The 69,815-nt window shown below is 40.3% G+C and overlaps 1 protein-coding gene across 1 annotated transcript; it reads left to right on the top strand.

Moving 5' to 3' along the window:
- The first annotated feature begins 38,647 nt into the window (after positions 1 to 38,647).
- Positions 38,648 to 67,595, top strand: tbp (TATA box binding protein). The gene is made up of 8 exons (XM_043680935.2): positions 38,648 to 38,748; positions 39,746 to 39,967; positions 44,918 to 45,246; positions 54,029 to 54,116; positions 55,963 to 56,054; positions 57,352 to 57,519; positions 63,907 to 64,001; positions 67,055 to 67,595. The coding sequence occupies exons 2-8, from the start codon at positions 39,911 to 39,913 to the stop codon at positions 67,132 to 67,134; spliced, it is 909 nt and encodes a 302-aa protein (XP_043536870.1). The 5' UTR covers positions 38,648 to 38,748; positions 39,746 to 39,910; the 3' UTR covers positions 67,135 to 67,595.
- Positions 67,596 to 69,815: the final 2,220 nt, after the last annotated feature.

Raw genomic sequence — 69,815 nt, 5'->3', positions numbered from 1 at the left:
ATAAATTGGTTTTCTTTAGGTTTAGAGTGGTTTGTTGTTAGAACAGAGAGACAGCTTCTGGCTGGTGAAGACCTAATGGCTTTTCTGTACCTTGTTCACAGCTCTAAGCTATTCAATTACCTGAGACCAATCACATGACTATTGGCAGACAGGAGGCCTTTGTCATCGAAAACTGGTCACTAGTCCATATACCAATCTACTTCTCAATGTGAATCAAAGCTCCATTAGTACACAATCTCTTAGCTCCAGCTCATCTGCAAACACTGCTGTCACTCACAGTACTATAGTGTCCACAATGAGTATCAAATGACCTACTTTCAAACCATGCAACAATTCCTGGTTTTTAATATAATTCTTTTCTAAATCAGCCCATAATTTAAAAAAAATAAAAATTCTTAAATGTCAGAGAGGAAGACATACTCCAAAGCTATTGAATGCAAGAGTTTAAAGATCACACTTTAAGAAGTATGAGAGCTGTGTTCGCAACAAAAACAGAAATTGCTGGAAAAACTCAGCATGTTGGCAGCATCTGTGGAGCAAAAGCACAATTAACGTTTTGGATCCAGAACCCTTGAGTTCTGAAGAATGGTCAATGGACCTGAAATATCAACTCTGCTTTCTCTCCACAGAGAGATGGTTGTGTTTTTCCATCAATTTCTGTTTTTGTTTCTGATTACCAGCATCCATAGTTCTTTTGATTATTTTGAGTTATGTTAGCAGTTTGTTTCAGGATCTGATGAAGAAACATTAACTAAAGAAGATAGTGTTATCATAAACTTGACAAAGTATTCAGGAAATAGGTCTACAATAATCTATCTTCAAGCATATGCAAAAGGAGCTAGTCTTATTTCTGGGAAATATAAAACCAATTCTATTGGCTTACAGATACCTTTACGTTATGTACAAATACAATTACATATTACAGTTTTCACATTTCTTTGACCATGTGTCTTACATTATTTTCTGATTCCTTATAATTTTCACATGTATTGTCTATATTTAAACAAGGCTGGCACTGTCTTGCTCACAGTGAAGCCCTTACCCTTCTGTTATAACGTTGTATCTATGTGGTCCCATTTTGCTTTTACAATACGACTGAACTAAATGAAACTGATTCAACAGAATGCAGGGGTTTCCTGGAAAGAAACCAAGCTGTGTCAACTAATCAAGGAACTTTATATTGGAAATAGTGTGATTTTTCACTGAAGTTTGAATATCAATAAGGTTGTTGGGGAGTAAAGCGGTTGAATTTTTAATTCTCATATCTGTAATAAGACTGTTTCAAATAGCTTTTAAAAAATGTAAATTAGTTCATTTTCCCTTTTATGTCTAATAAACATTTATGTTCTTTTGCTAAAAATACATTGTCAGCCTCTTGTGAATTTTTTCAATGTCTGACCACTATGGTAAACAAATTACAAAAGTAAAACATAAGGTCTATCAAACCAGGTTTCACCCTGAGTTCTGACCTGTCCAGTATTATAATCATTTCAAATTGTAAAAACAGGAGAGGATGCAAAATAGATTTATAAAGGTGATAGCAGAGCTGAGATGTTATACCTACCAGGAAAGATTTAAATAATTAGGACTCTTTCTCTAGAAAAGACATATCTGAGAAGTAATATTTTGGACAAATTCAAAATTATGAAGGAATTTGATAGGGTAGATGAAGGAATATTTTTCCACTTATGATGCAGTCCACAAAAATATAACTTCATATAATCCAATAAGGAATTTAGAAAAATCTTCACACAGACAGTGATGAAAGTGTGGAATTTTTCATCACAAAGATTGATGAGGTGAATAACATAGATACATTTAAGAGAACTAAATGAGTATATATGAGAAGAAGAATATTCTGATGGGTGACTTGAAGTTGAGAAGCCTCTGTAGAACACTGATGTAGACCAGTGGGATCAAATGGCCAGTTTCTCTGTTCCAATTCAATGGAAAAATCCAACCTCATTATACATGTACACTTGTATGTCTTTTTACTGTATCTAATCACAACATAATTAACAGTCTGACATACTTCAGATCAGCACATTAAACAAGTGATGTCTTTAAACACCATCCCTTCTGCTACCTTGTTCCCATAAAAAGCTACTACTGGATACATTTATTTCATTTCACCTGCCCTATACTGCCAAGTGATTTAAATCGATTTGAAAGGCATTTGGCTGAATTTTCCCAGACATGTAAATGGGCTTTGGAGGCAATGAAATTATGAATGATGTACATTGGGTCAGCTCCTCGATACTTTCCCATCTTTGAGTGGTTTTTCTAGAAGGGAACTAGCAAATCCAAGGGAATCTCACCCAGCAGCGATGGGAATTCTATATAAGAGTAGTAAAAAGCTACCTGACTTTAATTTTCAAGGCTGTAAAATATTTTCCCAATTGCCCTTGCCTTGTCAGGATCGCAAAGATGGATCCTTGCCCATGCTGCCCAGAGCATCTCATGCACATGGCCAGGCATTACCCACACTGCAAAAGGGGCCAGCAGCTGTTCCATGTGCTGGCGTTTAGCAGCTTCTGCTTTCATGTATTTTTTAAAAAAGCAACAATATTAGAAGTCATATGACAATGGCACGTCATTGTGTACAAATACATTTATCCAAACATCCCCCTTTCCATAAGAAAAGCCATGCCTCTAGCTAAGCTCTTCCAGTACAGCTACAACACTGGCGTCTACCTGACAGTGTGAAAATTGCAGTTATGTCTGCGCATAAAAAGCAGACAAATCCAAACTGGCCAATTGGTGCATATTCTCATCCAACCCCATCATTATCTCCTATTTTCCCTCTCAGCCCCTAGCCTACCCCATAGCCATACCCAGAATTGCAATCCACTGTCCACTCATTTGAAGTCAGGGTGGTAGTTACTCGAGAAAAACACCACCCACTACCCCCACCCACAGAACCCCATCCCTCCCATGCTATACCAGATCTCACCCTTATATTCCTTCATCTTAGTCATTATCCCCTCTGGATGTCAGCCCAATGGATCACCTCTCCAGGCTTTAGTTCCTACCTACCAGGCCTTGCTGCATTTGGACATGGACTAGTTCAAAATGTAAGAGTAGCAAATTATGCTGAACATTGTACAATCATCAGCTAACATCTCCACTTCTGACCATATGATAAAGGGAAGGTCATTGATAAAGCAGCTGGAGGTGCTTGGACGAAGGATGGTTTCCCTGAAGAACTCCTGCTGAAATGATTGCTCTCCAACAACCATAACCATCTTCCTTTGTGACAGGTATGTCTCCAGCTAGCAGAGAGTTTTCCCTCTAATTCCCATTGACTCCAGACTTGCAAAGACTCTTGATGCTACAGTCAAATGTGGCCGTGATGTCCAGAGAAGTCATTTTTATCTCAGCTGGAAATCAGCTGTTTTGTCAATGCTTGAACCAAGGCTGTATTGAGGTCAGGAGCTGAGCAGCCCTGGCCATCATCCAACTGATTCTTCACAACAATGATCCTGCATACTCATGTCCTCCCACCTTCCTCACCCCTTCATCCACAGACATTGATATAGGCAAATCACCAGCCTCACCACATCATTGTATCTGCTCTTGGTAACTCAGACACTGCTTCAGCCCTTCAACTTGGGGGCCCAGGGACACCAATGACCAACATGCTTCTGCTAGGTCATTTTTCATGCAAGAATAGACATGCACCATATGCACACATGCTGAATGCATCTTAGGCTGTTCTTAGCACTTACTCACTGACTTTAGCACTGACTATAGGCTGCTAGCCTTGTATGTGTCACATTGCTTTTTTAATATAGAAGGCTTTAGGTCATAGCTACAGGATGCCAGTCTCCATGACTTACATTGTTTTAGTGCAAAGGTGGAGCGGGCAGCTGGTCAGTGCACTTGGGAGCACTGTACAGTGAAGAGGATGGACATGTCACTGTACAGCACTGTGCTATGTCAACATCAGATCTGCATCATGTACTAATAGTTTACATAGCAAACATATTGCATGCACTTCAAGAAAATGGCCATGCAAAAGTCAAAGGGAAGCGGTCCTCAGTGACGTGATATGGGATTATTGTCAGTTGGGTGTACCATCACAGTGAGTCAAGGGACAGATCGCATTCTAGTCCAGGGGATTGTTCACAGTGACTCTTGCAGATCAAGCGTAACCAGTTTGGGGATTCCTATTGGGTTAGTTGGGTGCTGTGGCAACATCTGTCTATGGAGTGGGCCATTGTTGCAGGATACCATCTCGTATCCTGCAACAATGGGCTAAATCTTACGTTTTTTTGGTTCTGTGCGAGCTGCATCAGGTTTTTTGGATGGATTCATGTTGTAAGGCCTCACAAGAATCCCTCCAAAACATCTGATGTAGCACACACAGAACCGATAAAACATAAGATTTAGGTTAATGTTGCAGGAAACGAGGTGGTGATGACCTTTCATCAGAACCACTCTTTCATTCAGTTCTGATGAAAAGTCATCTGTCTGGATACTGTTTCGCTTTCTACCAATTCTCCCTGACCTGCTGCATTTCTGGCATTTTGCTGGAAATCTGAAATAAAAACATAAATTGTATTTTGTTCTTATGTGCATATGTTCTGTTATTATTTCATTAAATTGGAGAGGTTGTAAAAATTTTGCTAGAATTGGTGTTGTATAGCATCACACAAGATCCTTAGTAATGATTCTCTTATCCAAATTGTGTGATTTGTACAGCTTTTAATTTTTGAAGCTGAATAATATTGATGCCGAAGGAAGGAAAAGAACAACAGATGGGAATTCTGGGTAATCCAAGGTGGAGGACAGGAAAAATTTCTGGCTGTAACAGCTGCTCCTTTTTTGAGGTTTTTAGGTGTTGGAGGTGATTCTTTAGAGGAGCAGCAATGACTGTTTCAAATGCTGTTGCATTGTATTGGAACTTCAGAGAAAAAAAAGTCAAAACAACAGTTTTAAAAAAAAGAGAGGTACAGACAAAGGCAGCACATGGTGAGGTCAGTGCAGGCCAGAGAGTGAGAAAGAAACTGATACCACAGTGAACCTGCACAGTTACTGTCTTTGCTGTTTGAATTCATGTATCGCTGGACATTGGAATGCATCTGGGAAAATTAACAAACTGTGAAATTCATAACTGATCTTGGAGGAACTGTTTGGGTGAAGTCACAGCAGAGAAACAGATAAGTGAATAGTTTTAAGTGCGGCCTACAGAAAGTCTGCAATAGTGAGTAGAGTGGTTCTTTGTTGATTACATGTTTTTTGAGATATGTCTCTTGTTTAAACTTAAAATGTAAGCCATAACTATTAATTTAACCTGGAGCAGTGTTCTGTAGAGGAATAAGACGGTGTTATTTTCTGGGTCTGTAGATTGTGAAGGAGCAAAAATGGCGTTTAGCAGAGTGTAATGCACTTCTTGTCAGATGTGGGAGTTTAAGGAGAGTTTACAGGTTACTGTGGATTATATCTGCAATAAAAGCTGTTGGTTGCGAATCCTATCAAATTGAGTGGATTTGTTGGAGAGACAGTTAGAGGCAATGAGGAATTTGCAACAGCAGTGGTATGTGATGGATGGCAGTTATAGGAAGGAGGAAAGGTTGCAGATACAGTACATAGATGGGTTAACTCCAGGAAAGCTAAGAAACGTAGGCAGTTAGTGCAGGTGTCTTCTGTGACTATCCCCATTTCAAGCAAGTATGCTGTTTTGGAAAATGTAGGGGGTGATCAATTCATACGGGAACGTAGCACAAACAGCCAAGTTTCTGGTATTGAGACTGGCTCTAATGTAATGAGAGGTACATCGGGTTCCAAGCAATCGATTGTGTTAGGGGACTTTTTAGTCCGAGATATAGACAGATGTTTCTGTGGTCAGCAGCGAAAAATCAGAATGGTGTGTTGCTTCATTGGTACCTGGATCAAGGATGTCTTGGAGAGGGTGCAGAATGTTCTCAAGGAGGAGGGGGCCAGCATTGTCCACATTGGAACCAATGACATAGGAAAGGAAAAGATTGAGATTCTGAAGGGAGATTACAGAGAGTTAGGCAGGAATTTAAAAAGGAGGTCCTCGAGAGTAGTAATATCTGGATTATTCCCAGTGCTACGAGCTAGTAAGGACAGGAATAGGAGGATAGAGCAAATTAATGCATGGCTGAGGAGTTGGTGTATGGAAGAAGAATTCACATTTTTGAATCATTGGAATCTCTTTTGGGTTAGAAGTGACCTGTACAAGAAGGGGACTTTGCACCTAAATTGGAAGGAGACTAATATACTGGCAGGGAGATTTGTTAGAGCGGCTTGGGAAAATTTGAACTAGTAAGGTGGGGGGGTGGGGTGGGACCCAGGGAGATAGTGAGGAAATAGATTGATCTGAGACTAGTACAGTTGAGAACAGAAGCGAGTCAAACAGACAAGGCAGGCAGGGACAAGGTAGGACTAATAAATTAAACTGCATTTATTTCAATGCAAGAGGCCTAACAGGGAAGGCAGATGAACTCAGGGCATAGTTAGGAACCTGGGACTGGGATATCATAGCAATTACAGAAACAGGGCTCAGGGATGGACAGGACTGGCAGCTTAATGTTTCAGGATACACATGCTACAGGAAGGATAGAAAGGGAGGCAAGAGAGGAAGGGGAGTGGCATTTTTGATAAGGGATAGCATTACAACTGTACTGAGGGAGGATATTCCCAGAAATACATCCAGGGAAGTTATTTGAGTGGAACTCAGAAATAAGACCAGATCTAAAAGGTAAAGTTCTAAATTGGAGAAAGGCCAATTTTGACGGTATGAGGCAAGAACTTTCAAAAGCTGATTGGGGGTAGACGTTCACAGGTAAAGGGACATCTGGAAAATTGGAAGCCTTCAGAAATGAGAAAACAAGACTCCAGAGAAAGTACGTTCCTATTAGGGTGAAAGGAAAGGCTGGTAGGTATGCTGGATGACAAAAGAAATTGAGGGTTTGGTTAAGAAAAAGAAGGAAGCATATGTCAGGTTTAGACAGGATAGATCAAGTGAATCCTTAGAAGAGTTTAAAGGCAGTAGGAGTACACTTAAGAGGGAAATCAGGAGGGCAAAGAGGGGACATGAGATAGCTTTGACAAACAGAATTAAGGAGAATCCAAAGAGTTTTTACAAATACATTAAGGACAAAAGGGTAACTAGGGAGAGAATAGGGCCCCTCAAAGATCATCAAGGCAGCCTATGTGTGGAGCCACAGAAAAATGGGGGAGATACTAAACAAGTATTTTGCATCAGTACTTACTGTGGAAAAGAACATAGAAGATATAAAATGTACGGAAATAGATGGTGATATCTTGAAAAATGTCCACATTACAGAGGAGGAAGTGCTTGAATGCACAAAAGTGGATAACTCCCCAGAACCTGATCAGGTATACCCAAGAACTCTGTGGGAAGCTAGGGAAGTGATTGCTGGGCCTCTTGCTGAAATATTTGTCTCATCGATAGTCTCAGATGAGGTGTCGGAAGACTGGAGGTTGGCTAACGTGGTGCCACTGCTTAAGAAAGGTGGTAAGGAAAAGCCAGAAACTACAGACCAGTGAGCCTGACATCGGTGGTGGGCAAGTTGTTGGAGGGAATCCTGAGGGACAGGATGTACATGTATTTGGAAAGGCAAGGACTGATTAGGGATAGTCAACATGGCTTTGTGCGTGGGAAATCATGTCTCACAAACTTGATTGAGTTTTTTGAGGAAGTAACAAAGAGGATTGATGAGGGCAGAGTTGTAGACGCGACCTATATGGACTTCAGTAAGGCGTTCGACAAGGTTCCCCATGGGAGACTCGTTAGCAAGATTAGATCTCATGGAATACAGGGAGAACTAGCCATTTGGATACAGAACTGGCTCAAAGATAGAAGACAGAGGGTGGTGGTGGAGTGTTGTTTTCAGACTGGAGGCCTGTGACCGGTGGAGTGCCACAAGGATCACTGCTGGGTCCATTACTTTTCATCATTTATATAAATGATTTGGATGTGAGCATAAGAGGTATAGTTAGTAAGTTTGCAGATGACACCAAAATTGGAGGTGTAGTGGACAACGAAGAAGATTACCTCAGATTATAACATGATCTTGATCAGATGGGCCAATGGGCTGAGAAGTGACAGATGGAGTTTAATTCAGATAAATGCGAGGTGCTGCATTTTGGGAAAGCAAATCTTAGCAAGACTTATACACTTAATGGTAAGGTCCTAGGGAGTGTTGCTGAACAAAGAGACCTTAGAATGCAGGTTCATAGTTCCTTGAAAGTGGAGTCGCAGGTAGATAGGATAGTGAAGAAGGCGTTTGGTATGCTTTCCTTTATTGGTCAGAGTATTGAGTACAAGGGTTGGGAGGTCATCTTGCAGCTGTACAGGACATTGGTTAGGCCACTGTTGGAATATTGTGTGCAATTCTGGTCTCCTTCCTATCAGAAAGATGGTGAGAAACTTGAAAGGGTTCAGAAAAGATTTGCAAGGATGTTGCCAGGGCTGGAGGACTTGAGCTATAGGGAGAGGCTGAATAGGTTGGGGCTGTTTTCCCTGGAGTGTCGAAGGCTGAGGGGTGACCTTATAGAGGTTTACAAAATCATGAGGGACATGGATAGGATAAATAGACAAAGTCTTTTACCTGGAGTGGGGGAATCCAGAACTAGAGGCCATAGGTTTAGGGTGAGAGGTGAAAGATACAAAGAGACCCAAGGGTCAACTTTTTCACGCAGAGGGTGGTATGTGTATGGAATGAGCTGTCAGAGGAAGTGGTGGAGGCTAGTACAACTGCAACATTTAAAAGGCATTTGGATGGGTATATGAATAGGAAGGGTTTGGAGGGATATGGGCCAGGTGCTGGCAGGTGGGACTAAATTGGGTTGAATATCTGGTCGGCACGGACGGGTTGAACTGAAGTGTCTTTTTCCATGCTGTACATTTCTATGACTCTATGTCAATTGGTGGACATTGAGTATATATGACCAGTGTCCTGAGATGTTAGTTCCTGGTATCCAATATGTAAGTCCTTTTGAGCAAGCCATGAGCTTGAGTCACCAGGTATCAGCTCTGACGTCCATGCCAAAAATTCTGAACATCTAGCTTGTTGAACATATTTGATAAGATAGGAAGCTGAATATTAATGAGGCAAGTTCAGCTGTTAATAAGGCATTTTACAAACAATAATCTCTCTTAATTGGCAATTCACACTGCCTTGTAAGAAACATGTTGTGCTGCAGAGTAATAAAGATGCTGCATGATGCTCCTGACATCATGATTGGCCTCTTTGGACTTTTTGCCAGATTCTGCCACACATTGCTCATGTCCCTATAAGATTCTGTTCCTTAACTGTTTCTTTCCATACTCTGCCTGGCCTGCTGAATATTACCAGAAATATTGCATCAGCTGTCTTCAGCAACAGGGAGATGCTAACCCTCACCTAATTTCTTCGATCTTGTACACAAGTTTATCCTGTAATAATTCCTGCTATAGACAAGGACTAGTTAATTCATGTTGAGGGCTGATGTCCTATGAGGAACAGGCCGTAGGTCGGAAGAGGAGGAACGCTTCTCCATCCTGGATATGAATTGGTGAGACAGTTCATTAGGTAGATTATAATCACCATCCCTTTAAGCATCACAGCCAAAAATTTCCTCTTTGGTTATATGTTATCTGATATTTATTAACCTCCTTTTATTAAACCAGATGTCATACTTTTTGGATTTGGTAAAGGGAAATGTCCAATTTTTAAAAAGAATTTAAGAAAATAAAGGGTTTTCAAGTAAATTAATTGCTTCTGCTTACTTTTGCTGTAAGATGCCAGTGTTGGCAGGGTAGGCAGCATTCTGCTTCCTGAGCCTGTCTGCTACCCAGCACTAGGCTGACTTTCTTTCTCCTTTCCTTTCTTCTTTTCCTTTTTTTTCTTTTTGGCAACAACGGTGAAAGATGGCGGCATCAGCATGATCAGACAGCCCAGGCTGATGGCAAGAGCGGGAGCAGGCATCACAGGGCAACCAATGATGAAAGCAGGGGCAGGCACCAAAGTTTGTCTGGCAATGAGAGTGGGAGAAGGCAGGTGGCAGCAAGAATGGGAGCAGGTGGCCTGAGATGGTTGGCAGTCTGTGTGGGACTGGGCAACAGTGGAAGCAGGAAGAAGTTGCAAGCAACCCAGGATGAAGGCAGGGGAGAGGTAGAGCCCAAAGCATGGGAGGTCAAGCCCCTATGAGGAGTATTTAACTGTTAACTGTGTTTTTTGTTTCTCTACTTTTTAGTAAGAAGGACGATAATATTTAACTTTTTAACTCTGCTTTCTTTACATTTCTGCTTTGTACAGAGGTACCTAGGTACAGAAACTAAGCTGGTGCCGTAAGTGGTGATTTGTAAATGTTTAAGTGTGCTCATGTTCATGCATGTGGCAATAAACCTAATTCAACTCACCCTTAAAGGCATAACGCAAATGATAAATACGTATGCTGGGATCAGCATACAAACCAAATGGAATCTCAAGTGAAGTTATAAACTAATAGAAACTAAAAATGGGTGAAAACAACTACAATTAATCCCAGAAGGAAAGGTAATAAAATGTTACATTAGAATAAATATAAGACGTGTAAACATTTGAGAAAAGTGCTAAACACAGCAGGGAGAAGCCTGAAAAACAGCATACCTACTAATGCTGATGGATGGTCCATCTCAGCCTCCTCCAGAGGTCACAAGCATCACAAATGCCAGTCTTTAGCTAATTTGACTCACTACATATGATATCAAGAAACAACTGAAGGCACTAGATATTATCAAGACTTTGGGTCTGGACAATATCTTGACAATAGTACTGAAGACCTGGGGTCCAAAAATAGGCACATCCTTGTCCAAGCTGTTCCTATACAGCTACAACACTAGCATCTATCCAACATTACCCAGGTATGACTGTCCACAAAAAGTAGGATAATCCAGTCTGGCCAATTACTCTTTTATCAGTTGCCTTTAGATCATTGACAAAGTAATGGAAGGTCAGCAATGCTTTCAAGCAGCACTAATATAACAAAAACCTTCTCATTAATGTTAAAAATCACACAACACCAGGTTATAGTCCAACAGGTTTAATTGGAAGCACACTAGCTTTCGGAGCGACGCTCCTTCATCAGGTGATTCACCTGATGAAGGAGCGTCGCTCTGAAAGCTAGTGTGCTTCCAATTAAACCTGTTGGACTATAACCTGGTGTTGTGTGATTTTTAACTTTGTACACCCCAGTCCAACACTGGCATCTCCGAATCATGACTTCTCATTAATGTTCAATTTAGGTCTGGCTTGTCCTATTCAGTTAATGACCTCATCACAGCCCTGGTTCAAATATGAACAAAAGAGTTAATGTACAGAGGGGAGGTGAGAGAGAATGTTTTTGACATTAAGGCAGCATTTGATCAAGTGTGGCATCAAAATTGAAGTCAACAAGAATCGAGGGAAACCCTACAATGGTGTGGTCATACTTAGCACAAAGATGACAATTGTGGTTGAGGTCAAACACAGCTGCTTCATCAATGGCCTCTCCTCTATCATAAGGTCAGTGAGGATTTTCACTGATAATTGCACAATCGTTGACACTATAAGCTAGTCCTCAGATATTAAAGCAGTTGTATTAACATGCAACAAGACCTGGACAACATTCAAAATTGTACTATCCACTTATTAGCCCATCTGCACAACACAAGGGTATCACAATGACCATCTCCAATAAGAGAGAATTTAGCCATCTCTCTTTGAGATTCAACGGTATTGTCATCAATGAAACCCCTATTATCAGCATCTTGAGATTAACATTGACCAGAAACTGAACTGGACTAACAATATAACAAAGTGCAGATCAGAAGCTGGAAACTCTGAGGAAAGTAACTCATCTCCCTTCTTCCCAAAACCTTGTAGTCTATTATCTACAATACACAAGCCTGATCAGTTCCAACAATTCAAGAAGCCTAATACCATCCAAACCAATGCAGATTAATTGATTGGCACTCCATCTAACATCTTCAACATTCACTCCACCTACCACCAACGCACAGTGACAGCTGTGGTACCAACTACAAGTTGCACTGCAGAAACTCACTAAGACTAATTGTTGAGCAAATTCTACCATTTAGAAGAATAAGGGAGCAGGGTAAGGACACTTAGTCTGCCCTACATGTGATTCAAGACCCACAGTAATGTCTAGGCAATTAGGGATGGGTAATGAATGCTGTCCTAGCCAGCAACACTCATGTTCTGTGAATGAGTAAAAAAAAATCATCCTGATTTGGAACATTGTTTCAAATGTTCATTGTTTCTTCATTATTGTGGGGTCAAAGTCCTGGAACACCCCTTTCAGTGATAATTAGGGTATACCTGCTGTAAATTGATTGCACAGTTAAAAGCAATTTGCTACTACCTTCTGAAGGGAAATTAGGGATGGGCAATAAATGCAGCCTGGACATTGATGCCCACAGTCCATACCAGAATAAAAACAACAGCAAAAGTAAAAGGGAGGTAAGACAAGTAATGATAGTTTTTTTCATCGAGCACTGTTTGGAATAAACAGTGACAAAAACTAGATAACGTATGTTAGTAATCTGAAATAAAAACAAAAATTACTGGAAGAACTCAGCAGGGAGAGAAATGGAAAATTTCAAGTCGATAACCTTTTGTTAGAAACAGAAAAAAGATGTAGATGTAGAGATGTAGCAATTTGTTCCAAGTAAAGAAAAAACATGGTGGAGTGGGAAGAGAGAGAAGGAACAAATAAATCTGTGTTAGAGGGCAGTGATGAAACCACAAGAGGGAACTTTGTGCAAGGCAAAATTAGGTTGGGAATAAGTCACAGAAAAAAGCACATGAGGAGATGTACAGAGGAATCTCGATTATCCGAACGAGATGGATGGGCACTATGGGCGGATAGTCGATTTTACCTTAAACAAGGGAAGCCAAGCTAATATAATGCTGTGCTCTACTGGAGAGTTTGTTTAAATCTAATTTTAATGTATTGAGCGCAAGAGGACACAGATTTCATATGATGAACAAAATAGAGCAATGATAACATGAGAAAACTCTTTTAAAAATGCAGCAGTAGTTAGCATTTGGCAAAGAGTGGTGAAGACAGCATTAAACAAGGTCCCGAACAGCTTCTATAATTGCAACAGCATTTGTCAGTTTTTGGGAACTCAGTCTCGTGATAGAAAGACAGAAGCACAGCCTTGCACGTGCGTTTACGTTCTCGACCATTCTTTTCATGAATGGCCCGATAAAGTGACAGGAATACTGTAAAACACTTACTTTTGCAAAGGGCTGTGTAACAACCCTTACTTAAAAATTATCCAGTCGCTGATGCTTGAGCTGCTTGTGTTTCTTTGTTTTTGCCAGTATTTTCACATGTTCTTCAGTACAGGTAAATTGAATACACTTACCCCTTTGATGTAACGTTTTTGCAGGATCTTGAAATCTTCTTTGGATAATCCACAATTCGGATAATCGAGGTTCCTTTGTAAAAGGTGACAGCAGGATAACAGAAGCAAAGGAAGCACTAAAACCTTGATAAGGAAGAAAGGTTCCCAAAGCCTAGGAAAATAAGGGAGAATATATGGTGGACTCCATCATCAGCTGTACGTTAATAGGAGACTGCCATCCCAAATAACAATCCTTATAAGTCATTTTCTTCAGACCGGGACTCTTTTCTGAAGAAAGGTGTGACAGGCAACCTAATCGTTACAATTATAAAATGTTGTGATGGTATAGAGGTAAAGGAGATGTTTCCACATTTGTGGGAGTCTAAAACTTGGTGTCATAAAATAAAATCATCACTAATATATCCAGTGACAAATTCAGTAAAATCCTATGACTACAAGGAGTAGTTGAATTGAAAATAAAAGATGCCTTTAAGGGAGAATTTATATAAGTGCACAAGAAGGAAAGAAACAATCGGATGTGTAGATTATTTAGATGAGAAGAAATGGGAGGAGGCTCATGTAGAGCATTAGCAGTTATTAATGGACCTACAGACACAGATGACTCAGTTTGTGCTGTAAGATTTCACATGATCTATTCACTATCCTTTGTGAGATATTGTATTACAGGTATCTTTACTAACTTACTCACCAGCTCACTATATTCATCAATACTGCATTCCCATTCATTCATCTGTAACTCTTTACCAGCTTGCTATTTTTACTAATACCACACTCCCATTCATTCAGTAATAACCCTTTACTAGCCTGTTGTTTACTGTAATGTGTTTTCATTGATTCATTCTTTCACATAACTGCATTTTTGTAGTGCATTTTACTATTGAAAGATAGACTAAATTAAAACACGAGGTGGAGGTGCCAGTTTTGGACTGGGGTGGACAAAATCAAAAATCACACAACACCAGGTTATTGTCCAACAAGTTTATTTGGAAGTACTAACTTTCAGAGTGCTGCTCCTTCATCAGGTACATGTGGAGCAGAATCATAAGACAAAGAATTTATAGCAAGAGATCACAGTGTCATGCAAATGAAATGATATATTGAACAAACAGAAATTGTTGTTACATCTTTCATCTTTTAGAATTAGTTGCAGGTTAATATGTAAATCCCAGAAGTTCTTTTAAGTCACATTCTTGAGGTAACTTAAGGTTTTATAAAAAAAGGTGACATCTCAGCTCAGACAAGGTATTAAAGGCATGAGGTTAGAATCTGTCTGCATCCCAACCTTGAATCAGGCTGGTTCTATTTCCAGTCAGAATTTTTAAAATGTTACATGGATTGATTGCCTGCATTGACTGCCTGCAGATTGTGTGCTTTTTGAGCAAAATAGAATGCATCTGCAAAGACAAATTCGACTTATATGTGCGTATGCGTGCATGTGAGGGAGACCGAGAGAGAGAGGGGGAGAGAGAGTGTGAGTGAGTGCTTGCATGTGAGTATGAGTGCACATGAGAGAGAGTGTGTTTGTGTGCGTGCATGCTTGGTAGAGTGTGTGCGTGAGTGTGACAGAGGATAAGCCTGTGAGAGGGTGTGCGTGTCTGAGAGAGAGTGTGTGTGTGTGTGGGAGAGGGTCTGCGTGAGTGTATGTGTGGGAGTATGTGAGAATGTCTCGTGTAGTGGGGTCACCTGCAGTGAGACATGAACCCAAGGTCCAGGTTGAGGCCACCCTCATGGGTACCGAACTTGGCTATCAGCCTCTGCTTGGCCACTCAGTGTTGTTGGGTATCCCGAAGTCCACCTTGGAGGTTGGTAACCCGAAGATCCGAGGCTGAATGTCCCTGACCACTGAAGTGTTCCCTACCGGGAGGGAACATTCCTGAATGGTGATTATTGCGCAGTGTCTATTCAACCTTTGTCATAGTGTCTGCTTGGTCTCGCCAATGTACCATGCCCTGGGGCACCCTTGCCTACAGCGTATGAGATAGATGAATCACGTGACTCGGCCAACGTTGACTATCTTATACGCTGCAAGACATTATAACAACCCTAATTAATATAATTTAAAAAGGGCCACCACGTCTTGTAAAACTCTTCTGTTTTGTGGTGCACCATATTTGTGAGGTAATCTTGGGGTAGATGCTCCATCATTAGCCTATGTCACCACATACGACCTGGTGGTTTTTCTGACGTCTAATTCAGTACCGTGTTCTTCCTCGCACAGTGGGTAAGAATGTTGCACAATCTCTTCCCGTGTTTCCCCAGAGAGGGCAAATTTGGCAACCCCAAAAGAAGAATGACCAGATCCACATTAATTTCAATCCCCACGATGTCCTTTACCTGCCTTACTCTAGCACTACACTATCTCTGGATCTTACAACATGATCAGTAGCAATATATGAGAGTGCCTATACTAATTTTACATTTGATGACACTCTTTTCTTGAACTTAGCTAGCCTCTCTAGCACCATATGAGTACTGTATAAGATCTTCAATTGCATGGCCTGCGCTTTTTTACATACTGAGATTTTCCTTCTTTTCCCCAGATGTCTTCCTACACCTTCGATGAAATATCCTCTCCTAGCTCTCGATTCCACATCTTACAGAGTCCTTCCATGTCCCCCAGGGCGCAACCTTTCTGTAAATGATATAAAGTACTGAGTGAAAGAGCATCCGTACACCGGATTACTCTTTTCTCTACGTCTGATTTGTAACACTGGACCAGAAGCATGGTCTTCCTCTGTATATAGTCCCTTATCAGGAAGTATCCCTATTAGACAATCCATATTTCTGACTTAACTGACTAAATGACATCAGGACCTCCCCCTCAAATAAATCTCCCAGATAAAAGATTCCCTTATTCTCCCATGCCTTAAAGCCCCATTGCCCCAGATTTGAATCCTTGGGCTCCCACCAACTGGGTAAATGGCGAAGTCCTAGTCCAATTGCCCTCATCTTGCCTCATTATCCTTCAGGCTTTCACCATATTTAAAATAATTGGACTTTTACACTGCTGGGTCAGGATTTTATTTTGTCCATGAATAATAAATTAATTAAAAGACATCTCGACTGCGAGGCTTCGATATCAAGCCAAATCGGCTCCGAATTCCCCCATACCCAGTCACCAGCATATGTTAACAGGGCACTTATTAGGTATTTCTTCAAATCCAGAAGATCCACCCCTCCCTCACCCTGCGAAAGCTATAATTTAGTGAATTTAATTAGAGGATGCCGGTGGCACCAAATAAAGGACCTTAGCCAACCACTGAGCCTCCATAACAATAGACAATAGATGCAGGAGTAGCCATTCTGCCCTTCAAGCCTGCACCACCATTCAATATGATCATGGCTGATCATCCTTAATCAGTATCCTGTTCCTGCCTTATCGCCATAACCCTTGATTCCACTATTATTGAGAGCTCTATCCAACTCTTTCTTAAATTAATCCAGAGACTGAGCCTCCACTGCCCTCTGGGGCAGAGCATTCCACACAGCCACCACTCTCTGGGTGAAGAAGTTTCTCCTCATCTCTGTCCTAAATGGTCTATCTCGTATTTTTAAGCTGTGTCCTCTGGTTCGCACTCACCCATCAGCGGAAACATGTTCCTGCCTCCAGAGTGTCCAATCCTTTAATAATCTTATATGTCTCAATCAGATTTCCTCTCAGTCTTCTAAACTCAAGGGTATACAAGCCTAGTTGCTCCAGTCTTTCAGCGTAAGGTAGTCCTGCCATTCCAGGAATTGACCTCGTGAACCTACGCTGCACTCCCTCAATAGCCAGAATGTCTTTCCTCAAATTTGGAGACCAGAACTACACACAATACTCCAGGTGTGGTCTCACCAGGGCCCTGTACAGTTGCAGAAGAACCTCTTTGCTTCTATACTCAATCCCTCTTGTTATGAAGGCCAGCATGCTATTAGTCTTCTTCACTACCTGCTGTACCTGTATGCTTACCTTCATTGACTGGTGTACAAGAATACCCAGATCTCTTTGTACTGCCCCTCCTTCATTGACTGGTGTACAAGAACACCCAGATCTCTATGTACTGCCCCTACACATGCCTAGCTAACAATAATAGGAGCATTCTCATGGGTTACAGCAGTCGAGGAAGAACATTCATCTTAATCAGGGCTATTTGGCCCAACCACCGCTGCAATTCCTGTTTTATCTTCTCTAGTAGTTGTACATAGTTAGCTTTATAAAGCTGGTGGAAGGAAGGGGTAATAAAAATTCCCAAATACAAAAAACCTTTTGACAACCATCTAAATAGAAATTGCATTCCATCCTTCAGATTAGGCACCTCCACTAATCCCCCTACCTGCATGGCTTCCGATTTTGTAAAATTGATCCTGTAAACCTAGAAACCACCATATGAATTAATTGTTTGAATCCGTCAAGGAACGGACTTCTCCGGATTGGCAAAAATAAAAGGACATCGTCAGCATATAGGGTGATCTTATGCTCCCCCATTCCCACCTTTGGCGCTACTATCTCAGGATCCCTCCTGATAGCTTCGGCTAACGGTTCAATCGCCAAGGTAAATAACAGCGGTGATAAAGTACACCCCTGTCGACTACCTCTTCCAATATTAAAGTTATTTGACTTAATACCATTTGTAATGACTGCCGCCTTAGGATCATTATGCAGTACTGCTACCATCTGGCAAAGATCCCTCCAGATCAAAGTACTCTAGGACCTCAAATAGATACGGTCATTCTATCCGACCAAACGCCTTTTCTGCGTCCAGGGAGACCACCAAACCCGGAATCAATTTTTGCTGGCATACCTGCACTGTGTTCAGTACTGTCCTTATATTGTTGGAGGAGCTACGGCCCTTAACAAAACCTGTATGGTCTTCCTTTAAAATATGGAGCAGGTCCTTCTCCAACCTCAGAGTCAGCATCTTGGATAGAATTTTAAAATCTACATTCAACAGCGAAATTGGTCTATATGAAGCATGTTCTTTGGGGTCTTTCCCTTTTTTACAATGAGGGAGATATTAGCCTCCCTAAGAGAAGGCGGCAGACAATCCTGCGTATAAGAATAGTTGTACATCCCCAGAAGTGGCTCCTCTAACATGTTTATGAATTCCTTATAGAATTCAGTAGAGAATCCATCTGGCCCCCAAGCTTTGCCATCCTGGAGATATCTTATTGCTTCCTGCACTGTTATAGGCGTATTCAAAGGGGAAGCCTGTTCTGTATTTACATTGGAGAGGTCCAGATGATCCCTCACCTCCCCCCCCCCCCCCCAACCGATATAGCTCTGCAAAGTATTCCCTAAACCAAACATTGATCTTCTTCAATTCACATGTAATCGTACCAGCCCTCTCCCTAACAAACGTAATATATTGGGAAGCTTTATTCCTCCTAGTCAAATAAGCCAGATATCTACCAGGCTTATCTCCAAATTCAAACAATTTTTGTTTTGCAAAGGAGTTCTCTTTTTTAGCCACTTGTCGAGAGCAGTCCGGAGAGTTGTGACCCGCTGCAGCCTAACCAATGACGGCCTATTATAATATGTTTTTACCCATCAGCTTATTTGCTCTACTGTTCAAAAATCTATCTATTTTTGCCTTAAAAACATTCAACGAAGTAGTCTCAACTGTTTCACTGGGCAGGGAATTCCAATGATTCACAATCCTTTCGGTGAAGAGGACTCAGTCTTAAATTTGCTCCCCCTTATTTTGAGGCTATGTTCCCTAGTTCTAATTTCATTCGCCAATGGAAACAACTTCCCTGCTTCTGTCAAACATGATCTTACTTGCTGGAATCTGTCTTGGCTACTTTAAATTAGGTTTTGTTTGTCTAGATGACCAGAGAACAATAGCCCAGTGAGCCTAACATTGGTAGTGGGTAAATTGTTGGAGGAAATCCTGAGGGGCAGGATTTACATGCATTTGGAAAGGCATTATAAAATCACGAGGCACATGGATAGGACAAACAGACAAGGTCTTTTTCCTCGGGTCGGGGAGTCCAGAACTAGAGGGCATAGGTTTAGGATGAGAGGGGAAAGATATTAAAGGGACCTAAGGGGCAACATTATCACATAGAGGTTGGTGCATGTATGGAATGAGCTGCCACAGGAAGTGGTGGAGGCTGGTACAATTACAGCATTTAAAAGGCATCTGGATGAGTATATGAATAGGAAGGGTTTAGAGGGAGAGGGGCTGGGTGCTGGCAAATGGGATTAGATTAGTTTGGATATCTGGTCGGCATGGACGAGGTGGACTGAAGGATCATTTTTCATGCTGTGTATCTCTATGACTCCATGTTTAGTAATTTAACTCTTAATTAGATTCCAAACCTTTCCTCATAAACTTCTACCTAGTTGTTATCAAGTGAAAAAAAAGAGGATGGTGGTAGCAAATCTACCAGATGGATCTTAGACCATAAGCTGTGGTGAGGATTCATCTTACAACATGGTGGAAAGTGGTGCAGAATTCATTTACCTGCAGTTTACAAAATGCTGTCGGGTGCGGAGATGTGAACATTCTTCAGACACAGCTTTATGAAGTCTCCACAACCAGAAACTGAGCATCTGAAGGAGCTGAACATTTGTGAATCTTGTAGAAGAGAACCTCTTGGCAAAATTTTAAGATGCAGAACCTATGGTCAATGGTAAAAAGCATTTCAAATCTGGTAAGAGATACACAGCAATAAATGAGAACTAGAAACTCCATGGAGCTGAAACACTAGTTATACTTAGATTGCATTAGGTACTAGTGATCTGTTAGAACAGTCCCAAGTCAAGGTTCAGACTGAGAGCAAACATGCATGAAAGGCTCGGTGAGTTATGTTCAAATCCTTAGTGTGCTATAGAAAACTTTTAAAAAGGTGTAAATTACAGGTTAGGAAAACAAGAAGCAACCAAACTGATTCATCAAAGTGAACGGGTACTAAGTTGTACAGGAGAAAGTGAGGTCTGCAGATGCTGGAGATCAAAGTTGAAACTTTATTGCTGGAACAGCACAGCAGGTCAGGCAGCATCCAGGGAACAGGAGATTCGACGTTTCGGGCACAGGCCCTTCTTCAGGAAACATTCCTGAAGAAGGGCCTGTGCCCGAAACGTCGAATCTCCTGTTCCCTGGATGCTGCCTGACCTGCTGTGCTGTTCCAGCAATAAAGTTTCAACTAAGTTGTACAGGTACAGTAAGGGAAATAAAGAGCCATAGAGGAATTTAGACTAAGGTTGCACATCCAGGAATGTTGCAAACCCAGAGTTAAAGCTGTGAGGCTGCAAATTAGAATTCTAAGCAAACGAAGAAAATTAGAAGATCACTGAAGCTTCAGAAAGGGCAGGAAATCCATTTCTTAAATCTCATGTAATAATAATAAAAAACAAATGTAAAATGTCAAGAATGAAAAAAAAACTTAAAGGATATGTTTTCTAATGTGCAAGCATCTAAAAGTGTTAATGCTAAAGAGTGCATTAAGCATTAGGCCTGAGAGGAAGACAGCTTAGGATTGCAAAATGAGTACGATTTAACATTGAGAACTCCTTCATAGTCTTAGTAACTATGTCTATCGTACCAGTTTAAAATCACACCACACCAGGTTATAGTACAACAGGTTTATTGTATAGGTAAAAACAATGACTGCAGATGCTGGAAACTAGATTCTGGATTAGTGGTGCTGGAAGAGCACAGCAGTTCAGGCAGCATCCGAGGAGCAGTAAAATCTTCTTGTAGAGAGAGGAGGAAAACTATAACTGTAATGTAATTTTTTCTTAATTTTTGTATTCTGTAACTAAGAATTGTACCAACATACCTTTGTACCCAAGATGGTGCTGTAACTGGTGACTTATAAACTTTTCACTATACTCATTTACGTACATGTTACAATAAAGCTAATTCAATTCAATTCAGACAACAGCCTCTTCTTGTTGGACTACCAGGTGGTTTTCCCCTATCATTCTAGACCAAGCAGGCCATGTAGTTCCCTACTAGAAAGATAATGGTGGCAATAAATCTTCCAGATGGATTTAACATTACATTGAGATTCAGGGAGGATTTATCTTACAACAGCACTTTCTTTAATTTCAGTCGCAGCCTTTCTAAATGGATGATATCAAAGACTTTACTGAAATTCAAGTAGATTAATTCCATTGCCGTACTCACGTTAGGTTAATTTGTTACATGTTCAAAGAAAACTAAAATGTTAAAATGGCAATACCTCTCCATCACGAACCGAGGTTTTATGGTTGTATTGCTGTCCTAACACTCATGGCCTTATAAAACCAAAGCTCGACAGATGCTGGAGACCTTTAAAATTAGTATAAGTGACCCAGGAAATTACACACCAGTATGTTTGACCATGGATAAAGTTATGGAAATTCTTACTAAAGATATGACCTTGGAATACAAATAGCTGAAGAAACACAGTATGTCTGGCAGCATCCGTGGAGAGAGAAAAAATGTTTTGATTCCTGTCTGATTCATTTTCTCATTCCAAAAGGTCACATCAAATTTGAAGCATTGACTTTGTTTCTTTATCCACAGATGCTGCCAGACCTGTTGAGTTTCTTCAGCAATTTCTGTTTTTACTCCAGAATCATACTTTTAATAAGAATTTCCATAACTTTATCCAATGTCAAACACACTGGTCTGTAATTTCCGGGGTCACATTTGCTAAAAGACATTTTTTTAAAAAGCAGTAAAATAGGGCTTTCTGTATTCACTGGCAATTCTCCAGTATTCAATTACACCTGGAAGATTTATGTCAGATTTCCTGAAGATTACTCCCTTGTTTCCTGAAGGATCCTTGGATGTATCTTACCTGGATCATGATTTGTTTAACCTCAGGTTGCACAGCTAAGCAATCTTTTTTCTTCTTTCCTTTTCTAGTGTATGGGTTGCAATTCTTCACTTTTTTTTTTCATGCTGTACTTTCATACAGTGTTCCTTTCCACTTGCAATTCACTTTTGTTTGTAGCTATTCTGTTCCATCTGTCCGTACCACACATCTGGGTCCTATTATTTCACAAATCCATATGTAATACTCATACCTCAAGGAGCTGTCTCAAAGCAGGACAGCTGCCTTCATACATTAGAAGTTCAACTTATTCAGGTTGAGTGTGGTATCTTTTAACTCAGTGAATTTTGATAATAGCCAATTGATAATCAAAATCTTATCGCATAAAATGTGCTGCAATCATCCATTTTTACCATCAATACCTAATTTATATGACAAAGTTTTAGCAAAGATCATTTAAGTCTTACGTATTGACCATTTTTGTCAATTCCATCAGTTCATGAATGTTAATGAACCAATCTTTACATTGTATTTCTTTTAAAAGACAATGATAAAGACCAAAGGAGGGTGGTCATGTATTGAATTATTATGAGCAAAGCTGCTTAGGTTCTTAATTGACATGGTCTTTGCTATGACAAAGCCTCAACCTATAATGTCTACAAATTACTACCTTAAAAGGCTTGTCATACCAAGGTGTCATTTATTGCATCATTATCAGATAAAAATATTATTTAATCTTTTTATATATATTGATTCCATAAGACTGCAAGATGTAAGGGAAGAAGTTGACCATTCAGTCTATTGAGACTGCTGTGCATTCAATAAAATCATATCATATCTGATAATCCTGAACTCCACTTTCCTGTCTTTTCCTCATTACCTTTGATTTCCTTACTGATTAAAAATCTGTCTATCTCAGCTTTCAACATACCTAACAACCCAGCCTTGACAGCCCTCTGCAGTAAACAGTTTCACAGATTCACTATCCTCTGAGAGAAGGAATTCCTCCTCATTTCTTAAATGGGTGATCTCTTATTCTGAGATTATGCCGTTTGGTCCTAGACTGTCATACAAGAGGAAACAACCTTACAGTACTTACTCTGTCAAGTGCCCTAAAAAAGTCTTGCATGATACAATAAGGTTGGCTCTCATTCTTCTAAATTCCAATGAGTACAGGTCCACTTCACTGAAGTACTCCTTATAAGATAATCTTCCATATGTGAGAGCAGCCTAGTGAATGTTCTCTCAACTGCCTCTAATGCCAGTATATCTTTCCTTAGATTGGGTTTAAAATGTTCAGTGTTCTAACATTGGCCTTATATAGTTTTAGCAAGACCTCCACATTTTTATACTCTACTTCCTTTGAAATAAAGGCCAACATTCCATTTGCTTTTTCTATTATCTGCTGAACCTGCATGATAGTTGTTGTGATTTATGCACGAGGACTCTCAAATTCCTCTGAGGTAATTTTCTGCAGTCTTTTTCCATTTAAATGATATTCACCTCCTTTATTCTTACTGTCAAAGTACTTAGTGTCACATTTTCACACATTATATTCCATCTGTCAAGTTTTTGCCAATTTGCTTAATCTATATATCTCTGCAGACTCTTTGAATCATCCTAATCATTTGCCTTCCCACTTAGATATATGTTATCTGTAAAATTGGCTCCTTAGAACATTCTCCATCCAAGTCATCAATATATATTGTAAATGATTGTGGCTTCAGCACTGATCCCTGTGGCACTTCACTAGTTACAGATTGCCATACTGAAAATGACGCTCTTATCCAAACTCTCTGTCTTCTATTATTTAACCAATCCTTTATCCAAGCTAATAAACTACCCTCAACTAACTTTTGGTACCTGATCAAACACCTTCTGAAAATTCCATTTCTTCCCTTTTATCTCCCCTAAATTTATCAGACATGATTTCCCCTTCATGATGCCATGCTGAGTCTGCCTGAACATATCATATATGTCTAAACTGTCCATTATTACATACTTTATAATAACTTCTAACATATTCCAAAGGTCAAATACCAAACTAACTGGCTGATGAATACCTATTTTTTTCTTTCCCTCCTTTCTTAAATGACAGTGTTACATTGGCAGTTTACCAATTCTCTTGGGCGTTTCCAGAATCTAAGAATTCTTGGAAGACTACTAACAGTGCACCCAGCATTTCTATAGCTTTTTAAAAAAATATCCTAGGACATGTCCCACCAGGTCCGGGAGACTAATTGGTCCTTAGCCTCATTAGTTTTCCTAGTTTTTTTTTCTGTAGTGATAGTTGCTGTAGTTATTCCCTCTCTTCCTTTTGCCCCTTGATTATTTAGTAATTTTGGAATGCTATTAGTATCTTCTACTTTGAAGACTGATGCAAAATATTTATTTGACTCATTTGCCATTTCCTGGTTCCCCATTATAATTTCCCCGGCCTCATTGTGTAAGAGGCCTATGTTACCTTTGTCTTCCCCATTATTTCCCCAGCCTCATTGTGTAAGAGGCCTATGTAACCTTTGTCTTCCCTCTTCCTACTTATATACATAAAGAAGCTCTTGCAACCCATCTTGATATTACTTGCAATTTTACCTTCAATGTTTATCTTCTCCCTCTTTACTTTTTAGGCCCTCTTTCATTGATTTTTACAACTTTTCTAATCCTCTGGCATATCATGAATCTTAGCCAAATTTTTGTTTTTGCTCTTAATTTGATGCTATTCTTAACTTCCTTGGATGACTATGGTTAGCTTACCCCGTTCCTAGAATCCTTCTTCTGTAGTTGGAATATATTATATAATATTTGCTCCTATGTCTTATTACAGTCACCTATGATTAATGTAATTCGTTTTTAAATGTCTTCATCATCTCCTGATTTGTTCTCTGTCCCACCATATATGTTAGGGAGCCTATACACTATTCCAACCAGTGTTTTTTTTTACTTCCACTTACATGGAGTCTACATCTTCTAATCCAAGATCATTTCTTCCTCTTGTACTTATTCCATTCCGTACTAACAGTGCAATTCCACTAACGTTTTCTTCCTGCTATCCTTTCAAAAGGTCATATATACCTGAATATTTAGTTCCCAAAATTGATCTTATAATCATGTTTCCATAATGGCAATAACATCATCCACATTCACCTGCATTTGCGGTGTTAATTCATTTATTTTGTTTGTAATATTATGCACATTCAAGGAAGGAACCATTCACTTTGCCTTTCATCCCTGCTTGACCCTATTTACTAATATTTTTTATTGTACATTATGTCTCTTCCTGTCCCACTCTGGGTATCATCATCATATAAATAGCTGCCTTGTAGTGTTGAGATATCCTTTTGTTTTCTAAGCATTTCCAAAACGCACCCACTCCAAACTAGTTTGAAACCCCTCCTACAATCCTAGATATTAGATGCGCCGGGATACTGGTCCCAGCATTGTTCATGTGAAGCTAGTTCCACTAGAACAGCTCCATTCTGCCTGTGCCCCATGAACTGAAACTCATTCCACCCACACTAGACTTTGAGTCACGCATTTAACTCGTTAGCTTTATTTATCTTATGGCATTTTGCCCATAACTCAAATAGTAAGCTAGAGAATACTTCCTTAGAGGTTCTGCTTTTCAATTTAGCTCTTACCTGTTCAGAATCTTTCAGCAGAACCTCCTTTCTATTCCTATCACTGCTGTTGGTACAAGTTCCTCTGCAGCTCAGAGGTGTCCTTAACCCTGGTAGGCAACACATCTTTGTAAGTCCTGCTCACAGTCACAGAATGCAGCTATTCCACTAATTATACTATCTCCTTCCATCACAGCATTCCCATTTCCGCCAACCTCTTGAATGGCTCCCTGCTCCAGGGTGCTGTGGTCAGTTCTTCAGTCCTCACTCTCATCTGCATAGCTTTCAAGAATACTGTAACTGTTGGACAATTGCAGGGACTGAGGTTCTTTAATTCTTAGGTCCTTATACCTGCTTCACCTGCAGTCACACTCTCCTGTCCCTGATCACAGAACAATTTTGAATTATAGTTTGAGGTGTGTGACTAATCTCTGAACCAAATTGTTTAGGTAACTTTCCCCTTCTCTGATGTGGAGTAATGTTTGCAGCTCAAATTCCAGTCATTTAACTTGGATCCAAAGTTCCTTGACCTCAAAGACTTAGTACAGATGTGATTCCATTTTTTTGGTCATTTTTATTATAAAGGAAAAACAAATTTGCATGAATAGCAATATTCCTTATAATCTCAGATTGTCCCAAAGTAATTTATAGCCAATTAAGGTATGATGTAAGAAAACATAGCAGTCAATTTGTACAAAGAACCTACAAACAGCAATAGAGTAATACCTGATAATCAGTTTCAGTGATCTTGGTTGAGTGATAAATTTTGACTGAGATACTGATCCTCTGCTCTCCCTTAAAATAATGCTGTGAAATCTTTACTTCAGAAAAAGGCATATTTTGTTGAAGATCTCATGGAATACAGGGAGATCTAGCCACTTGGTTACAGAACCAGCTCAAGGGTAGAAGACGGAGGGTGGCGGTGGAGTGTTGTTTTTCAGACTGGAGGCCTGTGACCAGTTAAGTGCCACAAGGAGTGGTGCTGGGTCTACTACTTTTCATCATTTATATAAATGATTTGGATGTGAGCATAAGAGGTATAGTTAGTACGTTTGCAGATGACACCAAAATTAGAGGTGTAGTTGTCAGCAAAGAGGGTTACCTCAGATTATAATGGGATCTTGATCAGATGGGCCAATGGGCTGAGAAGTGGCAGGTAGAATTTAATTTAGGTAAGTGCTGCATTTTGGGAAAGCAAATCTTAGCAGGACTTACAAACTTAATGGTAAGGTCCTAGGGAGTGTTGCTGAACAAAGAGACCTTGGAATGCAGGTTCATAGCTCCTTGAAAGTGGAGTCACAGGTAGATAGGATAGTGAAGAGGGTGTTTGGTATGCTTTCTTTTATTGGTCAGAGTATTGAGTACAGGAGTTGGGAGGTCATGTTGCTGAATAAAGAGACCTTAGAATGCAGGTTCATAGCTCCTTGAAAGTGGAGTCGCAGGTAGATAGGATAGTGAAGAAGGCGTTTGGTATGCTTTCCTTTATTGGTCAGAGTATTGAGTACAAGGGTTGGGAGGTCATCTTGCAGCTGTACAGGACATTGGTTAGGCCACTGTTGGAATATTGCATGCAATTCTGATCTCCTTCCTGTCAGAAAGATGTTGTGAAACTTGGACTATAATCTGATGTTGTGTGATTTTTAACGCTAAACAAGGCAATTTTTTGAATATTTACCGTAGTTTTGGGTGTCCAGGAAGAAGATTGATTTCTTTAAGCTTTTATTTGGTTAGGTGTAGCTTGAGATGTGTGATTTGTCAAACACTTAGTCATTCCCAGAAAATGTAGGATTTTATTTATGATATCCATTGAGTGTCTCAGTAGTAAAATTGCTTTGTTCTCATCCCACATCCTAGGTTACATGACACAGAAGGACATTTTTAGTTCTTGAGGGGCCTTTTGAAGTGGTCTATTGTTTAGGTCCAGAAAATATGTATGTGAAATGCATTCATAGTGTAACATGATCTGGGAAACTAGTATAATTTTTTTCAATAAAGTTAACTTTGAGAAAATAAGGGAACAGGTAAAGTAAGTTATCCTTCATTTGACCGTTTAATATACAGCTAGTGAAAGAGTGAAAAGCCTTAAAGGCATAATGTTGAGCATGCAGGATAAACATATACAAGGGATTAGCAAATCTAGACTAAACAAGCATAACCCCTAATGGATTGACAAATTAATCAGAAAGTAAAAAGTAAGAAAAACAACTACTATGTAATCCCAAGGGAAGATGATTTGATGGGATGAGTTTCAGGAAGTGAACAAACATTCTGAAAGCGTACTGAGAGTGACAAACAGGAACGTGGTTAACAGCGTAGCTACAGTCACAGACTTATTTCAGTCCTATAATGGAGCACATTGTAACTATCATGAAAGACTGAACAAGATGGGGTAGTTACCTCTAGAAAAGGTATTACTTTATAGGGATGTTTAAATTATGAATTAGCTTGATGGGGTGTAAATAGAGATGTTTTCACTTGAGATGTCTAAAACTACACAGCAAAAACAAAATCACTAATAAAGACAATAATTAAATCAAGAGAATTTCTTAAACCAGACAATGATGAGATTGTAGAACTTTCTACCCACAAGGAGGAGTTAAGGTTAACAGCCGAGAATCATTTAAGGGAAGGCTCAATAATTAGATGCAGGAGAAAAGAACAGGAGATAGGTTTATATGAAGTAGGTGGTAGGAGACTTGTGTACAGCATAAACATCAGCACAAGCCAATTCGGTTGAATAGTCTGCTTCTGAGCCATAGGGTCTATGAACAATAAGCAAGGAAATCAATTCCTGATGAAAAATATCTGAAATGAAATGACTGAAGTTTGTGAATTGTAGGAAGGACATTGAAGAAATAAAGTGTAGCCATAGATTTGATAGGATGATACCAGAGAAAACAGACATGAAATACTGGGAATATTTCTATTACAGTTGAAAATGATAAGATGAAATTTTATGGATTTTTAAAAATTCTTAAAGAATAGTTCTGAAACCTTTAATATCATTGAGCAATGAGATCAATTTAAAGTCCTTGAGAGATTAAAATGGGAGGTTAGAGGTTTATTTATATAGAGCCATTCTGGAGCATAGAATGGTTTCAGAGGTGGTATATCTGTGACACAATACTAAACCTTCAAGGCAAGAACAGATAAATGTTTGAAGCAATGCTCCATAAGGAAGAGGGATGGCACTGGAATTAATTATGGATTATTCCTGAAGGCAAAATCAAACATGATGGGCTAAATTGTTCCCATCTAGTGTGAACATGTGTAAGTGGTGAGAACCTTACAGTTGCTGTTGAAGCCAAAAATTGGAATAATTGTAATATAGTTAATATAATAAATTATTATGTTATTCAAGTGATAGTGCTATAAGGACAGATTTGGCTTACAAAGCATTATAACAATGTTTTTTGTAACTAAACATTTAAAGCCAGCTAATATGAATCTTGACAATTGCCAACTTTTAGAATGTCAGGATCTGGGTGGTTATTATATGCTATTCCAAGACAGATATAATAGTGATCTTGTAGATACGCACCGTTTCCCTAGGACATGGAGCGTGGTATTGATAATCACTAATCTTGCAAGTGAGTGCTCTTGCTGGAGGCTGGAATTACGCAGAGTTAATTTATAACAGATAGATAAATATTTTAAAATCGCGTACTTAAGTGAACAAACATGCACAATGTCTACATAAAAAGACTGAGTAAAAAAGAAGGAATAACAGCAAGAATGTCTGCTTCCTGATCTTTGGGCCAATTGAATGTTTGAAGGGGTGTGTAGTGGATCTTTGAGGTCCCCGACAAGAGTTTTTGGGCACAGCAGTAGTCCATCACACTACAATGGAAGTTTTGTAAGAGCATAAAAGCTGCACACTAAGACCGGTTTCCATATCCCTGGAACTGGTAAAGTTGTTCAATTATGTCATCCTTCTGGATCCCTCAGTGAAACTGACAGGCAGCTGAAGAACTGCCTAGCAAAAGCGGTGTCGGGTGGGAATATCCAGATGAATGTCAGGTTTAGTAGTGACAAATCTCAACTACCTTTCTTTGAAGTGTGGAACACTTCATCCACATATTGGGAGATTAATCTCCTAATCTAGAACTTAATTTCCTAGAAAGTGACTACTATCAGGGAGGTGACTTAGCGCATACGGGGATGTAGATCTCAGGCTGAAGAGGCAGGGGAATAGATTGTTGCAAAGCAGATTCAGTTCTTATCTTATCTTCACAGTATGCATTATGGCTGATTCTGCACAAGGGTGTTGGATGCTCTAAAGAGGTGATAGAAATATGACAGGGTTGGGCATTTCAAATGAGTCTTAACAAACAGTGCCACCGCTGCTGTTAGTGACAGGGAACCCATCCAGAGCAATGGCCTATGATTCTCAACAGAGGTTAAACTGGTTGAGCATTCCACCTTCCACCTAGCCCCACCCCCTCCCATTTATCTCTCCACGCCCGAGGTTCCCAGCCTCATTCCAGATGAAGAGCTTTTGCCCGAATTGTCGATTTTCCTGCTCTTCGGATGCTGCCTGACCTGCTGTGCTTTTCCAGCACCATGCTCTTGACTCTAATCTCTAGCATCTGCAGTACTCACTTTCGCCTTCCACCAACAGCCAGGCTAGCAAAAAGGGACAGTGTTCCTTCAGGAAGAGGCTGAATCTTACATAGAACAATCAAGAGACATGCCCTACAGTGAGTAATTTGTGTCTAACGGATACAGGAACGGTGACGTCAAATGTTAATTATCAACTTTTCTGTGAGCATCTTGCTGAGATGTGTCACTGTCTCTTCCTTCATCCAGGTCTCCACTTCACAGGTACCCAACACTCTCTACCATGGCTATATTAAGCTCACCCTATCTGCCTTCAAGCTCATGTTTCATAGCCTGAAGATTCTGGTAGTTCATGACCTAATCAATACTCCTGTGGAAGTAAGGAAGTTGAGAATGTCCATGGTGTTAGGGTTAAATTAGTTAAAAGCTACCCAGTATACTTGAAAAGCATTTATGGTGACTGCTGTGAGCAGATTACAAAGTCAGCAGCTGGGACATAGGATTTGTCAGCTCTGCATTTAAGGTGTAATAGCCTGTACAGGACTCTAGAACTGTTGTAGTACAGAGGATTGGGCTGTTCCTACTTACTTACACCATCACTGTTCTTGAATTTTCATGCTAGCATCTCTAACTAGTTAACATCAGGCCACTGATTAGTTTACCAAGGCTCCTTTATACCACTGAATCTAATACTCAATGCATCAGTGTTTACTGTGGAAAAGGACATGGAAGATATAGAATGTAGGGAAATACAGTAGATGGTGACATCTTGAAAAATGTTCATATTACAGAGGAGGAAGTGCTGGATGTCTTGAAATGCGTAAAAGTGGATAAATCCCCAGGACCTGATCAGGTGTACCCTAGAACTCTATAGGAAGCTAGGGAAGTGATTGCTGGGCCTCATGCTGAGATTTGTATCATTGATAGTCACAGATGAGGTGCCAGAAGACTGGAGGTTGGCTAACGTAGTGCCACTATTTAAAAAAAGGTAGTAAGGACAATCCAGGAACTATAGACCAGTGAGCCTGACATCGGTGGTGGGAAAGTTGTTGGAAGGATTCCTGAGGGATAGGATTTACATGTATTTGGAAAGGCAAGAATTGATTAGGGATAGTCAACATGGCTTTGTGTGTGGGAAATCATGTCTCACAAACTTGATTGAGTTTTTTGAAAAAGTAACAAAGAGGATTGATGAGGGCAGAGCAGTAGACATAATCTATATGGACTTCAGTAAGACATTCAACAAGGTTGAGCCTGGGAGACTGGTTAGCAAGGTTAGTTCTCATGGAATACAGGGAGAACTAGCCATTTGGATACAGAACTGGCTCAAACGTAGAAGACAGAGGGTGATGGTGGAGGGATGTTTTTCAGATTGGAGGCCTGTGATGACCAGTGGAATGCCACAAGGATTAGTACTTGGTCCACTACTTTTCATCATTTACATCAATGATTTAGATGTGAGCATAAGAGGTATACATCGTAAGTTTGCAGATGACACCAAAATTGGAAGTGTAGTGGACAGTGAAGGTTATCTCAGATTATAGCGAGATCTTGATCAGATGAGCCAATGGGCTGAGGAGTGGCAGATGGAGTTTAATTTAGATAAATATAAAGTGCTGCATTTTGGGAAAGCAAATCGTAGCAGGACTTAATGTTGTGATCCTGGGGAATATTGCTGAACAAAGATCTTGGAGTGCAGGTTCATAGCTCCTTGAAAGTAGAGTCGCAGGTAGATAGGATAGTGAAGGTGGCTTTTGGTATGCTTTCCCTTATTGGTCAGAGTATTGAGTACAGGAGTTGGGAGATCATTTTCTGGCTGTGAAGGACATTAGTTAGGCCACTTTTGGAATGTTTCACGCAATTCTGGTCTCCTTCCTATCGGAAGGATGTTGTGAAACTTGAAAGGATTCAGAAAATATTTACAAGAACTTTGCCAAGGTTGGAGGATCTGAGCTATCGGGAGAGGTTGAACAGGCTAGGGCTGTTTTACCTGGTGTGTTGAAGACTGAGAGGTGACCTTATAGAGGTTTATCAAATCATGAGGGGCATGGATAGGATAAATAGGCAATATCTTTTCCCTGGAATGGGGGAGTGCAAAACTAGAGGACATGGGTTTAGGGTGAGAGGGGAAAGATATAAAAGAGACATAAGGGGCAACCTTTTTCACACAGAGGGTGGTGCATGTGTGGAAAGGGCTGCCAGAGAAAGTGGTGGAGGCTAGTGCAATTGTGACATTTAAAAGGCATCTGGGTGGGTGTATGAATAGGAAGAGTTTGGAGGGATATGAGCCAGGTGATGGCAGATGAGACTACATTGGGTTAGGATATCTGGTCGGCCTGGATGAATTGGACAGAAGGGTCTGTTTCCGTGTTGTACATCTCTATAACTGTATGTCAAGGACACCACCTCACTTCTATAATTCAGCTCTTTTGTTCACGTTTGGACCAAAGCTGCAAAGAGGTGTGGAAACCAATGCAGAAGTCAAGCTGAGTATCTGTGAGCTTGTTTTGACTAAAGTGCTGTCTGTTAATATTGATTTTAATCCTTCTTTCATTCACTCTGCTGATGATGGAAAGCTTGCTGATTATGCAGTAATTGACTGGATTGATTTTCTCCTTTTTGTGTAAACAGGACTAACTGAGCAATGTTTCAAATTGTTGGGTGGATGGCTGCATCACAGATATACTAGAACTTAGTTAAATGCTTTGCAGCAGAAATTAGTACTACAGCCATGATATAGACCCCATTTCCTTTGCTATATCCAGTATGCTCAGCTGTTTCTTGATATCACATACAAATTAGGCCACTCAGCCCTTCAGTCTGCCCTGCCATTCAAGGCAAAGCTAACCTCCTCCCAAAGATAAATGTCATTAATATTCCATTAAATAACCTCTATTAGGAGGTGATGGCATAGTGGTAATGGCACTACTCATGATGTGGTCACTAATATTCTGAGGACATGTGTTCAAATCATGATGAAATTTGAATTCAATAAAAAGTTGCTTGATGGTGAGAAATGAAGCAGCTGCTGATTGTTGTAAAAAGTTGAAACTTTATTGCTGGAACAGCACAGCAGGTCAGGCAGCATCCAGGGAACAGGAGATTCGACGTTTCGGGCACAGGCCCTTCTTCAGGAATGAGCAGAGAGTGTTCAGCAGGAGAAGATAAAAGGTAGGGAGGAGGGACTTGGAGGAGGGGCGTTGGAAATGTGATAGGTGGAAAGAGGTCAAGGTGAGGGTGATAGGTCGGAGTAGGATGGAGGCGGAGAGGTCAAGAAGAAGACTGCAGGTCAGGAAGGCGGTACCGGGCTGGAGGGATCCGGCTGAGACAAGGTGGGGGGAGGGGGGATGAAGAAACTGGTGAAGTCCAAGTTCATCCCCTGCGGTTGGAGGGTTCCCAGTCGGAAGATAAGACGCTCCTCCTCCGACCGTCGCGTTGTTGTGGTTTGGCGGTGGATGAGTCCAATGACCTGCATATCCTCGGTGGAGTGGGAGGGGGAGTTGAAATGCTGTGCTACAGGTTGGTTGGGTTGGTTCGTCCGGGTGGCCCAGAGGTGCTCTCTGAATCGCTCCGCAAGTAGGCGGCCTGTCTCCCCAATATAGAGGAGGCCACACCGGCTGCAGCGGATGCAGTAGATGATGTGGGTGGAGGTGCAGGTGAATCTGTGGCGGATATGGAAGTTTCCTTTGTGGCCTTGGAGAGAAGTGAGGGGGGAGGTGTGGGCGCAAGTGTTGCACCTCCTGCGGTTGCAAGGGAAGGTGCCGGGAGTGGAGGTTGGGTCGGTGGGGGGTGTGGATCTGACAAGGGAGTCGCGGAGGGAGTGGTCTCTACGGAAAGCTGATAGGGGAGGGGAGGGAAATATATCCTTGGTGCTGGGGTCTGTTTGGAGGTGGCGGAAGTGACGGCGGATGATGAACTTGGACTTCACCAGTTTCTTCATCCCCCCTCCCCCCACCTTGACTCAGCCGGATCCCTCCAGCCCGGCACCGCCTTCCTGACCTGCAGTCTTCTTCTTGACCTCTCCGCCTCCATCCTACTCCGACCTATCATCCTCACCTTGACCTCTTTCCACCTATCACATTTCCAACGCCCCTCCTCCAAGTCCCTCCTCCCTACCTTTTATCTTCTCCTGCTGAACACTCTCTGCTCATTCCTGAAGAAGGGCCTGTGCCCGAAATGTCGAATCTCCTGTTCCCTGGATGCTGCCTGACCTGCTGTGCTGTTCCAGCAATAAAGTTTCAACTTTGATCTCCAGCATCTGCAGACCTCACTTTCTCCTCGAAGATTGTTGTAAAAATCCCATCTGATTCAATCAAGCCCTTTTGGGAAGGAATAATCTAGCCTACAAGCAATCCAGAACCGCCATCTCGGCAATTAGGTTTGAACAATATATGCTGGAGTTGCCAGCAACACCTATACCCTAGGAATAATTGCATGGTAAGCAGAGCAAATTAAGATACAGTGGGTGCATCACTAACATGCTTCTAACACCTAACTATTTAGATTCAAATAGTAGAGCAATAATGTAGTTTAAGTTTTACTCAGTTATTTGCACTCATGTCTGAATCAGAGGTTATGGGTTCCAACCCCACTCTAGAATTTTAACATACAAACCAGGCTAATGCTTTACTGCAATACATAAGAACAGTAATCCATCTATTATAGATGGAAAGGGATTTCCCAAAGATATGTAAAGGTAACATAAGTACAAGCTGTTTCTAACATTGAATGTTTGATTGCAATCTAACCAACCTAATAAGCGTAACTATGTTAACATTTATTCATAAACCTTGCCTACAACCGCTACTTCAAATGGGGTAAACATACCATACTCCTATTGGAATATAGGACTGCTCGCTCTCAAAGAGAAAGTCAGACCAGATTATAGTCCAACAAGATTACATAAAAACAAGCTTTCAGAGCACTGCTCCTTCATCAGGTGAAGTGCCACTTAGTCAGAGACCATTTGGCCTACATGCCTGTCATCAAGCACCTATCTATTCTAGTCCCATTTTCAAGCACTTGGCCTTTTATGTTTTGTTTAAATGTTCATCCAAATATTTCTTAAATATTGTGACGCTTCCTGCTTCTACCATCCTTTCAGACAGTACAGATACCCTCCATCTGGGTGAAAAACTCTCAAATACCCCGTGAAGCTCCTGCTTCTTACGTTATATCTATGCGGTAAAAATAATGACTGCAGATGCTGGAAACCAGATTCTGGATTAGAGTGGTGCTGGAAAAGCATAGCAATTCAGGCAGCATCCAAGAAGCAGGAAAATTGATGTTTCGGGCAAAAGCCCTTCATCAGGAATAGAGACAGACTGCCTGAAGAGTGGAGAGATAAATGAGAGGAGGGTGGGGGTGGGGAAAAAGTAGCATAGAGTACAATAGGTAAATGGGAGTGGGGATGAAGGTGATGGGTCAGGGAGGAGGGTGGAGTGGATAGGTGGAAAGGACAAGTCACGGGGACAGTGCTGAGCTGGACGTTTGGAACTGGGGTGAAGTGGGGGAAGGGAAAATGAGGAAACTGGTGAAGTCCACATTGATGCCCTGGGGTTGAAATGTTCCGAGGCATTCTTCCTTCAGACGCAGGTGGTAAGAGAGCGGCGGTGAAGGAGGCCCAGGACCTCCATGTCCTCGGCTGAGTGGGAGGGGGAGTTGAAATGTTGAGCCACAGGGCGGTGTGGTTGATTGGTGCTGGTGTCCCAGAGATGTTCCCTAAAGCACTCTGCTAGGTGGCGTCCAGTCTCCCCAATGTAGAGGAGACTGCGTCGCGAACAACGGATACAATAAATAATATTGGAGGATGTGCAGGTAAAACTTTGATGGGTGTGGAAGGCTCCTTTGGGGCCTTGGATAGAGGTGAGGGAGGAGGTGTGGGCGCAGGTTTTGCAATTCCTGCGGTGGCAGGGGAAGGTGCCAGGACAGGAGGGTGGATTGTTTGGGGGGGGGGGGGCGTGGACCTGACCAGGTAGTCACAGAGGGTACGGTCTTTGCAGAAGACAAAGGGGTGGGGAGGGAAATATATCCCTGGTGGTGGGGTCCGTTTGGAAGTGGCGGAATTGTCGGATGATTTGGTTTTTGCAAAGGTTGGTAGGGTGGAAGGTGAGCACCAGGGGGGTTCTGTCCTCGTTACGGTTGGAGGGGTGGGGTCTGAGGGTGGAGATGTGGGACATGGACAAGTTGCGTTGGAGTGCATCTTTAACCATGTGTGAAGGGAAATTGCGGTCTCTAAAGAAGGAGGCCATCTGGTGTGTTCTGTGGTGGAACTGGTCCTCCTGGGAACAGATATGGCAGAGGAATTGGGAATACGGGATAGCATTTTTGCAGGACGTAGGGTGGGAAGAGGTGTAATCCAGGTGGCTGCGGGAGTCGGAGGATTTGTAAAAAATTTCGGTGTCAAGTCGGTCGTCATTAATGGAGATGGAGAGGTCCAGGGAGGGGAGGAAGGTGTCAGAGATAGTCCAGGTAAATTTAAGGTCAGGGTGGAATGTGTTGGTGAAGTTGATGAATTGCTCAACCTCCTCACGGGAGCACGAGGTAGCGCCAATGCAGTCATCAATGTAGCAGAGGAAGAGGTGGGGAGTGGTGCCGGTGTAGCTACGGAGGATAGACTGTTCTACGTAGTCAACAAAGAGACAGGCATAGCTGGGGCCCATACAAAAGCCTATGGCTACCCCTTTGGTCTGGAGGAAGTGGGAGGATTCGAAGGAGAAATTGTTAAGGGTGAGGACCAGTTCAGCCAAACGAATGAGAGTATCGGTGGAAGGGTACTATTAGGGACGTCGGGAGAGGAAGAAACGGAGGGCTGGGAGGCCCTGGTCATGGCGGAGGTGTAGAGGGATTGGATATCCATCGTGAAGATGAGGCGTTGTGGGCCAGGGAAACAGAAGTCTTGGAGGAGGTGGACGGCATAGGTGGTGTCTCAAACTTATGTGGGGAGCTCTTGGACTAGGGGGGTATAGGATAGTGTATATCTATGTCCCAACTATTGATCTCTCCAATAAATGGTAAAGTTTCATCCTACCTACCCTACCTATGTAACTTAATTTTGGACCCTGATATCAGAGCCTTCTGTGCTCTAAGATAAACAATCCTAAAGTAACATCTCTTCATAACTAAAATGCTGTAGGCTGGGCAATATTCTGGTGCATCTACTCTGCACCCTCTCTGGTGGAATCACATCCTCCCCAAAATGTGGAAACCAGTAGTGTACTCTGTATTCCTGCCATGACCTGACTAACACTATATACAGCTCCATCATAACTTCTGTTCTTATATTTAATGTCTTGACAAGTAAAGCTAAGTATCCTATATCTCCTTAAGCACCTCATCTACTGGCCCTGGTGTTTCAACAATCAGTGGAGGTTCACACCAAGGTATATATACTTCCCTTGCCTTGTTAGTCCTTCCAAAGTACATCATTCCACACCTATTCGGATTGAATTCTATTTGTCAGTGGTGCTGGAAAAGCACAGCAGTTCAGGCAGCATCCGAGGAGCAGTAAAATCGACGTTTTTCTGCTCCTCGGATGCTGCCTGAACTGCTGTGCTTTTCCAGCACCACTCTGGTTTCCAGCATCTGCAGTCATTGTTTTTACCTAGTTCTATTTGTCAGTGATCAGCCCACCAGCCACCAAGTCTATATCGTCCTATAGTCTCGGCTTTCCTCCTTCCTATTTAATACACCACGAATTCTTGAAGGAATGATTTACCTGCATCTAAATTCTGCACCTCCCCCGTGATTGCCGAGAGCGTCCATCCTAGTCGTTTACCATTTGCCACACCAATTGAAAGGCAAAGAGAGTCATGGATACAGATCAAATAACTCCTGCATGTCGGTCAAATATATTATTGACAAAAAAGTGCTCAAATAAAATCAAAACACTGTTGTTAATGTCTGGATGTTGATCCCCATGGAGATTAGTCCGCATTGTAAAACTAAGAGACCTTACAACAACCCTGAAGGGTGACTTGGATAAAAAGGCTTTCTCATTCATGAGAAAGTATCACCGAACCCGAAACATTAATTCTGATTTCTCTCACAAATGCTGCCAGACCTGCTGAGCTTTTCCAGCAACTTCTGTTTTTGCTTTTCATTCGTCAAAAGCTCAATTACATTAATATAAACGCCAATCTCGTTTGCAGCAAAAAATCCCTCAGATGCTCCGAGTTCACAGGGAAGCTTTCCTTTTCCTCAGTTCTCATCGCAGAGCCTTCAGACAGCGGAATGAAATCCTTCACCGAGAGAAAGCACAAGCAAACAGCCACCCTTCCCGCCTTCCTCGCGAGCGACACCGGGTCACGTGATTGTGCGCGCTCCCACGCGGTGGCCGCTGGGAATGGCTGGCCCACGGTTCCGAGCGCCAGCTGAAAGTGACGGGGTTGCCGGGTGATCAGACGCGAGCAGCACAAGACACTCAGTCTCTCGGTGAGTGAGTGGCTGGGTGGGGGTGTGGGAGAAGAAGACGGATAACGTCTCAAAGCCGGATCTTACAGTTTCCAGACTCGGGTGTCTGAGGACAGCTGCCTGTGCTGGAGCTTGGGCCTGTACCGGCTATTGCGTCCATCCCCGTGAAATGGTTTGCGAAAGGGTCACGTTGAACGCGGGTGGGGAGGCTGGAGGAATCGGATGTTCTCACCCGAGTTGATAGTATTCTCAAGAGAGCTGTTTGCAAACTAATGATGGGGATGTCAAAATGTGTGGTGCTGGAAAAGCACAGTCGTTCAGACAGCATCCGAGGAGCAGGAGAGTCGACGTATCGACCAGAAGTCCCTCATCAGCCATTCTTGACGAAGAAGCTTTTGCTCGAAACGTCGACCCTCCTGCTCCTTGGATGCTTTCTGATCGGCTGTACTTTTCAAGCACTACACTTTTTGACTCTGATCTCCAGCATCTGTAGTCTCCACTTTCTCCTAATTATGGGGATGTATATTTATTTCTCCCTCTCACTCTCTGTCACGTTCTTTCTCACCTCTTTCCCCTCTCTTTCTCCCCTCTTCCCCACGCCCCAACTTTCTATCTCCTTTTTCACCAATCTTGGTGATGCATCATCCACTTTATATTTTGTTTCCCTCCCCTCCCATTTTCTGGTATGCACTGCTGCCTCTCTCGATGCCCTCCTCACTGAAATCCCCATTTGGCATCTACTGCCTTCACCAACTGCTCCCTTGATGCCTGCTGCATAACCCACCCCTCACTCTTGACATCTCCACTTTTCATTGACATCCACTGACTCTCACCACCCATCTGCCCTTTTGATACCCACTGCCTCACCTCTGCCTCCATGATCCCCACTGTCCCATTTTACTTGATGTTATCATTGTGCTCAACACCTATGCACTTGCATAGCACCCATTGTTCCCACCCCTTTCTCCATGCCCTCCATTTTGCTCATCCCTCTTATCTGCGCGCAATCTATTTTCAGGTTTGGATCCTCGGTAAAATTTTTCTGGTTACAGTTGCTGATTGACTGTGTAGAGCTTGGCAATGAGATACAGCTGAGGTTTCTTTGGAATTAAGTCGTGCTTTTGAAGTGACTAAGGACACCAGTTGTCTCCTCCTGTGAAGTTATCAACTACGTACACTGGCCATGGATCAGTCAAACAATGGCCTGCCACCCTATGCACAGGGGTTATCATCACCGCCGGTAAGTGCACTGCAACTTTCTGTTGCCTTTCTAGCACTACAAAGTTTGCAATGGATTATACCAAAAAAGAAGTTGGGAGAAGTATCTGAACTGGCTTTTGAGAAATCTTAATGGTTGAAGATGATCTTGAGGATTGTGACTGAAGGAATTGCTGATTGCCAAGAATGTCTAGTCATAAATAGTAAATTAAAGCTAGAAAAGTTAACCAATTCTGCTGAAGACCACAGAGCTGAAGTCAAAGCATTTCAGAATAAGGACCAGAAATTTTAGTTCAGGAAGAGTCATTGGGATGTTACAAGGACTGGATGTTGGTTATTTGTGATAAGTTCTAATTGTGAGGTGCCCAATGTGTTATACTCTATATAGTCTAAAACTGGGGAGATCAATGGGAAGAACATAGAAGATATTTAATATGATAACTGTGTCAATTTTGCTATTTTATTAAGTTTTGTGTAGCTTTGAAACTCTACCAGTAAAGTTTCTACATTATACATTGTGTATACTCTGAACATGCTTACAGCTGAGTTAGTAGATTGGTTCCTATCATAAATTTCACTGTTCAAATGATGCTTTGGATTTTCTGATGTTCAACTGTATCATTACAGCAATTGTGTTTGAGTTAAAAGTGCTCATTTCTGTATTAATGGCAACTGATACCACATCATAGAATCCCTACAATGTGGAAGCAGGCCATTTGGCCCACAAGGTTCACACCAACCCTCTGGAGAGCATCCAATTCAGACCTTCCCCCGTACCCTATTCCTGCTTTGGACTAATGTTGGTGCTTAATGGCTTTAGGAGGCAAAGCTATAGGTAAAGAATAAAAGCAGATCAGCTATGGAATGGAATCAGCAAAAAAACTGGAGCTGACCAGGATAGTCATTGGTTGAGATGAACTGTTAAGTTGAAGAGGAGTAGAACAAGAAGACAAAACTATGCTGATTAAATGAAGGGAAGTTGGAATAGTCTACTATATTGAAAGTAGATGATTGATTGCCACACAGGAAACCATTTGTGACCTTTAATTCAACAAACATCTATAGGCAGATTTACACTGGTTAAGCAAGTAGGTGAAATCTTGACAGGTGGAATATAAAGTGGGGAAATATAAAGTTGTGCACTTTGGCATGAAGCATAGAGGAGTTGCATATTATTTAATTGGAGAAAGACTAAAAAGCTGCAGAACAATGAGATTTGTTGCATAGATCAATAGTCTAGCATTAAGTTTATTGGTTAATAGGGAAAGTAAATGGAATGTTGTCCTTTATTTCAAAAGGAATGGAGCATAAAAGTAGAGAGGTTTTGCTAAAAACATACAAAGCACTAGTCAGACCACAGATGGAATGCTGTAAACAGTTTTCTACCCCTTTTATCAAAGGAAAACTATACTGGCATTGGAGGCAGTTCAGAAAACGTTCACTAGGTTGATACAGGTATGGAGGAGCTATCCTTTACGGAAAGTTCGAGTAGTTTGGGCTTATACTCATTGGAGTTTAGAAGAATGAGGCAACCTTGTTAAAACATAAGATTTTTAGGGGAGTTGACAAGGTAGATGCATAAAGTTGTTTTGCCCTAAAGCAGAGTCTAAGACCACCAGGCAAAACATCACAATAAAGCATCCCCAAAGATGAAGAGGAATTTCTTCTCGGGGCAGAGAATCTGTAAAATTCTCTACTTAGGGCGCTGTTGAGGCTATATTGTTAAGTATATTGAAGGATGAGAAAGGCAGATTTTTAGGGTGTAGGTTTGCTCGCTAAGCTGTAGGTTTGATATCCAGGCGTTTCATTACCTGGCTAGGTAACATCGTCAATGGCGACCTCCAAGTGAAACGAAGCTGTTGTCTCCTGCTTTCTATTTATATGTTTGTCCTGGATGGGGTTCCTGGGATTTGTGGTGATGTCATTTCCTGTTCATTTTCTGAGGGGTTGATAGATGGTATCTAGATCTGTGTGTTTGTTTATGGCGTTGTGGTTGGAGTGCCAGGCCTCTAGGAATTCTCTGGCATGTCTTTGCTTAGCCTGTCCCAGGATAGATGTGTTGTCCCAGTCGAAATGGTGGTTTTTTTCATCTGTGTGCAGGGCTACGAGGGAGAGAGGGTCGTGTCTTTTTGTGGCTAGCTGATGTTCGTGTATCCTGGTGGCTAACTTTCTTCCTGTTTGTCCTACATAGTGTTTGTGGCATTGTGGCAACGAAACATCTGGATATCAAACCTACAGCTCAGCGAGCAAACCTACACCCTAAGCCTCAACCTGAGCTACAAACCTTGCAAAAAAGGCTGATTTTTAATCAGCATGGGGAAATGAAAGGAAAGTGGAGGTCAGGGTTATCAGATCAGCCATGATCTCATTGAATGTCAGTGCAGACTCAATGGGCTGAATGGCCTACTTCTGCTCCTGCATCTCATGGTCATCTGCAGTATATTGCTTTTTCACCATCCTTTCAGCTGGTTTGTTTAGTTTTATTTTATGAGGTCATATGGTGTGGATCATCGTTTTAATAAAATAATTTGTCTCAGAATTAATGCAATCTATATTTAAACTGTATTCACGATAGAGTCAGCTAAAACAAAATAAAATGATGCAAGTGGCAAAATTTGAGAGAAAACATTAACAATGTGCATTAATATATTATCTTTTTAATGACGTAAAATGCTCTGAATTGCTATACATGTGCTTTATAGAACAACATTTACGCACTGTCTCATATAAGGAGATATTAAGCCAATAAAAAAAAGCAAGAAACAAGGGGCACCAGCCAGGAATGCATTGTATATTCAGGTCTTCATGTGGCAAAGGCAATAATGAGGGTCTCAGCAGATAATATACAGAGCAGACATGGAAAATAATTTGCACTGATAATTGTATTTATATCGGCTTGGTCAGACTTTAAAAGCAGAATTAGCAAGAGCAACTGCTTGCTACTTTCTGTGCATTACTGATACATTGGTATTAACAAAGCTATCATCTGCCAATTTATTTAACTAGAAACAGTGAACTATAATTGGACACAACTAAGTTTGTAGTTTTGAGACTTTATTTTCTTAGGCAAAGTGTTCAGGATTATAGAACCAAGGCAGGTGATAGAGTTAAGATGTAGATGAGAAATGATTGAATTGAATGGCAACATTGAGGGCTTAAATGATCACTTCTTCTTGTGATTTACTGTGCCTAGATAAGTCTAATCCTTTTTCTTGAATTGAATTCTGTTTTTTTTTAATAGATATTTTTATTGAAAGATAAGATTTTTTTATCAAATTACAAAATTACAACAACAATAAACCAACAAAAAAAGCTACTCTATATATAACAAAAAAAATGCAAACACAACATAACTATACTCATGTGCAAGATGAACAAATCAATAAAAGCAATTAATAAATAAATAAAATGGCTCAGCGCAACAAAACATTAGCTCCTGACCTCCGAGACCATTGAGTATTACACATGAATTTATTCAAAATTCTTCCTTCAAGGGCATCAAGTTCACTAAATCAGAGTGCCATGGCTACACAAAAGCCCTAGTGAAGTTGGCAGATAAATCTATATTCAGATAATCCAAAAAGGGCTGCCATATCTTATAAAAATTTTCAGTTTTTTGGTGTACCTTATTCATAAGTCCAAAAGAATATGTTCCATGATCAGCCTACCAACCCAAAAGCGCGGGGGTGGGGGGGTTTCAGAGACACAATACATCAAAATATTTTTCCTCGCACAGGAAGTGAGAATATTAAAAAGTTTTTTTCCTGTGAGTGTCTAAAGAAGCTAAATTGGGTAGGCCCAGGAGAAGAGAGGGTCTCACTTAACTTTGAAGACCCTCTCTATTACTCCAGCCACAGTACTCCAATATGTACAGAGCCTGCAGCAAGACCACAGACAATGAGTGAGAGTACTGATACTTATTTTACACTTAGGACATAATGAAGATACTCCCACCTTAAATTTTGCGAGATGGTCTGGGGCCAAATGGGCCCTATGCAGGATCTTTAGCTGCATAGCATGGGTCGCATTACAGATCAAAATCTGGATTCTGGGTATTTATGAATGCTTTGACATTCCATTCCACAATTTTGCACACTTTTTGACTTAGGATTTTGACTTAAGTCAAGTTATTTTTTATTGGATGAATGTTCAGTAATTTCACCTTTATTTTGAGGAAATCCATTCTTTTTGTTGTGAAAAATGGATCAATAACTAACTTTGTAATGCTGGGGGAATTCACTAAAATGAGATGACAACTGTGGTTGAAAAGCAGTGAGGGCAGTTTTCTGTCAAACTGGCCTGTGATTGTTAGTGTCTGGGATGAGTTGTACAGGGTTCCTGGTTATTTGAAAACATTCAGGGTAGGGAAGACAATTGATAAATAATTGCATGTATTTTAAATATAAAGCCAATTTTTAAACCAGTTTAAAGTGAGAGTCTGCCTGTGGTCTGTGCAAAGTGAAATGCATTTACTACTTTGATTTCAGTTTCTTTGCAACCTGGTAATAGTGTTCTGCTTCAAGAAAACTTCACCACTTGTATTGGTTCTTGATGGTCAGTTTTACTATCAGCTAACTTCAACTCAGCTGCGCTAAGCTTTCAACTTGTCACCAGAGCAACAACTTTCATTTTATATCAAAACATAATTGACGCTTGAGTGAAAGATATTACAACAGATGTCCTAAAACTTGGTGAAAGGGATAAGTTTTCTTGGAGAGATAGGGATGTATAGAGATTTATGGAGGCAATTCTGGAACTTTGGGCATTTACAGCCATAAGCAGAGTTACCAATGGTGAAAAGATGAAATTTGGAGAATTTCTTCAGAATTAGAAATCTACAGAGATCTTGGAAGTTCTAATTCTGCAGGAGGTACTAGAGAGGTAGAGAGGGGTGAATCTTTTAGGTTTTACTCTTAAAATTTGCCAATGTGTGTATGTCTGACACCCAGTTATCTTTTCTCCCCTCTTGCAGGGTGCCATGACACCAGGATTGCCCATGTTCAGTCCCATGATGCCATATGGCACTGGCCTGACTCCACAGCCCATTCAAAGCTCCAATAGCATCTCTCTCTTGGAAGAGCAGCAAAGACAGCAACAGCAGGCAGCACAGCAATCCACAACATCTCAGCTGTCAACTCAAGTTACTTCCAGCCAGCCACCACAGTTGTTCCATTCACAAACAATGACCACAACTACTTTACCAGGCATCACGTCTCATTATCCCTCACCAATGACTCCTATGACACCCATAACCCCGGCTACCCCTGCTTCTGAGAGTTCAGGAATCGTACCACAACTACAGTAAGTGCCTTTTTTAGAATTATGTGAGATGGTTCAAATTGCTTGCTGTGGTCTTAATAAGTGAGGTTACAGTGCATATTGAACCAGTAGTTTTATATCGAGCAAAAAAAAACTGAAATTGCTGGGAAAGCTCAGCAAATCTGGCAGCATCTATGGAGAGAAAACAGAATTAACATTTTGGGTCAGTTTTAAAGAGGGGTCACTGGACCCAAAACATTAACTTTGCTTTCTCTCCACAGATCTGCTGAGTTTTCCCATCAATTTATTTTGTCTGATGTTCAGCATCTACACTTATTTTGGAGTTTTTTTGGTCATTTTTGGGCAGTTCCACTTTTTAAAAAAATTTTAAATAAATACTCAACAGCTCGTGGGATCTATTCGGGGTCAACTGCACCTACACTGCGAGATGTACATGGTGTAACTTTTTCAAAGTATACCTCAATTAGATTGCTGTGAGTAGATTCAATTCCTGTGCCACCTGAGGTTACCAGGAAGGCCTTGCTGCCTTAACCTCAACCTTTGCCTCAGTTGTGTAACCCTGAGGTTAAAGTCATCACCAGTTGTCACTGTGTAATGAAAGAGCAGCCTCTGGAACTATGACCAACTTTAATTCTCTGTGATCTTGCCTATACCTGCGTAGAATGACTGATTACCGTTTGCATGTGCTGAGTTTATAGAGGCAGATTATTCTGGGCCCATTCAGGGATAAGTGTATGCAGAACAGCCAAAACTGTTCTCTGTTCTGTTTTATAATGTAAACACCAGAAACTTGAAGTACAAAGCACTAATTTAGTGGATTTTGCTTGTAAGAGACAGTTCTTGAATACTGTTCAGCTGCTTCAAAGTTGCATTATGTGGTGAGAGCAGGACTAATTTCACCTATAAAAGCAAATAATTTTATTAAATTTTTTTAGTTGGCTTAAGTTATAGCTAATTCTAATACTGTCCACAAACTTATGAGTACAAAGAACAAAGAAAATTACAGCACAGGAACAGGCCCTTCAGCCATCCAAGCCTATGCCGATCCAGATCCTCCATCTAAACTTGTTGCCTATTTTCTAAGGATATGAATCCTTCTGTTCCCTGCCCATTCATGTATCTGACTAGATACATCTTAAATGATGTTATCATGCCAGCCTGTACGACCTCCACTGGATACACTTACCAGACCCACCACCCTCTGTGTAAAGAACTTCCACGCATATCTCCCTTAAACTTTTCCACTTTTTACTTTGAACTAGTGACACCAAGTAATTAAGTCCCCACTCTGGGGAGAAGGCTTCTTGCTATTGACCCTGTCTATACCTCTCATGATTTTGTAGACCTCAATCAGGTCCCCCCTCAGCCTCCACCTTTTTAATGAAAATAATCTTAATCTACCCAACCTTTCTTCATAGATAGCAGCCTCCATAGCAGGCAACATCCTGGTGATCATCTTCTGCACCCTCTCCAAAGCATCTACATCCTTTTGGTAATGCGGTGCCCAGAATTGTACACGGTATTCCAGATGTGGCTGAAACCAAGTCTTCTACAACAGTAACATGATCTGCCAACTCTTGTATTCAATATCCCGTCCGATGAAGGAAAACATGCCATATGCCTTCTTGACCACTGTATTGACCCCACCTCAGGGTACAATGGACCTGAACACCTGTATCTCTCTGTACATTAATTTTCCAAGGATTTTTATATTTACTGTTTATATTTGCTCTTGAATTAGATCTTCCAAAATGCATCACATCGCATTTGCCTGGATTGAACTCCATTTGCCATTTCTCCACCCAACTCTCCAATCTATCTATATTCTTCTGTACTCTGTGACAGTCCCCTTCACTATCTGCTACTCCACCAATCTTAGTGTCATCTGCAAACTTGCTAATCAGATCACCTATATCTTCCTCCAGATCACTTATGTAAATCACAAACAACAGTGGTCCCAGCACGGACCCTTGTGGAACACCACTGGTTACAGTTCTCCATTTTGAGAAACTCCCTACCACTACTACTGTCTCCTGTTGCCCAGCTAGTTCTTTATCCAAATAGCTAGTACACTGTGGACCCCATGTGACTTCACTTTCTCCACCAGTATATCATGGGGAACCTTATCAAATGCCGTACTGAAGTCCATGTATATGACATCTACAGCCCTTCCCTCATCAATCAACTTTGTCACTTCTTCAAAGAATTCTATTAAGTTGGTAAGAATGACCTTCCCTATACAAAACCATGTTGCCTATCACTGATAAGCCCATTTTCTTCCCAATGAGAATAGATTCTATCCCTCAGTATCTTCTCAGGCAGCTTCCCTACCACTGACATCAGGTTCACTGGTCTATAATTATCTGGATTATCCCTGCTAGTAGTCATGAGGTCTAGAAAAGATGCTTGAATTGACATCTGACCAACTGGCTATCTGCATGGGAGTTATTTCAGTTGATGTACAATTTTAAAGAAGTGAATTCTGTACTGAGTTGTTCAGCTGATACACATGCCTGTGGCATTATTTCTTACATGTGATTTTGAATAGGTGCTTTAGATCAGAAGGATAGCAATACACTCCAAACAGTGTCTAAAATGACCAACTAACCTTTTGAACAGAATTCTGTTTGAGGTTTGCACACTTGTGGTTTCTGTCCAAAAGAACGATAACCCTAGAGATTGAAAACAACCAATGATGTTTTCTGACATCAGTAGTTCTTGATGTTTTGTGATAAGCTAAATAACTGCAGTCTTCTTGTGCTCTTGTGAGGTTTGAGTCTGATCACTGACAATCCTTTCATTAGTTTTCAACTCTTTGCTGCATGGAATTATCATGAAATTGGAAGCAATGGAAGTTACACAGCTACCCCTTGGATTTTATCAAAATTATATGCCTCCCAGTTCTGTATGTAGGTGGATAAAGCAAGCCTGAGCCTATCTCTATTGAAAGATGAGTGCAGCAAGATTTTCTGCTATCTCCATCCGATTTAACATTCTTTACAAGTTATAAGGGACAGCATATGTGTTCAGATATTTTCAAAGTATTATGGTATTCTATTTTGTTGGTTATAAAATGCTAATTGCTCTGTCTTGCAATCTTATAGGTGAGTGATGGAGTAGAATAGTGGATGCCTCAAAATATTGTGACTTTATCCAGCTTTAATTAGTTTTAAAAGTACGATTTCAATGGTGCAAAAATGTTTGTTCTAATCATGTATTCAAATTGCAAAGGCTGAAGTCCTAAGCATTGAAATAAAAACATTATTTTGTAACTTGAAAATTTCCATTGGGGTTTCTCTAAGCTTCAACTAAAACTTAGGTGGAAACCTCAGGGAATCCCAGATATCAAAAGAAATCTTGTGAAATTCTCAAGTTTACCACAATTTGGGCTCTACATTGCATTGATACATTTGGTTGACATTTATATAAGGGAGTACTGCAGAGCGGAATGGCACTTACTTTAATCTTTGTTTAAAGTTGTGGCCTGTATTGCAATAAACTTGGAAGTTTAACGTGGTCTCTTCTGATCCTTGGAATTTACTGAGGTTTCCACCTACATGCACTTAATGCAAAGAGTCTTACAGGTAGATCTCTCATAAGGTTCCTCAAATGAGGCCATTCAGGTAGAAGTTTAAAAGGGGGCAGTCACCTTGGAGGTGTACTATAAACCCCCAGCAGTTGGGGAGAGATAGAAAGATGGATATGCAGACAAATATCAGAAGTGTAAAATTAAATGGGTTATAATAGTTGGGGATTTCAATTTTCCCAATGTTAACATGAATAGCCACTGTGTAAAAGGCTTAGAGAGACGAGAATTCTTAAAGTGTCCAGGAGAACTTTTAAAGCCAGCACATAGAAAACCCTTCGAGGGGACAGTGCTGCACCTACTTTTAGGGGACCACAAAAAAATAGGAATAGGAGTAGGCTGTTCAGCTCCTCGAGCCTGCTCCACCATTCAAAAGGATCATGGCTGATGGACGCTCCTCGTGTCTATTTTCCTAGCTTTCCCAATAGTCCTGATCAAGAATCTATCTGAGGCTTAAACATACATAAGCACTGTGTTCCCCACATCGCTCTGTGGCAAGGAGTTCCAAAGACACTGAAAAAAGAAATACCTCCTCATCTCCATCTTAAATTCTAAATTCCAATGAGTATAGTCTCAAACGGTCTAATCTTTGTTCATAAAAAAATTCCTCCAAACCGAGCATCACCCTAAAGAATTTCCTCTAATGAAATAAGAGGATCAAAACTGGTCTCAGTCCTTCAGATATAATCTCACTAGCACCATGTACAGTTGCAGTAAGACTTCTCCACTCTTATACTCCAATCCCTTGAAATAAGGGCCAACATTTCATGCTTCTTTCTGACTACCCGCTTCACCTGTGTACTAGCTTTCTGTTTTATGTGTAAATAACCCCAAGTCCCTTTGTATTGGGGATATTGCAGCTTTCTACAGTTTATTTCCATTTACTGTTATTTTTTTCTCCCTTCCACAATGAACAATTTCAAATTTTCTCAGATACTCCATTTGCCACCTTTTTACCCATTTAATCTATCATTGTTTGATACAAACAATTTATAGAGACAATTTTATAGTTTAAATTTTAAAGGCACTGGTTCTTCCACTGACAGGAAAAGGTTAATGATAATTGCATGTACCTGTGATTTACATGCTAATACTTAGTAAATGGGCAGAGGTAACTCTTTCAATGATGTGTGAGGAGGATTGCAGAACTAGGCCATAGAGAAGGAACCACAATACATAACACACAATGGTTTTTTTGGTGGTGCAGACCCAATGGGTCGAAGCCCTGTTGTGTACTTTGTTATGATCCCAGCTGATGTTATTGCCAGGCAAGTCAGATTCCAGACTGAAACCTGGCTTGATTAAAAATGTTTTGATTTGGTTTATAACGAAATGCCCTTTTTCTCAAGCATAAGCGTGAAAAGGTGCAAATATTCAGCACGGTGGCTCAGTGGTTAGCACTGCTGCCTCTCCCCACCAGGGACCCGGGTTTGATTCCAGCCTCTATCTGTGTGGACTTTGCACATTCTCCCAATGTCTGCGTGGGTACCCTCCGGGTGCTCCGGTTATAGGTTAGGTGCATTAGTCAGGAGAAATGTTGAGGAATAGGATAGGGGAATGGTACTGGATGGGTTACTCTTCAGAAGGGTTGGTGTGGACTTGTTGGGCCAAAGGCCTGTTTCCACATAGTTGTGATTCTATGAATTCATGAATATTCACTTTTAACTATAATAAAAAAAGATAAAATAGAAGAAACCAAACTAACAACTTATAACCCAAAGTTTAAAGACTTTTTAAGCACAGTTCATTAATCTCAAAACACAGGTTTATAAATTGAAGAGGAAAATGACAAATTTTGTATCGTACTTAAAAACGCCACAATCCTCCCATTGGAGTCCCTATCTCTTGATAAGTTCAGCTGGAACTTTTAACATTTAGACCAAAAATGCTGATCGCTTCTTCCTGGAGCTATGGATGGGGAGGGGGTATCTATTATAAGGTATTCTGAGGGACAGAAGTAAACTGCATTTGGAAGACAGGAATTAATCAAGGACAGTCAAAATAACTTTCAGAGGAGGTCATATCTGACGAATTCAATTGAATTTTTTAAAGAAATGACCAGTTAAGGGCAATTCTTTTTGTGTAGATTACTTGGATTTCAGCAAAGCTTTTGATAAGGTTACATATGGGAGACTAATAACAAAGATAACAGCCCAAGGGATCCAATGAAATTTGACAAATTAGAACCATAATTGGCTGAGTGGCAGGAAGCAGGAGGTGATGATTAAGGAGTGATTTTTCTAGTCTATGTCTAGTAGGGTCCCACAGGGATCACTATTGCAGTCCTTGCTGTATGAGGGTTTACATAACTGATTCAGATTTGATGATGGGAGGAGGGTTAGTGATTAAGATATATTGTGAGGGGCAAGGACAGGGTAGACAGGAAGGATTTTTTTTCCCCTTGATGGAGGAATCCATGATCAGTGGACATAGATTTAAAGTAAGGGGTACAATGCTAGGAGTTGAGGTAAAAGATTTTCACTTAGAGTGTGAATCTGGAATTCACTGCCTGTAAGGGTGGTAGAGGTAGAAACACTCATAACACTTAAATATTTAAATATGCATTTGCGATGCCAAGGCTTACAAGGTTATGGGCCAAGTCCTGGAAATTGGAATTAGAATAGTTAAGTGGTTGGTTGTTTTTGACTGGGGCAGACGTGATGGGCTGAAGAGCATTTTCCCATGCTGTGGATCTTATGACTCTAAATTGATTCTGTGCTTCCTGTATTTACAACAATTATAATATTTTTTTAAAGGTACTTGACGGTGTATATGCACTTTGGGATATTCCAAGGCCATGGACCACTTCTTATTGTGCACCTGTTTTATCTTCATCCATTTCTCTTTCTCCTAACAAAGTTGAGGATATTTTACAGTTTTCAATCCATTGTTAGTTTTTTTTTCTAATCTCCTTATCTCAGGCTGTGTCAGCAGTTGCACTTTGGACTTAAAAGAAATGTCAATTTAGCATTTTTATGTCTGCCATCACAACCCCTGCAAAAATTGCCTGCCACAATTTTGAAACTACAAAACGACTCCTGTATCTGCAAGTCGGGTTTCCGCGGTTTCAGTTATCTGCAGTTTTGGGGATGTAGGGAACATTCCTGAACCAGGGACCAGGAGGCTGCCAGAAAGAGACTTTTCCCTTTTAAATGAATGGGTTCGCACCTATCCAGGTTTCAGGCTTCCGCAGTAGATCTTGGAATGTATCCCCCCGTGGGTACAGGAGGGACTACGGTATTTAATTTGCATGCTCAATTTTGTACCACCTTCTATTTGAATATATTACCATTCAGCAGATGCTGTCCAACTTAGCTAAAATGTTTGATTTTTTTTTCTGTATCTTGTATCAAACTGTATTAAAATAAGCGGGGATATAAAAAAAACAGTGGTCTTGTTTTGTTAATTGCTTATGTAATGACACTGAATTGGATGTGAAATCCACCAGCTACAATTATGCAACTTGATTTTAAGATGGAATATGTTTTCTTTGTGTTAAACAGTGCACTATCTCAATCTTATGGTTTGGGAGCAATATTTTTTTCTATAATCTACATCAAGGTATATGAATTGTTTAGACATCATATCATTTAAATGGCTTCTTTACTGAAACATTAAATACTTTAAAGATATGCAGTTCAAGGTTTTGCCCCTTTTTTGTTCACTCTCCTTTTTGATCTCAGCAGTTTCTTAAATGGGCCATGGCTTCCCTGAAACTTAAGTTAATGCAAACATCTGTGACTTGAGTCAATCTCCTACATGAACGTTAGGTATCCAATAGTTCAATTGTTGTTTTTGACCAGCTCAGACTCAGTGGATCAAAGGGCCTTTTTCTGTCCTGTAGACTTCTATGACTATTTTCATTAAATTTGATTTGAAATAATTTTCTTTGCAAGTTCAGAAATTTGGCAGGGATGTGAGATTGTTTCAAACCTAATTCCTTGTCCCTCTGTTCATGAAGGTGGGGCAAGCTTCCAAATTCTGTAATTCATCAAATCCTACATATGTTGTATTTGTGTCTCCCATCATAGATTTGTACACTGTACGTACCATCCATTGAGTTTTGTCGTGTTCAGTCTATTCCTGGTTTTCATGAATTTCCTCTGGATTTATTAATTTTGGGGAAAGGAGGAGTGTTCACTTTTCTTACCCCCCAACCCTCCCACACAGCCTTTTCCGTTTATGCTCAAAAATGAAGTGGGAAATAAGAAAACAGAATTTTAAATTAACAACCCTCCATCTTCTCCAGTTTTGCAACCCTCTGGAATCTCTGCAATCCAATTCTGATATCATGTGTGCATCTCTTATTCCTATTGCCACATGTGACTTCAGCTGCATAGGCCCCAAGATTGGAAATTCCCTTCCTATGATAGCTCACCTCTCTGTTTCTCTCTCCTCTTTCCAGACATCCCATAAAACCTAGCTGGCCTAGTATTTGGTCACCTGTCACAACTGTTTGGCTCAGGGTCACATTTTGACTGATCTCACACTTATGAAACTGGAATGTTATGATGTTAGAGGTCTTATGTAGATACAAATTGTTGTCTGATAACTGATGGATTAGATTAGATTACTTACAGTGTGGAAACAGGTCCTTCGGCCCAACAAGTCCACACCGACCTGCCGAAGCGCAACCCACCCAGACCCATTCCCCTACATTTACCCCTGCACCTAACACTACGGGCAATTTAGCATAGGCAATTCACCTGACCTGCACATTTTTGGACTGTGGGAGGAAACCGGAGCACCCGGAGGAAACCCACGCAGACACAGGGAGAATGTGCAAACTCCACACAGTCAGTCACCCGAGGCGGGAATTGAACCTGAGTCTCTGGCGCTGTGAGGCAGCAGTGCTAACCACTGTGCCACCGTGCCGCCCACTCATTATTACCCTTTAATGAGTCAGCAGGGTGCCATTGTGTTAAATGTCTAATTCCTGATTTTGAACGAAATAATTAGGACAGCAATACTTGCCTACAATTATCCTCTTTTTCAAGTTGATTTTCTCATTGAGAAAGTGTGATTGATTAACTGGTCTATAATTTCTTTATCATATTGGCCAGGCCACTTCGAACATGTAAAATGTACAGAAGAATGTTGATTCTTGAATTGTAAGTCAGTTTTTGGAAGACCAACATTTTTCATTAGAAGGGAAACAATGTTTGAAATACATTGCAATGCTTTCTTAAGGAAACATTTAAATACGTTTTATTTTAGAAATATAGTGTCCACTGTCAATCTGGGTTGTAAACTGGACCTGAAGACAATAGCTCTTCGAGCAAGAAATGCTGAATATAATCCAAAGGTGGGTGGCTGTGCACGTGTGATTGTATGTATGTGTACCTGAATGGTTTAGTGAAATATCTTCAAAAGATTTATAACAAAAAGCATTAGAGGTTAATCCACTTTCCCACATGCTTAAGAACTATTTAGGGACAGGAGCAAGGAAGGTTTGTAGTGGGAAAGAGATATGGGAATAGGATCAAGTTAGAAGTCTTGATGTGATACTTTTCTTTCTCTCGTATTCAAAAATGCCATCTCTGTCACAGGTTTTTCAAAATTTTGCTCTTCCCCTTTTAAAGTCTTTGTTTACATGACAGGTGCAATACCTTTCAGCCCAAGAAGATTAAACATAATTCCTGGAGATGAAACTGAAGCAGAATTCAGCAAAGAATAACTTCAGTTGTGTAGAGGTTTGAGCACCATAAGCAACAACAGCCCTCCCCAAGCTTTGAGAGCAGTTGCTGAGTACGATTATTCCATTTCAATCACTCATTTCAATGTATAAAATTCTTAACTGGTCAAGCATTAATGGCAAATGAGAGGCTGCTTCTCCTATGGGAGAGTCTAAATTCTTGAAGGGGACTAGATGAGAAATTTCATTTGTGTGGCCACTCTATGAAATTCTTAATCCCCCTGTTGTGCATGCTTAGTCAATGAGTATATTTAAGAGTGTGTTTTACAGATTTTTGGCTACACCTGAAAGAGGGTTATAGAGGTAATGGGAAAATGGAGTTTATGTAGTCTCAAATATCGTGCAACCAAATGCAAAGTAGAGCTCCTCTCCTCTTCCTCAACTTTAATCTGAAAAGAACACCTCATTATTGTGATGAATAATACGACCATAAGACATAAAAGCAGAATTAGAACATTTGGCACATTGAGTCTGCTCTGCTATTCGATCATATATTTTTTAACCCCATTCTCTGCCTTCTCCTCATAACTCTTGATCCTTTTACCAATTAAGAACCAATCTATCTCTGTTTTAAATTCACTCAATGGCTTCTATGGCAATGAGTTCCACAGATTAATGACCCTCAGACTGAAAAAACTCATCCTTATCTCAGTCCTAAAGGGTGATCCCTTGACTGCGCCCTCAGATCCTAGTGTCTCTGTCTAGCAGAAACATTTTATACATGTGGACTGTATCCAGGCCTACACACACACACCCCGCACACCACCCTCACCCCTGCACACACCACCAACCACACACACACCCAGTTCCTCATATCACAGGCCCTGGGTTCATTCTTGTCAACCATCTCCAGAACCCCTCAATGCCAGCACATCCTTCCTTGGATACGGGGCCCAAAGCTGCTCACAATGTTCCAATTCTGGAGATACCAGAGCCTTCTACAGCCTCAGCAATACATTTCTGTTCGTCAGTTCCAACCTCTTGAAATTAATGCTCACATTCCATTTGCCTACCTAACTGCAAACTGAACCTGTATGTTGACATTAAGATAATCCTAAACTTGGACTCCCAAGTCCCTTTGTGCTTCAGACTTCCAAAGCCTTTCCCCATTTACATCTCTAATTGTCCTACCAATATGCATACCCTCAGACTTAACCACATATTCCATCTGCCATTTCTTTGCCCACTCTCTCAGCCTGTCCAAGTCCTTCTGCAACCTCAACACTACTTTCCTCTCAACCCGTTTTTTTTGTCAGCTGCAAACTTAACAATAATGCCTTCAATTCCTTTGTCCAGATCTTTAATGTATAACATGAATAGTTGTGTCCCTAAAAGAGTGTAATGTCAGACTCTGAATGGGTTTTCCTCAGTGCTGATAGACAATAGAATTTCCAGTATTACCAGGGCATACAGAGGATTATTGACCACCGTCTAACCCAAGACTTGTCTGTTCCAGCGTTTTGCTGCTGTCATCATGAGAATCCGGGAGCCTCGTACAACTGCACTTATTTTCAGCTCTGGAAAAATGGTGTGCACTGGTGCAAAGAGGTATGGTCATTATTAATTTATCAACGCTCTGATTAAAATTACTATTCTTAACTTGCTTTAGAGTTCATGGTAAAATATAAAATGAATTGCAAATGCTGAAGATCTGAAGCAAAGCAGAAATTGCTGGAGAAACTCAACAGGTCTGACAGCATCAACAGAAAGAACACAATGTTAATATTTCAAGTCCATTGACCCTTCTTCAGAACACTGAGGAAGGTTCACCGGATTCTATATTTTAACTCTGCTTTCTCTCCACATGTTGCCAGACCTGTTGAATTTCTCCAGCAATTTTTCTTTTTGTTTTGGTTATGTTTATCGTGCCTGTGCAACAATAACCCTTAATGGATGCTAATCTCCCTTTCTCCTTTTTCCTTGTCAAATGGCAATAACTGTCTGGGAACATTAATGTTAAGTCTTCAGTGAAATGTCAGTCTTGGTGCATGTTGCTCTTCTGACCTAACTTATTAAAAGAGGCACACCATCAAAGTGATTATTATTTACATAGGAGGTTAGACCAGTGTTGCCTGATTCTTGTCTTTCATGTAAAGAACTATCCCTTTCCATCATAGGGAGAAAAGAAGACCTTATCTTTCAAACAACTGATTTCTAGAGTCCAGGCATTGATTACTTAATTATTTTACATTCAGGGCAGGTTTGATTTAATTGGTATAATATATATTTTGAAACAGTTTAAGAAACTGGGTAATGCAATTTTGTTTTAAGGATACATTAGCATGGATTTTGTTTTGTTTTCATTAAATTTATATGTAAAGGTGGTAGCACACTGGTAGGATTTTGTATAAAAGAACTTGTGGGAACAAAAATACATTACACTGCGATTGTGTAGAATTACTTAATCCATTGTGTGCTTTGTCTCCACTTTTTTTTTCCATTTTGAATTCCACAATTGACTTTTTAATAGTCACTTGCTGTAATACATTTTCTAATCTGCTAGTCCCTTGAATAAAAATATGCCCCTTGATCATTACCATACCTTATGTTAACAATTCATTTTGAGATAGTTATTTTTGTTAAGCAAATACAGATGAGATAACTTGAGCACTCTCTCCTTTTTCTTCTCTTCCCATCCCCACCCCCACCAGCCCAACTACTTTAGAATGTTTTAATTTGTTACTTGAATTTAATATTTTTATCTTTTTGACTTGATTTTAATGTCTTTCGTTAGAAGACAAGACTATCTAATACAACTTTTACAAGTTGTGCCTGGTAGCAAATGATTATTGTTTTCAGTGCTAGTAGAAAAGTAATGAGTAATAAACCTTGTTTCCTGTTGCAGTGAAGAACAGTCACGTTTGGCAGCAAGAAAATATGCAAGGGTTGTACAGAAATTGGGATTCCCAGCTAAGTTTTTGGATTTCAAGATTCAAAACATGGTGGGCAGTTGTGATGTGAAATTTCCCATTCGACTAGAGGGCCTGGTGCTCACTCATCAGCAATTTAGCAGGTAAAAAAAACATGGGAAGATATCCCAAGGCTTCAATTTGAGGACAATGTTTAAAACAGTAATGTTTACATATACTGATTTCTGTAGAGAAAGGAAGCTTTAAGTTTATTTGTTAAGTACAAAGATACAGGAATCATTACAACAAAAAAATTTAAGTTTTTGATCATTCATTTCATGGGCTGCATGGCTGCCAGTTGAGTCAGTGGGTTCAAGTCCCATTCCAAATTACTTCAGCACATAATCCAGGCTGACAGTATGCAGTAATGTAACCTCCCCTCAATGTCAACTACGTTCATGGGTTTTTTGCCATCTTACCCAAACCTCATCTTGATTAGTTTCTTACATTGTTGCATAATTTCTGGGCCTAAATTAGATTTTAAAAGAAAGGAAAAGCTCATCAGCAATGGATAATAAAAGTGGATAGTATCTGTTTGCAGCATCCCCATTGAGCTACCAAGATGATGGATTCAGCTATTATATCCTATTCCCTACCAGAATGAAACATGTGGTCTAAATCATTGCATTTTGCTCATTAAACGGGGAAATACATTTATATCTTGCAACTATTTCAGTCAGCATTTTTGAAGTGTATTGACATCATGTTTGCAGTGTTTAGTTAATGTAGAATATTAAAATAACCTTTTTAAATTGACAGCATCATCACACTTGACAGTAGAGATAGTGAGGATATTTCTTCTTACAGGAGAATCTTAAATGAGAAATATCCTCACTACCTCTACTGTCAAGTGTGATGATGCTGTCAATTTAAAAAAGTTATTTTGTCATTGATTTTCTTTTGAGAGGTTGGAAAGGCAGAGGTACTGAAGAGTCTAGAAAGAAGCTAATTTAAGAATGGAAGGGGAGCGGCCAGTTCTCCCAGTTCAAGTTTTTTCTAGTTTATTTTAGCTGTAGCAGTCACAAGATGTAAGAGTCCATGGGAGATGCATGCTTCAGTAAAGAATTCCTCTGACCTTTTTCTGAATTCTCTTTGGATGTTGTTCCCTTCTGCCTGTAAGAATCTGTGTTTGAATTTACCTTTTTGCCAAGGGGTATGTTTAAGGGATGTTACTGTATTGGAACTTTTAATTAGTAATAGTTACTGTATTAGGCCGGTTACTTTTTCCAATAGCTAATTATTCTAAATTCTCTTTTGTCATGTTTAAATAAATTCTGTTCTGCTTAAAGTTGAGTTGTTTGACTAGCTGCATCACACCTGGAATAACCATTTCACATCTGCCTTTAAAATAAGAAAACGTTTGGGTCGAGGCTACCTTTATTAAAATATTTTGAGGGGTGGCCTGGTCCATAACACAAGATACCTCATGATCTTCTATTTTCATTCAAGTCACCTCTTATGCTTCTAAACATAATTGATTATAAGCCTAGCTTGTCCAAACTTCCCTCATAAGATAAGCCACCATTCTGAATATTAGGAGAAACTGAGGTCTATGGATACTGAAGTGGTCAGTCGAAAAGAGTGGCACGGAAAAGCACAGCAGGTCAGGCAGCTTCCAGGGAGCAGGAAAGTCTATGTTTCAGTCATTCTAATGAAGGGCTTATGCCCAAAACGTTGACTCTCCTGCACCTTGGATGCTGTATGACCTGCTGTGCTTTTCCAGCATCGCCCTTTCCCATTCTGATATTAGTCTGGTAAACCTGTTCCGAACTGCTTTCAAAACATCTTCATTCCAATACTGTATGCAGTACTGCAGATGTAGTTTCATTGCTCAAGGTATTAAAAAGCATGACTTCCCTCCTTTTTATATTTAATTTCTCTTGCAATTAATAATATTCTATTCGCTTTCCAAAGTTGCTTGTTTTACCTGCATATAGGCTATTCATAGACAATTCATGCACGAGGGCATTAAGATCTCTCTGTAATCTCTCTCCATTTAGAAGCCATACTACTTTATTGTTCTCGCCAAATTGAACATTTTCACGTTTTCCCCCATTGTATTCCATTTGTCAGATATTTGCCCGTTCACTTGACCTATCTAATCTTTCTGTAGCCTCCTTATGTGCTCTGTGCATCATTAACATGTTTGGCAACTGTCCCTTTCATCCCTTCATCCAAGTTATTTCTATAAATGTTTAGCAGTGAAGTCCTATCATCCCTACTCATGTGGCATTTTACTTGTTACCCTTGCCAATTATATCTGCTCTCTACTTCCTGTTAACTAGTCAATCTTCTATCTTTGCTAATCCCTCCACCATGAGCCTTTATTTTCTGCAATTACCTTTGTGTGGAAGTTTGTTCAGTGACTTCTGAAAATCTAACTGCAGCATATCAACCAGTTCTACTTTATCCACAGCGCATGTTATCTCCTCAAAGGATTCCTATATTAACTGAACATGATTTCCCTTACATGGTCTCTGGGTATGATACAGACATGCAAGAGATCCTGGGTTCAAATCCTAGACAAGTTTAAGGGTGGCTCAGCAGTTAGGACTGCTGCATCAGCGCCAGGGATCTGGGTTCAATTCTAGCCTTTAGTGACTGTCTATCTAGTTTGTACATTCTCGCAGTGTCTGCATGGGTTTCTGTTAAGTGCTGTAGTTTCTTCCCACAATCCAATGATGCGCAGGTTAGGTGGATTGGCCGTGCTACATTTTATGTAGTATTCAGGGATATGCAGGCTAGTCATGGTAAAGGTAGGATTATAGGGTGGGGTAGGAGGCTGGGACTGGGTCTGGGTGGGATGCTCTTCTGAAGATCAGTACAGAGTCGATGGGCTGAATGGCCTCTTTTTGCATTATAGGGATTCTGTGAAACCATGTTGACTCTGCCTTGATTACTTTGGGCTTTTCTAAGTGCCCAGTTTCAAAATTTTTAATGTATTCTAATTTTTCCTGATATGTTAGGCTAACTGGCCTGCAGTTTGCTGCTTACTGTCTTCCTTTATAGTCAAAAAGACATTAGAGCAGACATTGGCTTTTCAGCCCATTGAGTTTGCTGTGCCATTTAAAGAGCTTATGGTTGATGTGATCATTTTCAACTTTACTTTTCTGCCTTTTCCCTATAACCCTTTCTTCTCTTACAGATCTGTCTGTCTCAACCATGAATATATTTAATGACCCACTCTCAGCAGACCTTTGCGATAACGAATTCCATTGATTCACAAGTCTCTGAGAGAAAAATTCCTCCCTATCTCTGTTTTAAACGTGCATCTCTTTATTTTGAGATTATGCCCACTGGTCCTAGACACTCCCACAATGAGGGGGGGAAAAGGGCCTTTCCACATCTACTCTGTCAAGTCCCCTAAGAATCTTGTCTGTTTCAATAAGGTTGCCTCATATCCTTCTATATTTCAATGAGTGCAAGCCCAATCTACTCAACCACTCCCCATAAGCAATTCCTCCAAACCTAATATTAGCCTTGTGAACTTTCTCTGATTGTCCCCAATGTCAGTATATTTTTCCCTAGATAAGTGGCCCGAAACCGTTGACGGTAATCCAGCTATGGTCTGTCTAGTGATTTGCATAGTTTTTGAATAAGTTATTAAATTTGCTATCTTCTAATAGAACCTTCCCTGAATCCTACTTTCTTTCGGACTAAAGATCACCTTAACTTTTCTTTTTAAAATAGTTAAATAAATTTTTACTATCGGTTTCTATATTTCTGGCTAGCTTTCTCTCGTACTATTAATTGGTCCGTTACTTGATCCGTTGCTGATGTTTTAACCATTTTTATTCTTTATATTCTGTCCAATCTTTTGTGCCACTTGTCCCAAGAGCGTAAGAACTAGGAGCAGGAGTAGGCAGTTCAGCCTTTTGAGCCTGTTCCACTAATCTCATGGCTGATCTCATCTCGGCCTCTATTCAGTTTTCTTGCCCACACTCCATAACCCTTCAACCAATCGCTAATAAAAAATCTATTAACCTCCTCTTCAAATTTAGTCAATGCCCTAGCATTCACTGCACTTTAGGGAGTTTCATAGATTCATGAATCTATGAGAAGCAAGTTCTCCTCATCTATTTTAACTAGATGAGGAGAATTTACTACCTCCCTTATCCTAAAACTGTGACCTTTTGATACCCACATGAGACAACATCCTTTCTACACCTACATTGTTAATCCCCCTTAAGCATCTTAAGTATGTCAGTTAGATCTCCTCTCTCTATCTTTAGAGAGAATAGGCCAAGCCTGTTCAATCCTCTTCATAAAAATATTTAAGTGAACCTCCTTTTGAACTGCTTCTGATACAACTACATGCTTGCTTGAGTAAGTGGACCAAAATTGTATACACTATTCCCAGGTGTCGTCTCACTAATTATTTGACAATTACAGCAACAGTTCCCTACCTTTATATTCTATTCCTTAGCAATAAATACCAAATTTCCATTTGCTTTCCTCATTACCTGCCAAACCTGCATAGTAGTTTCCTTGTGATTCATGCAAAAGGATACCCAGGTCCCTCTGTACCAAAGCACCCTCCAATTTCTCTCCATTTAAAACATTAAGTTGTCTTTCTGTTCCTCTGACCAAATTAGATAACCCAATTTATCCATATCCATTTGCAAGTTTCTTATTTCTTCATTGCAAATCACATTCCTACCTATTTTAGTGTAATCTGCACATTTGATTACAGGATTTTCTATCCCCACCTTAGAGTAAAATAGTTGGGGCCTGAGGATTGAACCCTGTGGCACCCCATAAGATAGATATTGCCAGTCGGACTATGACTTCTGTTGGTTAGCCAATCTTCTGTCCATCCTGGTAAATCACCTCCTGATCTTTCTTTCTGTATTAAGCTTTTGTGCAGTACTTTATCAAATGCCTTCTGGAAGTTCAGATATACTACATATACAGGATTCCCCTTATCAATATTACTTGTTACATCTGCAAAGAGCTGTAGTAAATTAGTCAAAGGTAATTTACCCTTCATAAAACCATGCTGATTCTGATGGATTGTATTTTGACTTTGCACAATTGTTTTTGTCTTCAAGGTTAATACTACCTTTGAGCTTTGCAGTTAACTATTTTTACGTTTTAAAAATAGTAGTCTCTGACCCACTCCCCTCTCCCCCCTCCCCCAAATTGAATATTGAAAATTGAATCATCTTTTGCTCATGGCTACTAAGGGGTGATTTTTACAATGCAACCATTGATCCTGTTTCATTGCACCAGGTGTTGAACAGCCTGATATTAAAAACTGAAAGTGCTAAAGAAACTCAGAAGGTGCAGCAGCATTTGTGGACAGAGAATCTGTTTATGTTGCAATCCCAATGTAACTCCTCTTCTGACTATGTAGCCTGTTTTCTGGTCAGCTCTGGAACATGCTTTTCTCTTCCTTCCAACTACAAAGCAGATCCATTTCCTCCCATTGACCAACCAAGCCTATCGCCTAACTGTATTCACCTATCATTACCTCACCACTCAGCCCTTCTACCCACCCAAAACTCACGCCTACTTCCCTTTATCTGCAGCTCCCCTTACACCCACCTCCAGTCCTGAGGAAGGGTTACACCTGAAACATTGGCTCCTCCACCTGCTGATGCTGTCTGGCTTGCCAAATTCTTCCAGCCTCCTGCTTGTCTTTCTAAGAAACTCACGTAAAAATATTCTGAGAGATCCTAGTGTAGGGCTATCTTTACCCATCTGATTTGTCCAATCTATATGTTGATTAATATCTCCTATGATTTTTGCCATATTGCTCTGACAATCTCTCATTATTTCTTCCTTTATGCTCCACCCTACTGCCCGTGGCTGCTGTAAAGTGGCCTGTACAGTGCACAATAAGTGATTTTTTTTTTTTGCCTTTGTTATTTCTCATCTCAAATTAAACAGTTTCCACATCTGGTTTTGTGAACTTAAGTCATCACTCTCGATTGTGCTAATACCATAATTAACTAACAGAGTTACTACTTCACATGTTCCTCACTTTCTGTTCTTCCTAAGTGTTTTGTACCAATCAGTATTTAGGTACCAATCTGTCTTTCTGCAGTCATGTCTCTCATGAGTATTAGAGCATACTTACTTTAATTTGGAAAGGTAATCTTGTCAGGAAAATATGAATGCCATGACTGTATACCTGATCACCCATTAAATGTATAGAAAATATACTAAAGTTCCTTCTACTGTGCCCCAACTTCATATTAACACATACTGGTCCGTATTTTCTGCTGGAAAGATTATTTTTCATTCAGCAAAAGTCAATTTTGTCTTGTTTCCCTTAGGAGCTGGATAACAACTGGATTGTGCCTTTAAAACTGTGCAATCGTTGGTCCATTACTCAGGGATGGAACATTATTAGGATCTGAGCGATGAATATAATTTCAGTTATTAAAATTAAAATTTGCATATTGAGCCAGTTTGCTTAATCTATAATGTGCCACAATAAGTTATTATTGTGCATATGATCAGTTATCAACTTTTTTATTTTGCAGTTATGAGCCTGAGCTGTTTCCTGGATTAATCTATCGAATGATCAAACCAAGAATTGTACTACTAATATTTGTATCTGGAAAAGTTGTATTGACTGGTAGGTTACTTTGTAGGTTGGTTTTCATAGCTGATTGCTTACCTGAGAGTTCTGCTCTATTTATTTGTTGTTCTTCCCATTCACTCGACATAGCTCACAAGGTGCAAAGGGGAAAATACTAAATTTGGATTTAACTACTTTACAAAGGTGATGAATATTGAATAGTGCCAGGAAAGTTGAGAGAGCAAAGTTGACTGAGTTAACCAAATCGAACAGGAGTTACAGATAATGCAATTTGTGGTATATTAGGGAGAACTGCATAGTATTTTTAAAGCTTTGAGACTGACAATTGGATCACAATGACCCCTTCTCGTCCTGTAAGTTCCTATGACACAAATTGGATTGTTTACTTTGTCAAACGCTGCACAAATTCAAATAAAATGCCACCTTTTTATTTCCCGATTTGCCTTAGTTTTGCTTTTCTTGAATCATTTCATTAGCAATAGAAAAATATCAGAACTGGAAATGGTGTATTAAGACAATGCAGCTGAGACTAGTGGAATCATCTTTGCATTTTGACTGCAATTCGCATATGACAAAATAAAAGAACATCTTTTACATCAATCCAAGAAAACCGCAGTTGTTGCTGTTTACTCCACCATTCAGTTGATTAAGACATCCAATATTTATATTTCCGAGCCATTTATTCTTTTTGTTGATAACTGAAATTCCTAATAGTTAGTGCTAAATTTTAGAGTTAATTAATTTGAACTGTTCTCCAAATTTAAAGGAATTTTCCAGTTTCACCTCTACTGTGCTCCTGACTATTTTGTGTTCATATAAGATCAGTGTTTAAGGTGCCATTTCAGATTTAGTCAATCTTCTCATAGTTCAAGCCTATTGACAGTAGAGATCCACCTAGTGGCTCTTCCCGGCAATACTGCTTAAGTCTTGACAACTTGCATTAGGATTTTTATTGTTTTGCATTATTGCCTCAGGATGGTTTAAAAGCAATCATTATCCAGACTTTTTACTTTATATTGCTGTTTCCCTCACTTGCATTTTTTCTTTGATCTTTTCTCTGCTGACAAGTTCAACAGCACCTTTGAGCTCAGCTCTCAAACCATAGCCACTTAGCTATATAATCACCAGACTCCAGTTACAGCACAAAAATATACAAGCAAGACCTAAACGTTCTTCAATGTTTGCAGCTCCAAGCTACCATCTTGCCTTAACATTTTTGAAGGATTTGATCTGATACTTTTGTGTTGAAATATGACAGTGTAATTATGTATGTGGTTAAAATGACGCCAATGCCTCATTAAAATTTGAGACAAGACACTTGTACAAAAGTGAAGTCTATGGTAGACCACTCTTCACATCTCGTCCTTTGAAGGTCAGCTTATAGCCTTTTTTCAACTCCCTTCAATAACTGTATATTTTTCTTATAATTACCATTGAATACACCTTTGCCAATGACAGATGTAACTTCAAAATAATGTCTTTTGATTTAAGTTGTATCTCTAATTTTTTTAACTTAATTGTCAGGAAGGATTCAGCCAAAACTTCAACAATTCATCTGCCAAAACTTCCCCATCTTCTTGGCCTCAAGTGTTCTGTTTAATCTGCATTCCAATATTCATTTCAAGTAATGTCATTTCTTCACACTAATGCATGTGGTATTCTATCTCCCATCTCTTCAGATTGACTGTGCCTTCAAGTTTTGTGTACTAGTTAGCATCTGCAAACCTATCTTTTTTAAATCAACCTGTTCAGATATGGAACATGGAACAGTACAGTACAGGCCCCTTAGCCCTTAATGTTGTGCCAGCCTTTCATCCTACTCTTAAGATCAGACTAATCTACATACCCTTCATTGTACTAACTTCCATGTGCCTATCCAAGAGTCGCTTAAATGTCCCTAATGTATCTGACTCTACTACTACTGCTGGCAATGCATTCCATGTACCCACTACTGAGTAAAGAACCTACCTCTGACATATGTCATCGCACACCTCTGGAGCAGATGTGTCTTGAACCCAGGTCTCCTGGCTCAGAGGTAGAGACACTACGTTTTAAACCACGTGAGTCCTAATGCAAATTTAGACAGCTTGTTCATTTTCCTGTCCTCCAATTACATAAAAATGTTCATACAAATATACTTGTTAAGGCTGAATTAATAGGTTCTTAATTGACAAGAGTTGAGACCACCATTTGATTTACCAGCTCTTATCAAATAAAGGTCTATTCATCATTATTATATCTTTTCTGTTTTCACTCGCTAAACAGCGGGTAAAGCATGCATTATCAAGTCAATGCTTCATTTCTTTTGATTTCTTAATTAGAATATTCAAATGTCTGTACTACCCTTCCAGAATGGGGCAAAACATTTCTGAAAAATTGTTTATTTTTATTTTCAGTAGTGGAATTTAAAATTATCACTGGTGCCTGAAGCATTGGATCCAAGAGCAACCATTGACACATTCAAGCTAATACTAAAAATTTTGTTCATCTTTTTTCATCTCTTCTGGTGCCTGAACTCCAGTTGTATTGTTTTCAATTTTTCATTTTGAAATATATAACAATGTGAATTTCATTTGGAAGACTGGTCTTGTTACACATAATTAGTCTAACAGCACAAGATTGTGTATGTGTAGATCTATTTCAAGTCACAATGTGGCTGTGGTAACAAGGCTGATGAGTTGGAATGGTATGGGGGTGTGTTCTGATTGCTAATTTTTATCACTTAAGGACAGGCATCATTTCACATTCGTGGTTAACTTATGATCTAATTTATTAAGATTTCAGCACTGTCTCTTGGATTCAATAGATTTGAAGAAAATACACTAGAAATGTACCATTTGACCAAACTGGCCCTTGTTCTTCATGAGCCTCCTAGTCAGCTTCATCTAACTCGAGCAGCACAACTTTCTATTTCTTTCTCAATCTTGTTTATCTAAGTTTGCCTTAAATATGCTAATACTACTGACCGCAATCACTTTATATTTGTTTAAAAACGGAAAAGCCTCTTGCCCTGCGATTTATTATTTAACGCATGAATCCACATTCAAGTTTGCCATTTGATCCATTGATATATAATTTCTGTTTTGAAGGTGCAAAAGTCCGTGCAGAAATCTATGAAGCATTTGAAAACATCTACCCAATTTTGAAAGGTTTCAGGAAGACAACATAACTGTTCACAAGGACTTTCTACTCTCTGAAGGACCATTTCATTTGCCTGTTGCCTTGTATAGCCTGTATAGTTGAATGCTGTGTTCTGCTGCAACGTTTACATGGGGTGATTCAACTTTTTTATTTGCGATGGTTTAGGAGTAAATTTAGTCCTTTTTAAAATAGTATCATTCTCGCCACCCTATGACAGCAATTTTTACAAAATCATTGTTAGGAACTTGTTATCTTTTACTTGGAATTTTATCAACCAATGAAACATTTTGTTTTGCATGTTATTTATATTGAACTTTTTATAAAATGTAAGCCATGTAAATGTATGTTAATGTATTTTCTCAAGTTCATTTTTAAAAAATTCAATCTTACTTGAAAATATCTTGCTTTTCAAAGCAAGATAAAAGACTTCCCCAAATTGGCAGCCAATTTGCAACTGAGATTTTTACATTAAATTTTTTTTCCATGCAATACAGTGCATTGTTATGATTGTTAATGGCAATTTTCTTGTGGGTAACTGAATATTTAACATGGTGATGCTAGTTTCTTTGTAACGGAATAGAATTTCTATGAAGCTTGCTGATTGGCCACAATTTCATTTCATAGCAGCTTATGTTTGAGGGCTAAAATGGTCCACTCTTATGTGTGTTCCTATGCAGCCAAAATTCTCTCTCTTCAATGGTGATGGGTTCAAACCCTTCTCTCTTTAGGCTGGGAGCAGAGGATCATTCTGGGTAATCCAAGATGGAGGATGGGAAAAATTTCTGATTGTAACAGGCTGCTCCTTTTTTATTTGAGGTAGTTTAGGTTTTGGAGGTAATTTCCTCGAATGCCAGGAGTAGCAATTACTGTTTTAATGTTGCTGCAATTGTTTTGAAACTTTAAAAAAAGTCAAAACTAAAGCACTTTTAATAGGGAGAAATACAGACAAAGGCAGCAAGTACATAGCATGTAAAGGAGAGAGAGAAAGAAGCCCGCACTGCTAACTGACACAGCCATGAATCTGCGCAGAAACTGCCTTTGCTGTTTGAATTTGTGTATCGCTGGACATCGGAGTGTATTTAGAAAAACTTAGCAACGAAATTCACAACTGATCTGGGAGGAACCTGTGTGGGAGAGATCACAGCACAGAAATAGTTACTTAAATAGTTTTTAAGAATAGCCTTGCTGTAAATCTACAATAGTGAGTAGACTGGGTTCTTTCTTGATGATATGTTTTTGAACTCTGTCTCTTGATTAAGTTGTAAAAATACAAGCCATAAGTATTAAGTAAGCCTGAAGCAGTATTTTGTAGATCAATAAGACGGTGCTATTTTCTGTGTCTGTAGATTGGAAGGAGCAAAATAGCCTTTAGTAGTGTGATATGCTCCTCTTGTCAGATGTGGAAGTTTCAGGAGAGTTTAAGGGTTACTGAGGATTATATCTGCAATCCAGTCAGATCAAATGGATTGGTTGGAGCGGCAGTGAGGAATTTAAAAGAGCCTGGGGGTGTGATGGATGGCAGTTATAGGAAGGAAGAAAAGCTGCAGATACAGTCACAGATGGGTTAATTCCAAGAAAGGTAGAAGACGTAGAAGGGTAGTACAGGAGTCTTGTGTGGCTATCCCCATTTCAAACAAGTTGTTTTGGAAAATGTAGGGTGTGATGGACTTTCAGGGGAATGTAGCACAAACAAGCTTCTGGTATCAAGACTGGCTCTAATGTAATCGGTGAACTTTACCAGTTTCCTCATGATCTGTTGTACCTGCCAATCTCCCTTCCCACCTATCCGCTCCACCCTCCCCTCTGACCTATCACCTCCATCCCCACCCCCATTCACCTATTGTACTTTTTGCTACCTTCTCACCAGCCTCACCCCCTCCATTCATCTCTCCACCCTGGTGGCTTCCTGCCTCTATTCCTGATGAAGTGCGTTTGCCTGAAACATCAATTTTCCTGCTCCTTTGATGCTGCCTGACCTGCTGTGCTTTTCTAGCACCACTCTGATCTAAACTCTAATGTAATCGGGTTCCAAGCAATCGATTTATGTTAGTGGACTCTCTAGTCAGGGGCACAGATAGACGTTTCTGTGGCCAGCTGTGAAAAATCAGAATAGTGTGTTGCCTCCCTGCTGCCAGGATCAAGGATGTCTCAGAGAAAGTGCAGAATGTTCTCAGAGTGGTGAGGCACCGGCAGGAGGTTATTGTACACATTGGTACCAATGACATAGTAAGGTAAAAAGGATGAGATTCTGAAAGTAGAATATAGAAAGTTAGGCAGGAACTTAACGAGGAGGTCCTCGAAGGTAGTAATATCTGGATTACTGCCCGTGCTACGAGCTAGTGAGGCTAGGAATAGGAGGATAGAGCAGATGAATGCTTGGGTGAAGAGCTGGTGTATGAAAAACGGATTCACATTTTTGGATCATTGGAATCTCTTCTGGGGTAGAAGTGACCTGGACAAGAAGGATGGATTGCACCTGAGTTGGAAAGGGACTAATTTACTGGCAAGGAGATTTGCTGGAGCTGCTTGGGAGGATTTAACCTGGTCTGGGGGTGCGGAGGAGGGGCACGGGGGGGCAGGCAGGGAGATACTGAGGAAAGAGATAAATCTGAGACAGGTACAGTTGAGAAAAGAAGCGAGTCAAACAAACAATCCAGGGCAGGCAGGAACAAAACAGAGAACAAGGTCGGACTGATAAATTAAACTGCA

The sequence above is a fragment of the Chiloscyllium plagiosum genome, unplaced genomic scaffold, assembly GCF_037043375.1.
Source record: "Chiloscyllium plagiosum isolate Xiang-an unplaced genomic scaffold, Cpla_swu_hap1 HiC_scaffold_3, whole genome shotgun sequence".
NCBI classification, from domain to species: Eukaryota; Metazoa; Chordata; class Chondrichthyes; order Orectolobiformes; family Hemiscylliidae; genus Chiloscyllium; species Chiloscyllium plagiosum.
This window is presented reverse-complemented; position numbering and strand designations above follow the sequence as displayed.

What these genes read in the sequence shown, in the direction of transcription:
- tbp (XM_043680935.2), top strand. Translation starts at nt 39,911, where the DNA reads ATGGATCAGTCAAACAATGGCCTGCCACCCTATGCACAGGGGTTATCA. An exon ending in AGGGGTTATCATCACCGCCG is followed by an intron (nt 39,968 to 44,917) that starts GTAAGTGCACTG and finishes CCCCTCTTGCAG; the next exon opens with GGTGCCATGACACCAGGATT. An exon ending in ACTCATCAGCAATTTAGCAG is followed by an intron (nt 57,520 to 63,906) that starts GTAAAAAAAACA and finishes TTTATTTTGCAG; the next exon opens with TTATGAGCCTGAGCTGTTTC.